Source organism: Odocoileus virginianus, unplaced genomic scaffold (genome assembly GCF_023699985.2).
Source record: "Odocoileus virginianus isolate 20LAN1187 ecotype Illinois unplaced genomic scaffold, Ovbor_1.2 Unplaced_Scaffold_11, whole genome shotgun sequence".
Lineage (NCBI taxonomy): Eukaryota > Metazoa > Chordata > Mammalia > Artiodactyla > Cervidae > Odocoileus > Odocoileus virginianus.
The window spans coordinates 197566-269654 of NW_027224273.1; positions in this window are offsets into that span (position 1 = coordinate 197566).

The window sequence follows — 72089 nt, forward strand, 5'->3', positions numbered from 1 at the left end:
AAATTACAAATAAATATAGTTTCCAGAGCTATAAGTTGTTGGGGGGACAAAGAGGGTGTTGCTGCCACAACTACTTTGGTATCAGTGCAACCTAGGCACAGAAGATCCACATCCAGGGAGGTTATCTGCACGCAGCAATAAAATCCATGTAGGTTGTTATAAAAATGCTTATCTAGACAAATTAGTCTCTAAAGGATAAGGCTTCTAATCATAAAGAGAAAGAATAGATAAAATGAAATACCCTAAAAAGAGAGAACAACTTTGTAGGCTAAACATTTAGAGAGGTTTCATTTTGAGGCATCAAGATAATATAAGCAATCAGACTTTATAGTGCTGCCTTTGAGCCTCTACAAGGAAGGGTATTGTTACACAGTATGTTAATGAGGAAAAACATACAGAACTGTGTGCCTAGCTTACAGTTTCTTTTCTACTAAATTTTTGTAATAAATGAAATTTAGAAAATATAAGATAATATTGCAAGATTTATATTATCATGTAGGCTCTCCCTTAAGTACATAAGTTAAGTGAAAGACTCTCAGTCATGCCCGACTCTTTGTCGCCCCATGAACTATACCGCCCATGGAATTCTCCAGGCCAGAATACTGAAGTGGATAACCATTCCCTCTTCCCAACCCAGGGATCAAACCCAGGTCTCCTGCATTGCTGGCAGATTCTTTACCACCTGAGCCACCAGGGAAGCCCTACTTACATTTTCAGTTTTTCCATTTTATGTACATCCCTGATTTCTCATGTAGAAAGCTCCATAAAATGTAAGCTTGTGCTTAGTCGCTGAGTCATGTCCGACCATTGTGACCCCATAGACTGTAGCCTGCCAAGCTCTTCCATCCATGGAATTCTCCAGGCAAGAATACTGAAGTGGGTTGCCATGCCTGCCTACAAGGGATCTTCCCAACTGAAGGAGTGAACCCAGGTCTCTGGCATTGCAGGCAGATTCTTTACACTATGAGCTACCAGGGAAGCCCATAAAATGTATACTTCCTTTAAAGGCTTTAAAATAATCATTATAGAAATGTGTGTACTAAATATATATAAATATATATTATGACAATACTTTTATACACATATATTTATATAATGTATGGGATTATATTCAATATATTGTTATAAACCATAATGGATATTGATATTAAAAGAATATATATATATATTATTTTTCATATATTCATATATTTCATACATCCAATATCTTGTTATAAACCATAACAAAAAATTTTTAAATATATATTCTTTTCCATTATGGTTTATAACAAGATATTTAATATAATCCCTTGTGCTATGCAGGAGGACCTTGTCGTTTATCTATCTTACATATAATAGTTTGTATCTGCTAATCCCCGATTCCCATTCCATCCCTACACCATCACCACATCCCTTTCTCCTGGCAACTAAAAGTCTGTTCTCTATGTCTGTGAATCTTCTTCTGTTCTATAGATAACTTCATTTGTGTCATATTTAAAATTCCACATTTAGGTTGCAACATATCAGATTTGTCTTTCTCTTTCTAGTTTGCTTCACTTAGTCTGATAATTTCTAGGTTCATTTCAAATTGCTGAAGTGACATTATTTCATTTTTTAGTATGGTTGAGTAATCTTCCATTGTATAGATGTACCATATTTCTTTATGCATTCCTCTGTTGATGGACATGCATGTTGCTACCATGTCTTGGCTATTGTAAATAATGTTGCAGTGAATATTGGGGTGTATGCATCTTTTCTAGTTACAGTTTTCTCACTCAGGAAAGGAACTGCAGGATCATATAGCAACTCTACTTTTAGTTTTTTGAGGAAGATGCATATTGTTTTCCTTAGTAGGTACACCAATTCACATTTCCATCAACAATGTAAAAGGGTTCCCTTTTCTGAACACCCATTCCATCATTTGTTACTTGTAGAGTTTGTAAATATAGCTATTCTGACTGGTTTGGGGTGGTGCCTACCTTGTATATTTTATTTAAATTATCTAATAATTAGCAATGTTGAATAACTTTTATGTGCCTGTTGGCCATCTGTATGTTTTGGAGAAGTGTCTATTTAGATCTTTTGCCCAATTTTTGATGAACTTTTTTTTTTTAATTATATGAGCTGTTTGTATATTTTGGAAGTTAAGCTCTCATTGGCCACCTGGTTTGCAAATTTTTTTTTTTTTTTCTCAGCCTGCAGGCTGTCTTTTTTATTTATTTATGGTTTCCTTTGCTGTACAAAAGCTTATAAGTTTGATTAGGTCCCATTTGTTTATTTTTGCTTTTATTTCTATTACTTTGGGAGACTGAAGAAGACATTGGCATGATTTACACGTTTTGCCTATGTTTTCTTTAAGAGTTTTGTGGTGTCATGTCTTACATTCATTCTTTAAGGCCTTGCATTCAATTTTAATTACAGATTTTGTGATCAAATATTTTTACTCAAATATTTTGTATAGAAACTTGAACCCAGACTGTTCCCTGATTTCATGGTTAACAATTCAGCCCTAAGTCAAAACAAAGCAAAATATAATTGAAAGGTTTTCTACATTCCACACTACAAGTCATTAAAATTTAATGATGCCATTTGTTTTAATGTTTCCTAGGCAATTCAAGGGGCTTCCTAGGTGGCACTAGTGGTAAAGAACCCACCTGCAATGCAGGAGACTTGAATTTGATTCCTAGGTTGAGAAGATCCCCTGGAAGAGGGCATGACAACACACTCCAGTATTCTTGCCTGGAGAATCTCATGGACAGAGGAGCCTGGTGGGCCACAGTCCACAGGGTCACAAAAAGTCAGACATGACTGAAGTGAATTACCATGTACACGCAATTTGTTAGTTGGAATTCATAGATTTTTAATTGTTCATCACTTAATATAGTCAGTTCAGTCAGTTCAGTTGCTCAGTCGTGTCTGACTCTTTGTGACCCCATGAATCACAGCACGCCAGGCCTCCCTGTCCATCACCAACTCCCGGAGTTTACTCAAACTCATGTCCATCGAGTCAGTGATGCCATCCAGCCATCTCATCCTCTGTCGTCCCCTTCTCCTCCTGCCCCCAATCCCTCCCAGCATCAGGGTCTTTTCCAATGAGTCAGCTCTTCCCATGAGGTGGCCAAAATACTGGAGTTTCAGCTTCAGCATCAGTCCTTCAATGAACACCCAGGATTGATCTCCTTTAGGATGGACTGGTTGGATCTCCTTTCAGTCCAAGGGACTCTCAAGAGTCTTCTCCAACACCATAATTCAAAAACATCAATTCTTTGGTGCTCAGCTTTCTTCACAGTCCAACTCTCACATCCATATATGACCACTGGAAAAACCATAGCCTTGACCAGACGGACCTTTGTTGGTAAAGTAATGTCTCTGCTTTTTAATATCTAGGTTGGTCATAACTTTCCTTCCAAGGAGTAAGCGTCTTTTAATTTCATGGCTGCAGTCACCATCTGCAGTGATTTTGGAGCCCAGAAAAATAAAGTCTGACACTGTTCCCACTGTCTCCCCATCTATTTCCCATGAGGTGATGGGACCAGATGCCATGATCTTAGTTTTCTGAATGTTAAGCTTTAAGCCAACTTTTTCACTCTCCTCTTTCACTCTCACTTAATGCAAAACCTCCCATATTTCATCATAACATGCAGTTTTGATATGTTTGACACAATCAGATGACTATTAGAAGAATATTACAACTTCAAGATACTTTTTTCTTATGAAAAGATTAGTTTGAGCTACAGAATAAGTAATTGATTATGTAGATAGTGAAGCAACTATATAAAGATAAAAACAGCATGCAATTGATATTTCCCCTTGGCAAACTCACTAGAGATTGACAAGGGCTCAAACTTGTCTTCTGAATGTCACTTGTAATTTTTTTCATAATATGATAGTCTTTTGCAAAGAAAATGCTAAAGAATATTTTTATTGTTAATGCTTATAGATTTTAAAGTCTTTTTTAAAATATTGTGATTAATCCAATTTGTCTACATGAATAGACTAAATGGTGCAGCTTATTCAAAACATTTTTCTTAGCTCTAGGGCCTAGATCTGAAACATTATTTAGATTGGAACTAATGAAATTATCCTTATCTGAAAGCTTGAAGAGAGATAAGGAGGGAAATGTCAATTCTGTTATTACTATGGGGCAACAAGTCACAGTACTCAACACATAATCAAAGGAAACATTTCAAATGATTTTCGTAGACTAATTAAAAGTTCAATTAAGAAGACTAGAATGGTCTTCACTAATGAACTTCTTTTATAAAAGACACATTTTAACAGATTAAGTTTTGCTCTGAAAAAAAAAAATATATATATAATTAAGCATTGAAATTCCAGTAGAAGTCCATTTGCCATTGAAGTGCTCTTGACAGCATTTTTTTTTACTTCAATACTACATCCAAAAATCATGTGGATAATGATCTAGAGCCTAGAGCAGGCTATGAGCTTCCTTTGGAGGGAAACTCTGTGATGATTTATACTGTAGAACCATAATCCACCTTATGTTCAGTGTCTGTGCTTTGCTCTGGGAGGGGTTGTCTGGTTTGGGGACATAATGGTTACCTGTGGAGCCTCTGATATAACCAAAAAGTATTTTTTCAAAACAATTCCCTCCTGTAGAGGTCTTTTCAAACAGGCAGCATACTTTGTTATCCACCATCTGATCTGATTTTCATATTATTTCTAGGAGTTAAAGAGGGCAGCTGTTGCTGTTCTTTATATGCAAATACAACCACCACCATGTGTGTAAAACAAGTGCTACAGCCCAGGTGATGCCGAAAACTTGGCCTTTGTGCACCTGTGCTGAATTGATTCATAGAGTTCTGGATGTTGTAAAGAAGAATACATAAAAATAAATAAGAAAATAAAATAAGAATACATTTTATTGCCTTGCCAGGTGAAGGGAGACACAGTGGGCTCATGCCATGGAAAACTCTCTGTCCCAGTCCAGGGTGGGGGCAATTTGGTGAGGAGTTTTATAGCAGTGGTTCAAGAGTACGGTTGTTGATAATGGTCAGAGTGTGTGCAGGGCTTACACTCCTTTAATCTGGCCTCAGATGACCTCCCCTGAGTTCCTGTGCTTTTATATATATATATATTTAATTGAAGGATAATTGCTTTACAGAATTATGCTGGTTTCTGATGAACATCAACATGAATCAGCCATAGTATACATGTATCCACTCCCTCTTGAAACTCCCTCCCGTATCCCTCCCCATCTCACCCTTCTACATTGTTACAGAGCCCTGAGTTTGAGTTCTCTGAGTCATGCAGCAAATTCCCTTTGGTTACCTATTTTACATATAGTAATGTGTTTCCATATTGCTCGCTCCATACACCCCATCCTCTCCTTCCTGTCCCCTTGACCTGTATCCATAAGTATGTTCTCTATTGTATATGTCTCCATGGCTGCCCTGCAAATAAATTCATCAGTACCATCTTTCTAGATTCCATATATAGGTGTTGGCCTATGATATTCACTCTGTATAGTAGATTCTAGGTTCATCCACCTCATTAGAAATTGACTCAAATGCATTCCTTTTTATGGCTGAGAAATATTCCACTGTATATATGTGTCATGGCTTCTTTATCAATTCATCTGTCAATGGACATCTAGGTTGCTTCATATTCTAGATATTGTAAATAATGCTGCAATGAACATTGGGGTACATGTTTTTTTTGTTTTTTTTTTTTTTTTTTTCAATTTTGGTTTCCTCAGGGTATATGTCTCATAGTGGGTTTGCCAGGTCATATGATGGATTTATTCCTAGTTTTTGAAGGGATCTCCATATTGACTTCTACAATGGCTGTGTCAATTTACATTCCCACCAACAGTGCAAGAGGGTTCTGTTTTCTCCACACTCTCTCCAGCATTGTTTATATATTTTGTGATGATGGCCATTCTGAATGATGTGATACCTTACTGTAGTTTTGATTTGGATTTCTCTAATAATGAACATTGTTGAGCATCTTTTTCTTGTGCTTGTTAGCCATCTGCATGTCTTCTTTGGAGAAATCTCTGTTTAAGTAGTTTCCCATTTTTAAAATTTATTTATTTATTTAATTTTTTTTTTTTAGGCATTGGCTTTCTTGAGCTGTTTATATATTTTGGAAATTAATCCTTTATCAGTTCTTTCATTTTCTATTGTTTTCTTCCATTCTGAAGGTTGTATTTTCAGTCTGTTTATAGCTGCCTTTGCTGAATGAAAGCTTTTAAGTTTAATTCGGTCCCATTTGTTTATTTTTGCTTTTATTTCTATTACTCTAGCAGGTGGATCATAGAGTACCTTGCTGTAATTTATGTCATTGAGTTTTTTGCCTATGTTTTCCTCTAAGAGTTTTTATAGTTTCTGATCTTACATTTAGGTCTTTAATTCGTTTTGAGTTTATCTTTGTGTCTGGTGTTAAGAAGGGCTCTAATTTCATTGTTTTACATATCGCTGTCCAATTTTCCAGCAGCACTTGTTGAAGAAGCCCTCTTTGCCCCATTGCACATCCGTGACCGCTTCGTCGTGTTTGTCTCTGAGCTTCCTGTCTTGCTCCATTGGTCAGTATCCCTGCTTTTGTATCAGTGTCGTGCTGCCTTGATGGCTGTAGCTTTGTAGTATTGGCTGAAGGCAGGAAGGCTGACTCCTCTAGATTCATTCTTCTTTCTCAAGACTGCTTTGGCCATTCAGAATCTCTCATGTTTCCATATGGATTGTGAAGTGTTTTGGTCTAGTTCTGTGAGAAATGTGTTTGGTAATCTGATAAGGATCACATTAAATCTGTAGATTGCATATGTTGTAGAGTCATTTTCATGATATTGATTCTTCCAATCCAGGAACATGGAATATCTCTCCATCTGTTTATGTCATCTTTGATTTATTTCATCAGTGTCTTATAGTTTTCTGTGTACAGTCTTTTGTCTCCTTAGGTAGGTTTATTCCTAGATATTTTATTAATTTTTGTTGCTATGGTGAATGGGAGTTTCTGTGCTTCTTAATTGGCCTCAGGTTGTCTCCTGTTGAGCTTCTTGTGATCATCAAACTGTGACCTTCTGTCTGGAACATTTTTCATTTGGCGGAGGTTTTAGTTCTGTGGACTAGCTAGAAGATATTCTTATGTGTATCCCTTGATGTGGAACCAGAATCTGCCCCAAGGCTACACTGTTTCTTGGCTGCTTCTCCCTTGTCTCTGCATCCTCTCCCTTCCTTGATGAGTGACTGTTTGAAAGGTTTCCATGTCCAGGAACCCCGTGGGGTCCTGCTTGTCTTCACAGGGAGGTTTAATGACTTCAACTAAATCACAAAGTCAATCATGTTCACAAAGGATGAGGACCTAGGATCCCCCAGTGGCTTACACATGCAATGCTCTTTCCACTGCAGCCTCAGTGAGTACAGCCAAAAGTCTAAGTGGCTCTTAAAACCTTGAGGGCTGTTTAGGAAGTACTATTAACTGGTGACTAAAATAACAGCTAAATCCACAAAGGGTGTAACATCCCCAATGTATCCCTTGCCTTTGAAGAACTTGAAATTATGCATCTGTACTGAAGGAGTGTGTGGATTTTCATGGAATCAAACTTCCTGGTGAAAGAGATGAGAAATCTGTGGGAAGTTTGGGGGTCCTGAGGTGCACCTTTGTCCCAAGTGTTTGTAAACTCACCAAAAAAACCCAAAAAATAAAAAGAGCAACTACGTAGAAGGAGGGAATTATAGCTATATTAAAAAGATTATAGAGGCACTTACCATTTACAAAGCCAGATTGCTATCATCATATTTAACTGTCAAAACAGACTAGAAACTATTGTCCTTGGTTTACAGATGAGAATGCTAAGGCTCAGATGAACATGATTAATTTCTCCAAGGTCACAGAGCTAAAGTGGGGGGTGACTAGGCTTCAAACCCACATCCACAGACCTACATGTAGAGTTGTTGCATGTGTTTAAGCTGTTCCCAGAGTGTAAATGTGGGCAATATGCATGTCCACTCAATCCCACGTTTGAAAATTCCTAATCACCACTTAACTTTCACCACTTTGCAAGAAAGGTGTGTTTTACCCTATTTAAAATTTATTAGACAGATTTGTTTTATTTTCTTTTTCCTCTGTCCTATGTTCCCTGCTTCATTCACATTTTCTTTCGTAGATTAATGAGGCCTTACCCCTGAGATCAACTGGGGAAAAATAAAAGAAACTTGCTGCTGCTGTTGCTGCTAAGTTGCTTTGGTCGTGCCCGATTCTGTACGACCCCATAGACGGCAACCCACCAGGCTCCCCTGTCCCTGGGATTGAATTGAAGTCTCCTTTCACCAAAATCTCATATATTGAACTTCCCCCACTGTCTCTTTGGAGCAGTGTCTCAGTGCTATCTGACATTCTGTCTCCCAGCCTGCAGTCCTAACTGATCCCCAAATAAAACTCGACTTGCAACTCTCAAGTTGTCCATCTTTTTAGTTGACAATATCATAAAAATCATTTCCCATTTCCTTTTACCTATTAAAACATTCTTATAAGAAAATTTAAAATTTCATATGTGACACATTTTGTTTTCATTGGTCAGTATTGGATTAATAAGAAAAGAAATACACATATTTAATTAAAAAATCCTCATAGATATTAATATTATTGAACATTAGTAGACAACGTATTATATGTAGACTATCTTATATAGAGGTATTTTATTTTTCAATCCATATTATCACCTTTACTTTAAATCTTCAGTTCTATTTTTATTTTTAAAGGTTTTTAAATAGAAACAAGCAGACAAAAAAGCTATCTATCATGTGGAATGCAAGATTTAGCATTCTACCTAATCTGAGCCTATGTTAATTTTTATTGTCATATTGATTAAATACATGTAAGAGTACTTTTTTCTACAATAGTCATAATTCAAATGTCATAAGCATAAGTCAATTGTTTCCATGTCTTCTGGTAATTAATATCTTAATGATCTTCTACTCATATTCCAAAATAATATTATTAATAACAATAATAACTTTCTGGATTTCTTTTTTAAAGTTAGCTTTGGGATTTCCCTGAGGGCATCTAAAAGTAACAATGATTCATTATTTCACCTCATCAAAATATATGCTATAAAGTACTAGGCTTTATTTTTTCATTTTACATGCTAGTACCATAAGAGAGAGCTTCCCACATGGCACAGCGGTAGAGAATCCACCTGCCAATGCAGGAGACTCAAGTTCGATTCCTGGTCAGGGAGATCCTCTGGAGTAGGAAATGACAACCCATTCCAGTATTCTTGCATGGAAAATTCCATGGTCAAAGGAGACTGGTGAGCTTTAGTCCGTGGAGTCTCAAGGAGTCAGACACAACTGGGTGACTGAGCACACAGCACAGTGCAAGAAATGCATAGGAAACTTTAAAACTGAAGAAATATTCAGCCCTCCCTAATTTTCTACAGGCTAAATTTGCTAACATGAGTATTTCAGAAATTATCTGCTTTATGGGAAGTCCATAGAGATTTCTCAATACCATCATCTGTAGCATGTTTATGCCTGTATGAATAGTTACACTGTGATTCCTGGAAGGATATCATACTCTCCTTTGTTTTACTATTAGAAGTATGGTAATAAACTGATAACTCCATTAATCAGCTAACAGAATAGGACTTTTTTTTTTTTAATTTTCTCTGAGGCTTCCTGAACACCCTGCTATAAAGTATAGACTAGATTTTGTGTCTGCAATGAAGAAACACACTGGCCCTTCACAAAGTAATTAGATACATGTACTATATCTTCTTTATTATTTACCCATTCTTATATTTATGGACACTTAAGTTGCTTTGATGTCCTAGCTCTTGTAAATAATGCTGCACAAAGAAAGACAAATACTATATGATACCATTTATACATGGAAACTAAAAAAAAAAAAAAGTACAAATGAACTTATCTACAAGACAAAAATACAGTTACAGATGTAGAAAATAAATAAATAAATTTGCTGTACACCTAAAGTAACACAACATTGCAAATCAATTATACTCCAATAAGTTTTGCTTCATTTTTAGGTAGATTGGACTCATCATGCTTACACAGCCTTCACATATTAAACGTGGACTGAAGTCAGATTTCCCAGGGCATTTTTTTTTTTTTTTAGTAAACTATTGATCAAAGATCCAATGGAAAAAGAATTAATTATATAAGTCTGAACAAACCAATGAGGAAAATAAATTTAAGTGTGTTTGTTTGCAATATTGTTGATGCTGTTTTAAGTTTCTATTTTCTGGGTATACAAGAAAGATCCTTCTGTCTTATTAAGCAAGTGATAACCTACAATAATTTAGTAGAGTCTGCTTTTGTAAATTAAAACAACATATTTTTAAATGAGGTCTGATTCTCACTTCTGTCACAGAATTAAAACACTTTTTTTTACTAAATCTCCTTACTCATGACAATGGAGATATTTTCAAGGGTCCAGTAAGAGTATGCCCTCCTTTTTACAGACTAGATGGATAAATCAATTAAGCAAGTCATACCCTTGTATCCTCCCATGGCAGAAAGTGGACAAGAGAGCTCTCTGGAGTCTCTTTTAAAGGGCACTAATCCCCTTCATGATGGCTCCATCATCTAAACCTAAACATCTTCCAAAGTTCCCAGCTTCTAATACTATTATCCTGGGATTTATTAATTCAGGGGAGTGAGCATAGTCTATATCATTTCACCCCAGCCCCATAAATTCATGTTCTTTTCACATGAAAAATGCATTTATTATATCCCAATAATCCCCAAGTTGTTAGCTTTTAAAGTCTCTGCATCACCTCTAAAGTCTCAAATAAATATCTAAGTCATGTATGGTTGAAGCTGAAGGTGTGTTTTTTGTTGAGGGGAATTCCTCCCCAGCTATGAACCGGTGGAATCGAATAGGATATGTGCTTCCAAAATACAGTGATGCAATGGGTATAGGATAGACCTATATATTCCAAAAGTGAGAAATAAGAAGGCGGTAACAGGTCCCATGTAAGTTCAAAAACTAGCAGGGAAAACAATATCTGGGACATTCTCATCCTTAATGCCTAAGAATATTTCTCTTTGCCTTGATGTTTCCCTTACTGGGTCTGCTAAGGTGGTAACTCACCCTCATGTCTCAGTGGAAAGACTCTATGCCTGGGCCTTGCTCCCTCCTCAAGATTCACTACTGGGACATCATGGTTGTCCTGCATTGTCCCATCCCCTAAAACCTAAGTGGAGTCCAGCCAAGGCCTCTGAAACCCATGCATTCTGGGCTTGTGATGGGCATACCCATGTGTGCTAAGTAGTTTCAGTCATGACTCACTCTTTGTCACCTTATGAACTGTAGCCTGCCAAGCTTCTCTGGCCATGGGATTCTCCAGGCAAGAATACTGGAGTGGGTTGCCATTTCCATTTCCTTCTCCAGGGGATCTTCCCAACCTACGGATGGTATCTGTGTCTCTTATGTTTCCTGCATTGGCAGACGGGTTCTTTAGCACTAGCACCACCTGAGAAGCCTATCCATGGCTGAGAAGAAGTGATCAGAAGTCTCCAGAGGAGGAACACTGAGCTTGAAATGGGGAAAGGATGAATTTCTTTTCATCAGACATACCTATGGCCATTCCAGTGGGCATGAGGCCCCTTCTTGGGAATCTTTTTGTTTTCTTTCTTTTTTTCTTTTGGCAGCACTGTGCAGCATGCAGAACTTCCCTGACTAGAGATCCAGTATGCACCTTCTGCAGTGGAAGTGCTGAGTCTTAACCACTGGATTGCCAGGGAAGTGCCTCAAGGGAATCTTGAAAGTTAATTTGTATTTTATTGATTTTTTTTGGGGGGGGGGCTGTGGACCATTTTTTAAAAGTCTTTATTGAACATTACAATATTGCTTATGTTTTTAGTTTTTATTTTATTATTATTATTTGGCCAGGAGGCATGTAGGGTCTTAGCTACTGGACCGGGGATCAAACCTACAGTTCCTGCACTGGAAGACATAGTCTTAATGACCGGACCATCACAGAAGTCCCCTATATTATTGCTTATTGGAATGCATTGTAGAATAACATAGTGAACCAATCTTTACCTGAGCAAACTCATTACCACCAGGTGCACCTTGACCTAGAAGTGAAGGAGGGAACAGACAGAACAGACTCCATCTTAGGCTGAACTGTGAATGTTGGGCTACATGTATGATCACCCTCCCAACGGACTCTGAACTCTGTGCCTGGTGTCTACGGAAATAGTATCCCAATGGAAAACCACACCCCCCAGACAGAAGATCCTCAGAACTCTTACCTAGATCCTCTGTCACTTAAAAGAATACTCTAATTATCTCTGTAACAGAGTGGAGTCATAAATTCTATTATGCTTATTGGGATATGAGAACAGGCCTATCGACAACAGTCTGCTGCTAAGTACCTAGGATTGAGTCACATGAATCATGGGTTAAATTTGATTGTATGTCTCTTTTCCTTTGTACTGACTAGTTTTAGGGAATTTGTGGAGGTGGGTTTGAGCACATACACTTAAGGTATATAAGTTTTTTTCAAAAACTGGTCAGGGTCAGATTGGCTAAGAGGAGACTCTGCCTTGGGCCGGCCGGTGTAATAAACTGCACTCCACTATCTGCATTGTCTTTCTGAGTGAGTTTGTTTCCCAGAACATGTAGCTAGAATAGACATATGTCTGATAATGTGTCGGGATAGTGTGGAGTTGGCATCTGAAATTATCTGCAGGAATGGCATTAGAAGATGAAGTTTGTAGATCCTAAAATATCTGTACTTTAGCTAGCTGTCTTTGATGTGAAGCAGTTGTTTAGAAATAGCTTTTTGTTTCTTTGTTTGCTTGTTTTAATCACAACAACTATATCAGCTTTGTGAAGCACAGTTAGATTAAAAAAAAAAAAAGATGATTAAAAAGGAAAGCAAAAATATTCCATAAAGGTAATTTTGTATAAAGAAGCTTCATCTGTGAGGCAGCAAAACATAATTTTCCCTTATTCCTGCCAATTCAAAGCTAAATAAAATAGATTGATATAAGAACATTTTTTAAAAAATAATTTCTGGGAAAACAACTTCTTTATCATGAAATTTTGATTCTTTCTTTTGTGTTGTGTTAATTAGTCTTGACTAAAATAAGTCACAGTTGTATTCAGTATATATGTGGTGTACACATTCAGATAGGCATATAAATATATTATATCCAAATGAAACTTGTATAGACTATCAAACAAAATAATGAAGACTCAGTACTATAATATTTAAAGAACAGAAATAGACCAATGTTTTATTTCTGTGTTCTATATTTTAAGTTATCTCACCATATAATAAATGTTAATATAATTTGTGTATGAAAAACTTTGGGGCAGGGGGTGGTCCTAAGATGGTGAAGGAATAGGACAGAGAAACCACTCTCTCCCCCACAAGCTCATCAAAATATCATTTGAACCCTGAACAAATTCCACAAAACAACTTTTTTTTTTCCATTTATTTTTATTGGTTGGAGGCTAATTACTATACAATATTGTAGTGGTTTTTTGCCATATATTGACATGAATCAGCCATGCATTTACATGTGTTCCCCATCCTGAATCCCCCTCCCACCTCCCTCTCCATCCCATCCCTCTGGGTCTTCGCAGTGCACCAGACCTGAGCACTTGTCTCATGCATCCAACCTGGGCTGGTAATCTGTTTCACCCTTGATAGTATACTTGTTTCAATGCTATTCTCTCAGAACATCCCACCCTCGCCTTCTCCCACAGTCTCAAAGTCTGTTCTGTACATCTGTGTCTCTTTTTCTGTTTTGCATATAGGGTTATCATTACCATCTTTTAAAATTCCATATATATGCATTAGTATGCTATATTGGTCTTTATCTTTCTGGCTTACTTCACTCTGTATAATGGGCTCCAGATTCATCCGTCTCATTAGAACTGATTCAAATGAATTATTTTCTCCAAAGAAGACATACAGATGGCTAACAAATACATGAAAAGATGCCCAACATCACTCATTATCAGAGAAATGAAAATCAAAACCTCAATGAGGTACCATTACATGCCAGTCAGAATGGATGCTACCCAAAAATCTACAAGCAATAAATGCTGAAGAGGGTGTGGAGAAAAGGGAACCCTCTTATATTGTTGGTGGGAATGAAAACTAGTACAACCACTATGGAGAAGAGTGTGGAGATTCCTTAAAAAACTGAAAATAGAACTGCCATATGACCCAGCAATCCCACTGCTGGGCATACACACCGAGGAAACCAGATCTGAAAGAGACACTTGCACCCCAGTGTTCATCACAGCACTGTTTATAATAGCCAGGACATGAAAGCAACCTAGATGCTCATCAGCAGACGAATGGATAAGGAAGCTATGGCACATATACACAATGGAATATTACTCAGCCACAAAACAACTTCTGAATGCTGGCAGAGGACACCAGGCATCCAGAAAGGCAGCCTATTCTCTTAAAAAGGAGGTAGGGCAAAATATAAAAGATAAAAAGACAGACAAGAGTTAGGGATGGAGTCCTGTCCCAGGGAGGGACTTGTGAAGAAGAAGTTTCCAAATACCAGGAAACCCTCTCATCAGCGGGCCTGTGGGGAGTTTTGGAATCTCAGAGGGCAACATAACCAGGAGGAAAAAATAGAAACTGTCTCACTCACAGAACAAAGGACTGAGCAAATACCAGAGGAGACCTAGCCTCCTGCGGACTGGCCCCCTCCCTGCACAGGAGGCAGAGAGGCAGGCAGGTGACAGCCAGAGCTAGAAGGAGAGGGGCAATCTCAGCCCAGAGACGGCATCCTCCACCAAACTGTGAGCAGGCTCCCAGTTGCTAACCAGCTCTTCCTGGGATCCTGAAAGGTTGGCATTCACCAGGAGGATGGCAGAGATCAGCTTCCTAGAAGAAATACATGGCATGTCTGAGACTGCAACATGCAGCACACCCAGCAAACGGAGTGGCTGGGACCTGGGAGGTGATAAGATGCACCGCCCACTTGGGGAGAGTGCATTCGCCAAGCACCTGGTTGCTTGAGTGCTCGTACCAGGGAAGGGCACAAAATGCAGGCCCAACCGAGTCTGTGCCTTTGTGGAGTACCCAAGAACTTGAACCTGAGCGACTTAGACCTGGGACGTGCACACAACCGAGGGCCTGCTTTAGAAAGTACCCCTGCAGAGCAACCTGGAGCCTGAGCAGTGTAGATGAGGAAGGCACCCACTCTGTGAGCGGGTTTCAGTGAGGCCCAGACACTGCGAGCACTCCCCACACAGGCTAGTGATGTTTGTTTGCCGTGTTCCTCCCTGCCCAGAGCACAAGAGAATAAGTGAGCCTAAATAAGTGACAACCTTTGCCCCCTTGTACCAGGGAAGAAGTTAGACCCTGAAGAGACTCTCAAATAGAAGAAGCCAAAATAAGCAAAGAAAGAACCACTTTGAAAGTGACAGGCGCAACAGATTAAAACCCTGGGGCCTATAAACATTGAGAAGAAGTATAAGCTGAAACAAGGAACTATCTGAAACTGAACTGACCCCACACTGCCCTCAACAGCTCCAGAGAAATTCCTAGATATATTTTAATATTATCATTTTAAAAATTTTTTTTTAATTTCTTTATTACTCCTTTAATTTTCATTTTTACAGCCTACTATTACCTTGCAAAAAAAAAAAAGTTCTTATATTTAAAACAAATTTCATATGTATGTGTATATATATATATATATAATAGTTTTTGTGATTTTGCTTTGCTTTTTAATATTATATTTTTGGCAGTCTAACCTCTACTCTAGATTTTTAATCTTTGCTTTTTGGTATTTGTTATCAATTTTGAACCTTTAAGAATCCAATTTTCAGTACTCAATTTTACATACAAGTGAGGTTACTGGCTTGATTGCTCTCTCCCCTTTTGACTGTCCTTTATCTCCCACATATCACCTCTATCTCCTCCCTCCGCTATCTCTTCTCCACTTGACTCTGTGAATCTTTTTGGGTGTTTGGAGCTGTGGAGGACACCTAGGGAACTGATTATTGGCTAGATTGGTCTCTCCAATTTTCTATCCCCCTCCTCTCCTCCTGGTCCCCTCTATCTCCCTCCTCCCTCCTCTCTTCACTATGTGACTCCTGTGAAGCTCTCTGAATGTTCCAGACTGTGGACAGCACATAGGGAATTGATTACTGGCTACATTGCTCTCTCCCCTTTTGATTCCCCTTATTCTCCACCTAGTTACCTCTATCTCCCTCCTCCCTCTTCTCTTCTCCATGTAACTTGGTGAAACTCTCTGGAAGTCCCTCACTGTAGAGAATCTTTTCACCATTAACCTAGATGTTTTATCATCTGTGCTGTATGGATGGAGAAATCTTGATGTTACTGTTAGAATAAAACTGAAAATCAGAGGCTGGAGGCTTAAATCCAAAACTCAGGAACACCAGAAAACTCCTGACTGCAGGGAATATTAACGACAAGAGCTTATCCAAAAGCCTCCGTACCAACACTGAAACCAAGCTCTAGCCAAGAGACAACAAGTTTCAGAGCAAGACATACTAACCTAATTCTTCACAAACTCAGGAACATAACCCTGAGCATTAAAATACAGGCAACAAAAATCACACCATACCCATAGACACCTCAGAATTCACTACTGGACACTTATCCAGAGAGAAGAGATTCAGCTCCACCCACCAGAACACTGATACTAGCTTTCCAAACCAGGGAACCTTTACAAGTCACTCGTCCAACTCCATCCATAGGGAGCAACTCCACAATAAAGAGGAACCACAAACTTCCAGCATATAGAAAGGCCACCCCAAGCACAAAAATCTAAACAAAATGAAAAGGCAGAGAAGTACTCAACAGGTAAAGGAACATGATAAATGCCCACCAATCTAAACAAAAGAGAAGGAGATAGGGAGTCTACCAGAAGGATTCAAAATAATGATAGTAAGAATGATCCAAAATCTTGAAAACAAAATGGAGTTATATATAAATAGTCTGGAGACAAGGATTGAGAAGAGGCAATAAAAGTTTAACAAGGACCTAGAAGAAAAGAAAAAAAAAGAGTCAATCAATAATTAATAATGCAATAACTGAGATCAAAAGCACTCTGGATGGTACCAACAGTAGAATAACTGAGGCAGAAGATAGGATAATTGAAGTGGAAGATAGAATGGTGGGAATAAATGAAGCAGAGAGGAAAAAATAAAAAAAGAATAAAAAGAAATGAGGACAAACTCAGAGATCTCTGGGACAATGTTAAATGCCCCAAGATTCAAATAATAGGAGTCCCAGAAGAAAAAGATAAAAAGAAACATCATGACAAAATACATGAGGAGATAATAGTTGAAAGCTTCCCTAAAATGGGGAAGGAAAGAGGCACTCACGTCCAAGAAACCTAGAGGGTCCCAAACAGGATAAAACCAAGGTGAAACACCCCAACACACATATTAATCACATTAATGAAAATCAAACACAAAGAGCACATATTAAAAGCAGCAAGAGAAAAACAACAAATAACACACAAGAGGATTCCCATAAGGATAATAGCTGATCTTTTGATAGAAACTCTTCAGGCCAGAAGGTATTGGCATGACATATTTAAAGTGATGAAAGAAAAACCTACAATCCTGATTATTATACTCAGCAAGGATCTCATTCAAATTGAAGGAGAATTCAAAAGCTTTACCCACAAGCAAAAGCTGATGGAATTCAGCAGCATCAAACCAGTTCTCTAACAAATGCTAAAGGAACTTCTCTAGACAGGAAACACAAAAAAAGGTATGCAAACTCAAACCCAAAACAACAAAGTAAATGGCAATGGGATCATAGCTGTCAATAATTATCTTAAATGTAAATGGGTTGAATGCCCCAACCAAAAGACAAAGACTGGCTAAATGAATACAAAAACAAGACCCTTATATATGCTGTCTACAAGAGACCCACCTCAAAACAAGGGACACATACAGACTGAAAGTGAAGGTATGGAAAAGATATTTCATACAAATGGAGACCAAAAGAAAGCAGGAGTAGCAATACTCATATCAGATAAAATAGACTTTGAAATAAAGGCAGTGAAAAGAGACAAAGAAGGACACTACATAATGGTCAAAGTACCAATCCAAGGAGAAGCTATAACAATTATAAATATATATGTCCCCAACATAGGAGAACCACAATATGTAAGGCAAATGCTAACAAGGATGAAAGGGGAAATTAACAGTAACACAATAATAGGGGAAGACTTTAATACCTCACTCACAACTGTGGATAGATCAACTAAACAGAAAATTAGCAAGAAAACACAAACTTTAAATGATACAAGAGACCAGTTAGACCAAATTGATATCTATAGGAGAGTACACTGCAAAACAATGAATTTCACCTTTTTCTCAAGCTCACACAGAACATTTTCTAGGATAGATCACATCCTGGGCCATAAATCTAGCCTTGGTAAATTCAAAAAAATTGAAATTATCTCAAGCCTATTTTCTTGATCACAATGTGGTAAGATTAGATGTCAACTACAGGGGAAAAATATATATATATATATATACACAAAAATATGGGTGCTAAACAACACGTTTTGAATAACAAACAAATCACAGAAGAAATAAAAATATGCATAGAAACGAATGAAAATGAAAACACAACAACTCTACACCTAAGACAACTAGAAAAAGAAGACATGAAGAACCCCACGGTTAGTAGAAGGAAAGAAATCATAAAAAAGTTAGGGCATAAATAAGTGAAAAGGAAAAAAGGGGACCACAGCAAAAATCAGCAAAGCCAAAAGCTGGTTCTTTTGGAAGATAAATAAAATAGACAAACAATTAGCCAGACTCATCAAGAAAAAAAGGGAGAAGAATCAAATCCAGAAAATTAGAAATAAAATGGAGAAATCACTACAGACAACACAGAAATACAAAGGATCATAAGAGACTACTATCAGCAACTATATGCCAATAAAATGGACAACTTGGAAGAAATGGACAAATTCTTAGAAAAATATAACTTTCCAAAACTGAACCAGGAAGAAATAGAAAATCTTAACAGACCCATCACAAACATGGAAATCAAAACTGTAATCAGAAATCTTCCAACAAACAAAAGCCCAAGATCAGATAGCTTCACAGCTGAATTCTACCAAAAATGTAGAGAAGAGCTAACACCTATCCTACTCAAACTCTTCCAGAAAATTGCAGAGGAAGGTAAACTGCCAAACTCATTCTATGAGGCCACCATCACCCTAATTCCAAAACCAGGCAAAGATGCCACAAAAAAGGAAAACTATAGGCCAAAATCACTGATGAACATATATGCAAAAATCCTTAACAAAATTCTAGCAAACAAAATCCAACAGCATATTAAAAAGATCATACATCATGAGCAAGTGGGCTTTATTCCAGGGATGCAAAGATTCTTCAATATTCACAAATCAATCAATGTGATACACCACATTAACAAATTGAAAGATAAAAACCATATGATTATCTTCAATAGATGCAGAGAAAGCCTTTGACAAAATTCAACATTCATTTATGATAGAAAAAAAAAAAAGAAAACTCCCAGAAAGGAGGCATAAAAGGAATATACGTCAACATAATAAAAGCCATATTTGATAACCCACAGCAAACATTATCCTCCACAGTGAAAAATTTAAAGCATTTCCCCTAACTTCAGGAAAAAAAAGAAGAGCGCCCACTCTCACCACTACTATTCAACATAGTTTTGGAAGTTTTGGCCACAGCAATCAGAGAAGAGAAAGGAATAAAAGGAATCCAGATTGCAAAAGAAGAAGTAAAACTCTCTCTGTTTGCAGATGACATGATCCTCTATATAGAAAACCCTGAAGACACCACCAGAAAATTACTGGAGCTAATCAATGAATATAGTAAAGTTGCAGGATATAAAATTAACACACAGAAATCCCTTGCATTCCTATACACTAACAATGAGAAAACAGAAAGAGAAATTAAGGATACAATTCCATTCACCATTTCAATGAAAATAATACAATACTTAGGAATAAATCTACATAAGGAAATAAAAGACCTATATATATATAAAACTATAAAACACTGATGAAAGAAATCAAAGAAGACACAAATAGATGGAGAAATGTACCATGTTAATGGATCAGAAGAATCAATATAGTGAAAATGAGTATACTATCCAAAGCTATCTATAGATTCAATGCAATCCCTATCAAGCTACCAATAGCATTTTTCAGAGAACTAGAACAAATAATTTCACAATTTGTAAGGAAATACAAAACAACAACAACAACAAACAACCTTGAATAGCCAAAGCAATCCTGAGAAAGAAGAATGGAACTGGAGGAATCAACCTGCCTGACTTCAAACTATACTACAAAGCTACAGTCATCAAGACAGTATGGTACTGGCACAAAAACAGAAATATAGATCAATGGAACAAAATAGAAAACCCAGAGATAAATCCACACATCTATGGACACCTTATCTTTGACAAAGGAGGCAAGAATATACAATGGAGAAAAGACAATCTCTTTAACAAGTGGTGCTGGGGAAAACTGGTCAACCACTTGTAAAAGAATGAAACTAGAACACTTTCTAACACCATACACAAAAATAAACTCAAAATGGATTAAAGATCTAAATGTAAGACCAGAAACTATAAAACTCCTAGAGGAAAACATAGGCAAAACACTCTCTGACATAAATCACAACAGGATCCTCTATGACCCACCTCCCAGAGTAATGGAAATAAAAGCAAAAATAAACAAATGGGACCTAATTAAACTTAAAAGCTTTTGCACAGTGAAGGAAACCATAAACAAGGTGAAAAGACAGCATTTGGAATGGGAGGAAATAATGGCAAACAAAGCAAGTGACAAAGAATTAATCTCAAAAATATGCAAGCAGCTCATGCAGCTCAATTTCAGAAAAATAAATGACTTATTCAAAAAATGGGCCAAAGAACTAAACAGACATTTCTCCAAACAAGACATATAGATGGCTAACAAACACATGAAAAATGCTCAACATCACTCATTATCAGAGAAATGCAAATCAAAACCACAGTGAGGTACCATCTCACACGGGTCTGAATGGTTGCTATCAAAAAGTATACAAACAGTAAGTGCTGGAGAGGGTGTAGAGACAAAGGGCACACTCTTACACTGTTTGTGGGAATGCAAACTAGTACAGCCACTATGGAGAACAGTGTGGAGATTCCTGAAAAACCTGGAAATAGAATTCCCATATGACCCAGAAATCCCACTGCTGGGCATACACACCGAGGAAACCAGAATTGAAAGAGACATGTGTAACCCAATGTTCATTGCAGCACTGTTTACAACAGCCAGAACATGGAAGCAACCTAGATGTCCATCAGCAGACAAATGGATAAGAAAGCCGTGGTACATATGCACAATGGAATATCATTCAGCTATTAAAAAGAATGCAATTGAATCAGCACAAGTCTATTATACAGAGTGAAGTAAATCAGAAAGAAAAACACTAAGACAGTATATTAGCACATATATATGGAATTTAGAAAGATGGCAATAATGACCCTACATGTGAGACAGCAAAAGAGACACAAATGTAGAGAACAGACTTTTGGAAACATGCACATTATCATATGTGAAATTGATCGCCAGTCCAGGTTCAATGCATGAGACAGGGTGCTCAGGACTGGTGCACTAGAATGACCCAGAGGGATGGGATGGGGAAGGAGGAGGGAGGGTGGGTCAGGATGGCTAACACATGTACACCCATGACTGATTCATGTGAATGTATGGCAAAAACCACTACAATATTTTAAAGTAATTAGCCTCCAATTAAAATAAATTAACTAATTAAAAAAAAAACTTTGGGGCAATATGAATATAATAATATGAGCCATGACTTCAGTTTTGTAGAAATTAAATATATATTTAGAAAGACAAGTTATAGCCAAGTAGAAATCAATTAAATTATTTGTTTAGCATTAGAGGCAACACATCTGATTTAAAAGATAAGAGTAAGACTTTAGACAATCTATAGGCCAATCAGACTTAACATTCATAAATTATTTCCCAATGATATGTCAACTAAAATATCACTTATGAAAATTTAATAATCTTACAGGATAATGGCATGACTATTTGTATGTATCACATTTTGTAGAAAACAACAGTATTTATGCTAATCATTGATGTAAAACTAAAGTTTGCATATGGAACTGAGATCAGAAGTGAAATGAGGAAAGAGTATAAAAATATTCTATGTATCTGTAATTTTTTATTTCTTTAAAGTCAATTTATCTGAATTAAAAAATGACACAAATTTAACATTTGGTAAAGCTGCTTATTGGCTACTTGGATATGTATTGAATAATTTTGTATATTTATAATATTACACATACACATAATAGAACTGTATGCTCACATACATACATAGACATAGTCCTATATGTGTATATATACACACACACACACACATATGCTTCCCAGGTGGCATAGTGGTAAAGAACTCACCTGTCAATGCAGGAGATGGTTAAGAGACTCAGATTCGATCCCTGGGTTGGAAAGAATCCCTGTAGGAAGGCATAGCAACTCACTTCAGTATTCTTACCTGGAGAATCCCATGGACAGAAGAGACTGGCAGGCTCTAGTCCATAGGGTCAAAAAGAGTTGGACACGACTGAAGCAAGTTAGCATGCACACACACATGCATGCATACATGCGCGTACACACACACACACACACACACACACACACAGGGCTTGGGGCTTACCTGGTGGCTCAGTGATAAAGAATCCGCCTTCCAATGCAGGTGAAGCGTGTTCAACCCCTGGTCTCAGAAGACCCTCTGTAGAAGGAAATGGCAACCCACTCCAGTATTCTTTCCTGGGAAATTCCATGGACAGAGGAGCCTGGCAGGCTACAGTTTGTGGGGTTGCAGAGTCAGACATGACAGTAACAAGACAACAATAACACACACACACACACTCACACACACATGAGACATTTTAATTAAATTAGATTAATGTAAACTCTCTGAGGCTAGATAATCCAATGTAGACTCAAAAATTCATGGTTTTGTGAGCAAGTTGATTGAAATAATCTTTAAAAGTAGTAAAGGTATGCATGAAAAGGAAAGAGACCACTTGAGACAAAAACATTAACAAAGAAACAAAAAGTCCATTTGTTGTGCTCAGGGAACAACTGGGAGTTTGACAGATTGGAATTTGCATATTATGGTTGATACAATTTCACAAATCAATAAATAAAACCTAAAATGCATGTGCTCTTTGAAAGGTTTCTGAAAACAGTAGCTCTGTTTTCAGCTCAGAGGAAGACAGCATGTTGTATGTACATAAATTACTTTTCCTGGTGTTATAATATTTTTTAGATTTATTTTTCTTCTGAACTGTGTGCACTGTGCCTGTACCAACACAAACCTTAAAGATATTGTGAATTCATTTCCAGACCACAACAATAAGGTGTATATTGTAATAAAGGGAGTCACACAAATTTTTTGGCTTCCCAGTACATATGAAATTCATGGTTACACTATACTATAGTCTATTGAGCGTGTAATAAGGTTAAATCTGAAATTTAACATACTTGCCTTAATTAAAAGCTAGTGATCATTTCTAAATATTGTTAACTCTCATCTGAGCTTTAGTGATTGGCAATCTTTTTGTTCATGGAAGACTTTGCTTGTTTTTCATAGCTAACAACTGATTAGGACAGCGGTTGCTGAAGGTTGGGGAAGCTATGGCCAATTCTTAAAATAAGAGAAACTGAAGTTTGCCATATTGATTGACTCTTCCTTTCATGAGGAATTTCTCTGTAGAATGGAATGCTGTTTGATAGCACTTTATTCACAAAGCACAGCCAATCACTCTTCATGCAAATGAATAAACGAATAGTAAATGATTAGATGGATCAATAAGTAAATAAATAATAAAATAACATAGAACTCACAGGCAGCACCATTACTCAGGATCTCATGCTCACTGCTAGCTCAGTAAAAAAAAATACCATTAAGTTTCTTGGCACTTGTCTGTCCACATTTTGTGCCCTATGTCCCCGAAAGAAAAAAGAATGCCATGAAAGTTTTGTTAGGGAAATTTAAAAAAGAAAAAAAAAAAAAAAAGTCTTGTTTAGGCTTCAGAGACAAAGCAGAGCAGGCCTCTGATCTTGTTTCTAACCTGCCTGGACACTGCCCTGACTGGGAATAGATTGGGAGTGACTGCCTGCTGTGAGTGCAAGACTTGCAGCACCTTAGATAAGACGGGGGAGGAATCTTGAGATTCTTGAGACCCTGGAGGTTGCATGCATTTGATCCCTGTTTGGGGAACTAAGATCCCACGTATGCAATGAGGCGAGTAAGTCTACACACTGCAACTAGAGAGGCCCACACTGCAAGCAAAGAAAGCTCACACATCCAAAGGAAGACCCAGTACAGCCAAAAAAAAAAAAAAAGAAAAAGAAAACAGCAGTAATGACTTAGGTAGAAAGCCTAGGGTCATGAAAACTGGTTGGAGGGCAAGGGAAGAATTTGGAGGTAAAATAAAAGAAATTAAAAATTGATTATTTGAGGGAATAAGGGAAAGGCAGGACTTTAATCACATGGGTGACACTGAAGCAATTTTATCACATGTAGAATATATCATGTCAATTTTGAACATCTTAAGTTGCACTGTCCTAGAATGGCTTATGAATTTGATTTTCACTCCCTGGAAGCTAGTATAATATTTTGAAACATTAAAGACACAGATTTTCAACATGAATCAAGTTATAAAATAATCTCTTTGGTGTTGATTTTAGGAAGAGGTTCATACGTTTTCTATGAGTAATATTATATGTCAGGAGTCAACAGCCTTGATATTTGTGAGAGGGCAGTGAGGAATCTCTGGTTATGAAGGAAGATACTGGTGAAGATATTTTTTAATGAACAAATCAGTGACTGAAAAAAATGAGCATTTAACTTTCTTAATTCTAATTAATTTGAACTTAAATAACCATATTTGGCCAGGATCTACCATATTGAATAATATGAGTTTTGAGAACAAAATTAATAACATTACCAATAACTGCATGCCATATGACAGGAACCTTGTTAATTTGTTCACAAAATTTTTGTGATACATCCATAGTTATTTTTTTTGTGTGTGGTATTTGTTTCTGTTTCTAACTATAACTGGGAAACAATGTTTGTACTTATCTTGGTAAGATTTCCTATTTCAAGCTGACCCTGTAATCAGCCTATTTTGAATACGCACTTGCATATGTTGCTGTATGGTGTGTGTGCAAGCTAACTCACTTCAGATGTGTTTTCGTTTGACTTTTTCAATTCTATGGACTGTAGCCTGCCAGGCTCCTCTGTCCGTGGGATTTTCCAGGCAAGAATACTAGAGTGGATTGTCATGCCCTCCTCCAGGGGATCTTCCTGACCCAAGGATGAAACCCCATCTCTTAAGTCTCCTGCACTGGCAGGTAGGTTCTTTACCACTAGTGCCACCTGGGAAATCCATGTTGTCCAGCACTCCATAGGAATTTGGGAGCTACCTAAGGGTAGAAGAGATAATATATGTATCTTTGCAAAGTAGACATATAGTTTTAAAACAAAACACTAGCTTTTTCTAAAATGGCTGCTTCTGCACACAAGCAACTCACTGGTACTTAGGGACTAAGGTATTTAAAGAGTCCTCTCAAATATTTCTGTTTCATAATTTTAGAGTATCATTCATTTCTAAACAAAGACCCAATTTTTGACTCAGAGACATGGCAAGTTTGGGAATTACTGTTATGATTTACTGGTCATTAAGTTTATATTCTCTGCTACATAGCTTAATTTGCCCAGTTGTTAAGATAGTACTCGTGCCTTAAGAATGGAAGAGAAAGGCTTCGCTGGTGGTCCAGTGGTTAGAATCCACCTGCCAATGCAGGGGACATAGGTTCCATTCCTGGTCTGCTGCCAATGCAGGGGACATGGGTTCCATTCCTGGTCCAGGGAGATCCCTCATGATGTGGGACAACTAAACCTCTGTGCTGCAACTACTGAAGCCTGTGCACCTAGAGTCATTGCAATGATTTCTCTCCAGCCCACACACCTCAAGGAAGAGCAGTCCCCACTAGTTTCAACTAAGGAAAGCCCATGCAGCAAAGAGGACCCAGGGCAGTCAAAACTAAAAAAAAACAAAAAGAGAGAGAGAGATAAAAAAAGGATGGGAGAGAAAACTAGAGTTCAGAGAATATAAACACCTGAGATGGCTATTTATTTATTTTTTTTAGTTTGTTTTCTTCATCATCTTCACTGCAGCTTGAAGCAATCAGAGTCCCACAGTCCTGCATTCAAGCCAAATGTGTAGTTCAGTTCAGTTCAGTCACTCAGTCATGTCCAACTCTTTGCAACCCCATGGACTGCAGCACGCCAGGCCTCCCTGTCCATCACCAACTCCTGGAGTTTACCCAAACTCATGTCCATTGAGTCGGTGATGCCATCTAACCATCTCATCCTCTGTCATCCCCTTCTCCTCCTGCCTTCAATCTTTCCCAACATCAGGGTCTTTTCAAATGAGTCAGCTCTTCGCATCAGGGAGCGTTTCACGTTGGAGTTTCAGGTTCAACATCACTCCTCCCAATGAACAGGCAGGACTGATTTCCTTTAGGATGGACTGGTTGGATCTCCTTGCAGTCCAAAGGACTTCAAGAGTCTTCTCCAACACCACAGTTCAAAAGCATCAATTCTCCTGTGCTCAACTTTCTTTATAATCCAGCTCTCAAATCCATACATGACTACTGGAAAAACCATAGTCTTGACTAGACAAAACTTTGTTGACAAAGTAATGTCTTTGCTTTTTAATATGCTGTCTAGGCTGGTCATATAGAAAACTGGGCTGGTCAAATTTGAGCTTTCTATAAACACTTCTTTCCAGGTGTCTTATTTCTTATTAAGTTGTACCCAGGTCCTCTGTCTTCAAAACTTAATTAATCATAATATTCTACATTTTCATTCTTCATGATCTGTTAGCTGCAATCAGTTTTGGAATAATTATTGCAAATAAAATACACAGTTGCTGATAGAGAAAATGCTTTGACTAGTTAAATGTAGAAGTATTTAACAGGAGAAATTAGAAGCATATAAAATTGTCGGAAATGAGGATGGAGTCTTTTGGCTTCATTCAATGACTGTTTTTTGTTCCATTCCACAAAAGCGATTCCCCACCTATCACATTTGTCAGTTCTCTTCTGCAAAGAAGTTATCCTAAACTTCAATCTGTATCTTGAATTTACTCAATTGTATTCACCACATCGTTCTTGAGAATGCCTTTAGATTTGAAGTTCTAAATCCTTCTCAAAATAGAGAAAGTTATTTTAAGAAGAGATTGGAAGCTATCTTTTTATAACTTGATTCTTCATCCAGAAAAATTCTTTGAGCCAGGGTTCTAAAATTGAGGGCAAGGACAATGGTAAGCTTTTCTCTGATTAACAACCACATTCTTGGATTTTAGCACTTTGTGGGATTTTGGCAGGCTGGGATCCTTTCTAATTTTCTCTTGTAATGTGGACCCATGGGCTCAAGAGCTATAGAAAAGTAATTACCACCCAGTAGTCCAGTGCATGATGTCTAAGGTAGGGTCATTTCCCCACTGGACCACAATAGGTGGGAAGAAGGGAGCACTTGACTCTGACAGAAATTGAGGAACATGTCGCTGGGGGCAGAATGAGAAACAATGATGTCCCTTCCTCCTGGGAAAGAAGTGTTCTACTCAGCTACTGAGAAGAGAGAACCTCTGTTCCTGGACACAGCTGCCTGGAGTAAGTTTCCTACTCACTGAGCTAAAAAAAAAGGTGAAGTTCACATACCGCAGATTTTCGCCTTTTTAATGCATTTTCATAGATATTCTTGAGTAGATGTTTCTCAGTTTGCTGTTTGCCCTTAAGGCCATTTGCAGAGGCTTTAATTTTTTCTTTTTTTTTTTTTTACTATATATATATGTGTATATATATATATATACATATATGTATAATTTCTTATCAAATTATCTGGAGAGTGGATCAGCAAAACTCTTCATTGTGTCCTGTTGGAAATAAATCTCTCTCAATGGCTTCTTAAATATGACAACAGCATCACAAGCAACTATGTATATTAATTTAAAAATCTACCACCAAGTTTTAACAGATACTACCAAGAAATTGAGGAAAAAAAACATAGATGTGTGAAAATATTTGCAAATCATATACTGATAAATGTCTACTTCCCATAATTTACAATGAGCTCTTACATCTCAAGAGTCTTTATACAACCCAAGTAAGAAGTAGACAAAGGACTTCAAGAAAATCATTTTTCAAAGAATGTATACAAGTGTCCATACATGAAAGATACTCAAGATCATCATTTATTAGGAAAATGTAAATCAAAATTATCAAGAGTTACCACTTCATGTATACTAGGTAATTTCTAAAAACAAACAGAAAATAAACAAATGTTGACAGTATGGAGAAATTGGAATCTTACCCACTGCTACTGGAAATATAAAATCAGAACAGCAGCTGTGAAACCGGTTTGTGTTTCCTCAAAAAGTTAAACAATGAATATCATGTGACCTAGCCCTTCTGGAACTTGATATGAAGCCCTCCCCCCAAATTAGGTACAGGTATTAAAACAAAAATTTGCACCTGAATATTTTCAGTAACATTATAAATGAATTATTCATTTAGGCACAGAGTGAAAGCAAACCAAATGTCCATCCACTCATGAATGGATCAACAACGTGGATAATAATCATAGAAGAATATTGATCAGCCATAAAAGTAAATGATGTATTCATGATATGACATGGGTGAATCTTAAGCTAAGTGAAAAATTTCAGATACAGAAAAGAACTTTTTTAAAATTATATTTACATGAAATGCCAAGAGCAGGCAATTAATAGAAACAGAAAGCAGATTAGTGTTTGTCAGGGAAAGGGGATGGAGATTGACTACTTAATGGATATGAATTTCTTTTAAGAGTGATGAAGTTGCATTGAAATTAGATGGTGATGATGGTTGAAAACATTGTGACTATACTAAGCAAATAATACACTTTAAAATAGTTAAGACTGTGTATTTTATGTTTGTGAATTTTACCTTAAGAAAAAAGAAATGAACAGAACCATGACCCAAAGCTTATTAGGTGAATTCAAGGTGTGTTACAGATCTGTATGTGAAAAACAATATGATTAATATCTAAAATATAATTAGAAGAATACCATTAATACTTTAGGATAATGAAATATTTATTACATAGGAGAAAATAATCTGTAATTAAAAAGGATAACATAGAAAAGCTCATTTCCTCTCCATTAAGCCCATTAAGTTCAAAAGCAAATCACAATATAAAAAGTATAATTTACAAAGCTCAAAAGAAAATATGGCATAAACAGCAACTTGGAAAATAAGAATTTAAAATGTCCAATCAAATCATGAAGATAAATCAATATTACTAGTCATTATGAAAATTATAAATTATAATTGAAAGAAAATAGCACTACAGTTCAAGTAGAAGTATGAAATTAAAAAAAAAATCCTCTATGATCTACCTCCTAGAGTAATGGAAAAAAAAAACAAAAGTAAACAAGTGGGACCTGATTAATCTTAAAAGGAAGTTATAAGTAAAGTTAAAAGACAATGCAAAGAATGGGAGAAAACAATAGCAAATGAAACAATTGACAAAGGATTAATTTCCAAAATATACCATCAACTCATACAACTCAATACCAGAGAAAACCAACAACCCAATCAAAAAGTGGGAAAAAGACCGAAACAGACATTTCTCCAAAGAAGGCATACAGATGGCTAACAAACACATGAAGAGATGCTCAACATCACTCATTATTAGAGAAATGCAAATCAATAAGATATCACCTCACACCAGGTCAGAATGGTCATCATCAAAAAGTCTACAAACAATGAATGCTGGGGAGAGTGTGGAGAAAACAACGTTCTTGAACTGTTGGTGGAAATATAAATTGATACAGCCACTATGGAAGACAGTATGGAGATTCCTTAAAAAACTAGGAATAAAGCCACCATATGATCCAGCAATCCCACTCCTAGGCATATACCCTGAGGAAACCAAAATTGAAAAAGACACATGTATCCCATTGTTCATTTCAGCACTATTTACAATAGCTAAAACCTAGATGTCCATCGACAGATGAGTGGATAAAGAAATTGTGGTACATATACACAATGCAATATTACTCTGCCATTAAAAAAGAACACATTTGCATCAGTTCTAATGAGTTGGATGAACTTAAAGCCTATTATACAGAGTGAAGTAAGTCAGAGAGAGAAGGATAAATATCATATACTAATGCGTCTATATGGAATCTAGAAAAATGTTACTGAAAAATTTATTTGCAGGGCAACAGTGGAGAAATAGAGATAAAAACTAGATTTGTGGACATGGGGAGAGGGGAGGAGCGGGTGAGATGTATGGAAAGAGTAACGGAAACTTACATTACCATATGTAAAATAGACAGCCAACGGGAATTTGCTGTATGGCTCAGGAAACTCAAACAGGAGATCTGTATCAACCAAGAAGGGTGAGGTGAGGAAGAAGATGAAAGGGAGTTGCAAAAGGGAGGAGATATATGTATACCTATGGCATGATTCATGTTGAGGTTTGACAGAAAACAACAAAATTCTGTAAAGCAATTATACTTCAATTAAAAAACAAACAAACAAATAAACAAAAAAACCCTGAAACCTCTTTTTCCTGGGTTGTGGAGAATGGAGAAGATGTTTCATCCCTAATCTTGCAGCTTGCAGACTAATTTCAAATTTATGACTTTATTTCATACCTTCCAGTGAGCTGAGAACTGGGTCAAATTATGAAAAGAATCAAGTGTATGCAAAGAGAAATAAGAAGTTTGTACTTATAGAGGGTAGATGCAAATGGGCATTTATTTGAAGAATTCAGCCTGAATAATTGATAACTTGCCTGTGGAATATGAAACCACTGAAAGCTGCAGAAATTGGGAAATATCTAAGAAATTGAAATGTTTTTTCCCACAGACCCCACAGGGTGGTCAGAAGCAACTGGTAAGAATTGCAAGACTATGTGCACTGTAATAGGAAAGTGGAACAGGAAACAGGTTAGAAGTACACGAGCCTCCTCTATATCCATGCTTTCAATATACACCATAGAGCAGGAAGCCTTAATCTGGGAGGAAGGCAGAAAACATCCCCATCCTTACGGAACTCCTGAAAACTCCTGAAGCTAAGAGGGATGGAAACAGGGATAAACAACCCTTGATGGTGAAACAGCAGTACCACTGAGCCCAATAATACAGCCAGGGGTGGGACAGTAGAACAGATGTCCACAGCCTGAGGATGAGGAATAAGATGTTTGCCCAAAAATGAACTGAAACATCTCATCGGAATGTATGATCACTCTACTATGCTTAAACTAGTACTCAGTTACTCCATCATGTTCTACTCTTTGTGACCACATGGACTGTAGCCTGCAAGCCCCCTCTGTTCATGGGATTTTTCAGACAAGAATACCGGAGTGCATTGCCATTTCCTCCTCCAGAAGATCTTTCCAACCCAGGGATCATACGAACATTTCCTGCATCTCTTGCGTTGGCTGGCAGATTTTTTACCATTGAGCCAACTGGGAAGTCCCCACTATGACAACAGGCTTGAAAAACAAGTGACAGTAGAATACTTTTGGGAAAAAGGCAGTAGAAAGACAGTAACAAGCAAAGAGATCTTCCTTTGGGTACACTGTAAAAAGAAAGACCTATGGACAGGATTTATGTAACACTTTGGGAAACCAATCCTCACTCTAAATAAAAAGTAGTATTCATGGAACTTTCAAATTTTGATATACCAGGGATAATCATAGCAACACAAACGTCAAAGTCAGCCTAAGTCCTAACTAGATTAATTCAAACACTCAGATCTACCAGAAGGAAGTATGTGCATATTCTGAGGTACAAAAGTGGTTTATTTCTATTTATATTGCCCTACACAAAATGCCCAAGCTTTAACAACTATAACAACAACCAAAATGAGGCATATAGGTAAGTTAGAAAACACACACACATTGTGGTGGTTAATTTATGTGTCAATTTAGCCCAATCACTACGCTGAGATATTAGTTACATATCATTGTGCTTATATTTAGGAGGGTGTATTGTTGAGATTAACATTTAAATTGAAGGACTATAAGTAGGGAATATTTCCCTCCATTTATTGCGGCTGGCCCTCAGCAAATCAGCTGAAGCACTAATTTGAAGAAAATGACTGGTTTCCCCTTATCTATAGGGAATTCTGCCTGAACCTGCCTCAGACTTGAACTTCAGCTCTTTGACTCTTTGGCTCTTCAGAACTTTGACTCTTCTGTTCTCCAGTCCAGCAGCCTTTAAAGTGTGAGTTTTATACCTGGTAGCCTCCATAAGCAAGTGAGTCAATTTCTTAAACTAAATCTTTCTCCTTATATAAAGACATATTATCAGCTCTATATCCATGGGGAACTCTAATATATCCATAAAACAAACAAACCAAAACTCAGAAGTAGATTCAAATATGACACTAATATTGAAACAATCTGCAAGGAATTGATCATGTTGTTCTATCTACAAGTCCTGTCCAACTCTTTGAGACCCCATGGACTGCAGAAGGCCCAACTTCCCTGTCCCTCACCATCTCCTGGAGTTTGTCCAAGTTCATGTCCATTGCATTGGTGATGCCATCCAACCATCTCATCCTCTGTCACCCTCTTCTCCTTCTGCCTTCAATCTTTCCCAGCATCAGGGTCTTTTCCATGAGTCAGCTGTTTGCATCAGGTGGCCAAAATGCTAGAGTTAAAGCAACAGTCCTTCCAATGAATTTTCAAGGTTGAATTTCTTTAAGATTGACTGGCTTGATCTCCTTGCTGTCCAAGAAACTCTCAAAAGTCTTCTCCAGCACCACGGTTCAAAAGCATCAATTCTTCAACATTTTGCCTTCTTTATGGTGCAACTCTCACATCCGTACATGACTAATGGAAAGACTATATGAACCTTTGTTGGAAAGTGCTATCACTGCTAGACACCTAACACTGTCTAGGTTTGCCATGGCTTTTCTGCCAAAAAGCAATCGTCTTCTAATTTCATTCCTGCAGTCACCATCGAGAGTGATTTTAGAGCCCAAGAAGAGGACATCTGTCACTGCTTCCATGTTTTCCCCTTCTATTTGCCTGGGAGTGATGGGACCGGATGTCGTAATCTCAGTTCTTTTTTTCTTTTTAATATTGAGTTTTAAGCTGACTTTTTCACTCTCTTCTTTTACATTCATCAAGAGGCTCTTTAGTTTCTCTTCACTTTCTGCCATTAAAATGGTATCATCTGCATATCTGAGGTTGTTGATATTTCTCCTGCCTATCTTGATTCCAGCTTGTAGCTCATCCAGCTCTGCATTCACATGATGTGTGCTTTGTATAAGTTAAATAAACAGGGTGACAATAAACAGCCTTGTCATACTCCTTTCTCAATTTTGAACCAGTCAGTTGTTCCATACAAGGTTCTAACTGTTGCTTCTTGACCCACATACAGGTTTCTCAGGAGACAGGTAAGATGGTCTGGTATCCCCATCTCTTTAAGAGCTTTCCACAGTTTGTTATGATCCACATAGTCAAAGGCTTTAGCATAGTTGACAGAACAGAAGATTTTGTCAACAAAACCTTCCAACCTTGCAACAGTCTTTCAAATGAATTTTCAAGGTTCATTTTCTTTAAGATTGACTGGCTTGATTTCCTTATGCAAGCAACTCTCAAGAGTCTAGTATTTTTCTGGAATGTTGTTGTTTTTCTGGAATTCCCTTGCTTTGATCTAGTGAATGTTGGCAACTTGATCTCTGGTTCATCTTCCTTTTCTAAACCAACTTGAACATCTGGAAGTTCTCAGTTCATGTGATGCTGAAGCTTAGCTTGGAGGATTTTGAGCATAACCTTACTGGCATGGGAGATAAGTGCAATTGTCCAGTAGCTTGGACATTCTTTACTACACCTTTCTTGGATATTGGGATGAAGATTGATATTGTCTAGTCCTATGGCCACTGGTGAGTTTTCCAAATTTGCTGATATAGTGAGTCCAGCAGTTTAATAGTATGATCTTCTAGGATTTTAAATAGCTCTGCTGGAATTCCAATACCTCCACTAGTTTTATTGGCAACAGTATTTCCTAAGACCCACTTAACTTCATACTTTATTTTTTTTTTCCATTTATTTTTATTAGTTGGAGGCTAATTACTTTACATCATTGCAGTAGTTTTTGTCATACACTGAAATGAATTAGCCATGGATTTACATGTATTCCCCATCCCAGTCCCCCCTCCCACCTCCCTCTCCACCCAATCCCTCTGGGTCTTCCCAGTGCACCAGGCCCAAGCACTTTAGAAAGTCTGGCTTGGAAGTGGTGACCACACTATCATGATTATCCAGGTCATTAAGATCTTTTTTGGACAATTCTCTATACAAAATTTATCAGAACCTTGACCAGAATGTTAACAGCTCCAAAGAAAAAGGTGAACAACATACAAAGTCAGGGAGTAATTTCAGCAGAGAAGTGGGAACTGCAACCAGTATAAAATAAAATCAAAGTACAAAAACTAGGACTAGTTTTTATGAGTTTTTCATTGGTATACAGGGCAGAGGTAAGGAAAGGACCAGCAATCTGAATATAGGTTAGGAGAAATAGGTTAGGAGAAATTACCCAAACTAAAAGATAAAAAATTATCATCATCATCATTCTCATCATTGTCAATGCCATCATTATCAGAATCAAATATTCTAGAGCTATGTGACAATATAAAGCATTCTAAAAAAAGTTATAATTGAAATATGAGAAAAAAGAAGAAAAAAGAAAGAATGGGAGAGAATGAATATTAAAAAAAAAAAAATTAACAATAGTCTTGGAATTCCCCTGGTGGGTCAGTGGTTAAGACTCTGTACTCCTAATGCAGAGACCCTGGGTTCAATTCCTGATCTAGAAACTAGATCCCACATGCTGCAACTAACAGTCCATATGCCATAAAGAAAAATCCCTCATTCCATAACTAAGACCTCATACAGGCAAATAAATAAATAAATATTAAAAAAAATAATGCCTTAGAATTTTCTATATGTTAAGACAAACATCAAACTCCAGATATAAAAGAAACACATAGACTATCAAACAGGACAAATATGAAGAATTTCATCTTAAATTCTTTAAAAATTAGTAACCTAGTATTTTATATCCATGTAAACACCTTAATGCCAGCATTGTTGTGTTGTTGTTTAGTCTCTAAGTTGTGTCCAACTCTTTTGAAACCCATGGACTGTAGCCTTCCAGACTCCTCTGTCCATGGAAATTTCCAGGCAAGGATACTGGAGTGGGTTGATATCTCCTTTACCAGGATGTTCCTGACCCAGGGATTCTATCTGGGTCTTCTGCATTGGTAGGTGTATGTGTTACTAGTGAGCCACCTGTGAAGCCCTAATGCCCATTATGTAAAGATATAAAGATAATGAAATCAAGAAATGAAGAAAGAGATATTATACAAACACTAACAAGAAGAAATATGAACATTTCTCTATTAATATTAAGTAGAGTAGAATTTGGAACAAGCAATACTATCAGGGATAAAGAGAAATATTGCAAATGATAAAAAGGTCAATTCTCAAGAACACATAATAATCCTAATTGTGCCTGCAGCTAAGAAAAGAGCTTCAAAATGCATGAAGCAAAACATCACAGAAACGAAAACTGAAATAGAAAATCCCACACTATTTGTAGACTTCAATGTTTTTCTCTTGGTAATTGGCAGAAGTAGATACAAATTCAGTAAGAAACATAAGGCATAAGCAATAGTATCTACCAACAAGACATTCAAATTAATAGCAAATACAATTTATTTAAAGTGCAAATGGAACATTCACTAAGATCATATTCTGGGCTAGAAACACATCTTAACAAACTTAAAAGAATAGTCATCATACAAAGTATGCTCTCAGACCATAACAAAATCAAAGATCAATAACAGAAAGATATTTAAAAAATCCAAAATATTTGGAAATCACATACAACCCTACTAAGTCACACATAAGTTAAAGATATAGCCTTATGGGAAATTTAAAAGTATATATTTTGCAGTCAATGAAAATTAAAAACAAAGCACGTCCAAATTTAGGACACAGCTAAGGCTATGTTTTAAAGAATAGTTAACAGCAAAAGTGCTATAGCAAATACTATTTTTCAGCAATACAAGAGACAAATTTACACATGGACATCATGAAATGACCAATACCAAAATAAAATTGATTACATTCTTTGTAGCTGAGGATGGAGCAGCTGTATACAGTCAGCAAAAAAAAAAAACAAGATCTGGAGCTGACTGAGGCTCAGATCATCAGCTTCTCATAGAAAAATTCAGGCTTAACTAAAGAAAGTGGGGAAAACCACTAGGCCAAGACATTTATGACATAAATCAAATTCCCTGTGGATATGCAGTGTAGTTAATGAATCGAGGGATTAGATCTGGTAGACAGAATGCCTGAAGAACTATGGTGGAGATCTATAATATTGTACAGAAGGCAGCAAATAAAACCATCCCAAAGAAAAAGAAAAGCAAGAAGGCAAAGTGGTTATCTGAGGAGGCCTTACAAATAGCTAAAGAAAGAAGAGAAGTGAAAAGCAAGAGAGAAAGGGAAAGATATATCCAACTAAATGCAGATTTTCAAAGTACAGCTCAGAGAGACAAGAAGGCCTTCTTACATGAACAGTGTATACAACTAGAATAAAACAACAGAAGGTGAAGGACTAAAGATATCTTCAGGAAAACTGAAATATCAATGGAACATTTATCCCAAAGATGGGCACAATAAAGGGCAGAAACTGTGGACATCTGATAGACACTGAAGAGATCAAGAAGAGATGGAAATAATACATGGAAGAACTATACAAAAAAATATCTCAATGAACCAGATAACTACAATGGTGTGGTCATGCACCCAGAGCTAGACATTCTGGAGAGTGAAGTCAAGTGGGCTTCGGGAAGCACTTGTTAGTAAAGCCAATGGATACAAAGGGATTCCAGTAGAACTATTCAAAACCCCAAAGGATGATGCCATCAAAGTTTGCATTCAATATGTCAGCAAATCTGGAAGACCCAGCAGTGGCCACATGACTGGAAAATCCTCATCCTAATTCCCAAGAAATGTAGTACTAAAAAATGTGTTAACCACTGGACAGTTGCACTCATCTCCCACGCTCGTAAGGTCATGCTTCAATTCTTGCATGCTAGGCTTCTGAATGATGCAAGCCAAGAACTTCCAGATGTTTATGCTGGGATTAGAAAAGGCAGAGGAACCAGAGATCAAATTGCCAACATCTGCTGGGTCATAGTGAAAGCAAGGGAATTTCAGAAAAGCTGCTACCTGTTTCATGGATTATGCCAAAGCCATTGAATGTGAGGATTGTAACAAACCATGGAAACTTAAAGAGATGGGAATACCAGAACATCTTACCTGTCTCCTATGAAACCTATATATGGGTCAAAAAGCAGCAGTTAGAACCCTGTATGGAAAAACTGATAGACTCAAGATTGAGAAAGGAATACTACAGGGCTGGCTTCTGTCACGCTGCTTGTTTAATCTATATGCTGAATACATCATGAGAAATGTGGAGCTGGAAGAGTTACAAGTTGGAGTCAAGATAGGCGGGGAAAACATCAACAACCTCAATTATCCGGGGATGATACCACAGGAGGAGAGTGAAAGAACCGGCTTAAAATTAAATATATATAAAAATAAAAAAAACTAACATCATGGCATCCAGCCCCATCACTTCATGGGAAATACAGGGGCAAAGCTGGAAATAATGACAGATTTTCTCTTCTTGGGCATGAAAATCAATGTGGTTGGTGACTCAGCCATGAAATCAGAGGAGGTTTGTTTCTTGGTCAGGAAAGCTGTGACAAACCTAGATAGTGTGGTAAAAAGCAGAGACATTACCCTGCCGACAAAAGTCCACATGGTCAAGTCTATGGTCTTCCTAGTGGTCACCTATGGTTGTGAGAGCCGGACGGTAAAGAAGGGAGACTGTGGAAGAATTGATGCCTTCAAACTGTGGTGCTGGAGAATACTCCTGAGACTACCTTGGGCAACAAGGAGATCAAGCCAATCTTAAGGGAAATCAACCCTCAATACATGTTGGGAGGACTGATACTGAAGCTGAAACTCTGGTATATTTGTCATCTAATGTGAAAAGCTGACTCATTGGAAAAGTCCCTGATGTTGGGAAAATTTGAGTGTAGAAGGAGAAGAGGGCATCAAAGGATAGGATGGCTGGATGGCATCACTGATACTATGGACATGAACCTGGCAAACTTTGGGGGATGAGGGACACAGAGGCCTAGCATGCTGCAGTCCATAGGGTCACAAAGAGTCAGACAAGACTGGGTGACTGAACAACAACAATGAGGTGTTTTATTAGCAAAGCAGTTTCTCAGATCAATAACTTAAACATCTTTACTAAGAAACTAGAAAAAATAAGAACAAAATAAATTCAAATAAGCAACAAAAAGCAAATTACAAAACTGAAATAAATTTTTACATACTGAAAAAAAGAGTAATAAACACTTTTCACAAATAAACCTGGCTAGCAACAAAAAAATTCTAGTTGTGCTTGGATTTTATATAGTGATTAGTGAAGAATTGATTCTAAAGACATGAGAGAAGTGTAGAGAAGATCTGAGAAAACTTAGGATTTTCTTTTACCTATGTAACCATGTGTGTAACTATGTATATTTTTGTGTGTGTGGATAAGTTGAATTATCTTTGCACATTTTGTTTACTATTGCATGCAAGAAATCAACAAACCATAGGAAGTATTCCTAATAACTAGTTATGGAGTTTCTAATATTTGCCTTCTTCACATCTAACTTCTTTATTAGTATTTTTTTTAATCACTATCTGTGTTATTTTTGAAGATTCTTTAGGGAATGGTGGAAGACAGAATAAAAAGGATCATTTTGTACTTTTGATAAATAAATTTGCATCTAATTCTTGTAGATTAAATAGCATAACAAAATAATTGCCCATGAATTTAAAACTGATAATCAGCTGGCTTTGAGTTGCACATGAGTAGGCCCCGTATAATCACAAAGTTTCCTATCAGTGGAAGAGGGAGGTGGGAGAGGAATACTTGGCCCAACTTTGATGACTTTTTCAAGAAAGGATGAGCCTTGAGCCAAGGCTCTCATGCTGGAAAAATTAAGGAAATACATTCTTCCATAAAACATTATGAAGAGTCTGCATTCCCATAAAGGAGGATTGCAGTCCTGCTAATCTTGGTTTTACCCCTATATCAGACTCCAACCTCCATAAGGTAAGACAATAAAACTGCTTTGTTTTAAATCATTGTTTTCTGTAACTCATTACAGCTGCAACAGTAAGTTAATATCCTAATCTTATCACAAGATAGGTGGCTAATTTATCACTGGTCCAAAAACTTCAACTCTCTTGTCTCTTTGGTTGGATATTTGACATTGTAGGCATGTATATGGTTTCAAGAGTTTCACATATTCATGTGTATATGGAGGAGTGTAACCAATTTACACAAAAATAGTGTAGATGAAAGGCACACATTCATTTATACTGAGGTTTAATTTAATCTTTTAAAAGCAAATACAATTAAAAGATTACTTACTTTGGAGATATTATGAAATGAACAATAATTTTTTATTTAACAAACATTTTTTATTTATGTTATAGGCTCAATAAGGATGTGATCATGAAAAAGACAAGAATAAATGAAGGTGAAAATTTAGGGAGTGGGAAGGCAACTTAAGCTATAAAACTGTGCATAACTTGTGAGCATTTAGGACATTGATTGATGAACTAACTGTAGAGCTTCTGGCTTAGCAGGAGCATAAAATGAGAGCAGCTGAGCTTTGCAAATTTGTAATCTCCTTGTAGAAAAACAGGGGAAAAGACATCTCAGCATAATAAGAAGATGGATCATTTAAAGACTTGAGACTTGATCCATTTGTCCTTGTAATTTGAAAGCTAATTCAAATACTGATCTGATATATTGTGTTAACAATCATTGCTAATTATTATAGCATACCTAGCATTCTTTTATCTGACACTAAAATATTCAGTAATTTTTGGACTTTCTCCTTACAAACCAGATAAGGTTTAATTTCAACCTTAGAATACTTTCCTCTAAGAAAATTTCCCCTCTTACACTTCTGTAACAGGATTTTGTTGAAACCTATATACTAGAAAGATGGTAACGATAACCCTATATGCAAGACAGAAAAAGAGACACAGATGTATAGAACAGACTTTTGGACTCTATGAGAGAAGGCAAGGGTGGGATGATCTGAAAGAACAGCATCGAAACATGTATATTATCAAGTATGAAACAGATCTCCAGTCCAGGTTGGATGCATGAGACAAGTGCTCGGGGCTGGTGCACTGTGATGACCCAGACGGATTGGATGGGGAAGAAGGTGGGAGGGGGATTCTGGATGGGGAACACACGTAAATTCATGGCTGATTCATGTCACTGTATGGCAAAAACCACTACAATATTGTAAAGTAATTAGCCTCAACTAACAAAAATAAGTGGAAAAAAAAAAAACCTATATAATGTCATCTCAGAGAATATGTTAAATGCAGTTTGCATTGGAATATCAGTGAACAGCTTTAGCTCATCAATTTTGCTAAATTTCCTCCCTCTCCAATTATGTCTTCTCATACATTTCCCATGAAGGTTATTTTTACCATGAAGGTTAATGCCTTCTGATACTTCTGTACCGTCATCTATAAAATTCGATATTTGAAAAAAAAAAAATCAATTCCCATTGACTCCATCATAGATTTTCATAGTTGAGGTTCATAAATGATCATTTTTATGACAATGGGTCCATGTTGTTTTAAAAATATGCAGTGATTATCTGTGTAGTTGATTGATTGATTTTATTACTGAATTTCATTATAATTTTTTGTTCCATATCAAGATATATACACTGGTTTTTCATTTTGTTTACTTGTTTATAGATATCAACAGGAAAATACAGGATACATAATTTGGAAATATTTATGGAACAGTTACAGAATTATGTGCAGAACTAGAAATGAAATGAAAATTTTGGTATTTCAATACTCTATGAACATGGTATATTTCTCTATCTATTTGTGTCATATTTGATTTGCATCATCAGTGTTTTATATCTTTATATATCTATAGGTATTTTGTTCTCTTAGGTAGATTTATTCCTAAGCATATTATTCTTTTGGTTGCAATGGTGAATGGAATTGTATCCTTAATTTCTCTTTCTGTTTTCTCATTGTTAGCATACAGGAATGCAAGGGATTTCTGTGTGTTAATTTTATATCCTGCAACTTTACTGTATTCATTGATTAGCTCTAGTAATTTTCTGGTGGTGTCTTTACAGTTCTCTACTTAGAGGATCATGTCATCTACAAGCAGTGAGTTTTACTTCTTTTCCAATCTGGATTCCTTTTATTCCTTTTTCTTCTCTGATTGCTGTGGCTAAAACTTCCAAAAATGTGTTAAATAGTAGTGGTGAGAGTGGACACCCTTTTCTTTCTCCTGACTTTAGGGGAAATGATTTAAAATTTTCACCATTGAGGATAATATTTGCTGAGGGTTTATCAAATGTGGCTTTTATTATGTTGAGGTATGTTCCTTCTATGCCTGCTTTCTGGAGGGTTTTTATCATAAATGGGTGTTGAATTTTGTCAAAGGCTTTCTCTGCGTCTATTGAGATAATCATATGGTTTTTATCTTCAATTTGTTAATGTTGTGTATCACATTGATTGATTTGCAAATATTGAAGAATCCTTGCATCCCCGAGATAAAGCCCACCTGGTCATGTTGTATGACCTCTTTAATATGTTGTTGGATTCTGTTTGATAGAATTTTGTTAAGGATTTTTGCATCTATGTTAATCAGTGATATTGACCTGTAGTTTTGTTTGTTTGCTTTTGACATCTTTTTCTGGTTTTGGTATTAGGGTGATGGTGGCCTCAAGGAATGAGTTTGGCAGTTTACCTTCCTCTGCAATTTTCTGGGAGAGTTTGAGTAGGATAGGTGTTAGCTATTCTCTAAATTTTTGGTAGAATTCAGCTGTGAAGCTGTCTGGTCCTGGGCTTTTGTTTGTTGGAAGATTTCTGATTACAGTTTCAATTTCCATGCTTGTGATGGGTCTGTTAAGATTTTCTATTTCTTCCTGGTTCAGTTTTGGAAAGTTATACTTTTCTAAGTATTTGTCCATTTCATCCAAGTTGTCCGTTTTATTGGCATATAGTTGGTGATAGAAGTCTCTTATGATCCTTTGTATTTCTCTGTTGTCTGTAGTGATTTCTCCATTTTATTTCTAATTTTCTGGATTTGATTATTCTCCCTTTTTTTCTTGATGAATCTGGCTAATGGTTTTTTAATGTCTATTTTATTTATCTTCAAAAAGAACCAGCTTTCAGCTTTGTTGGTTTTTGCTATGGTCTCCTTTGTTTCTTTTTCACTTCTTTGTGCCCTAATTTTTATGACTTCTTTCCTTCTACTAACCCTAGGGTTCTTCATGTCTTCTTTTTCTAGTTGCTTTAGGTGTAGAGTTAGGTTATTTATTTGATTTTTCTCCTGTTTCTTGAAGTAAGCTTGTATTGCTATGAACCTTCCCCTTAGCACTACTTTTACTGAATCCCATAGGTTTTGGGTTGTTGTGTTTTCATTTTCATTCATGTCTAAACAAAGTTTAATTTCTTTTTTGATTTCTTCTGTGATTTGTTGGTTATTCAGAAGCATGTTGTTTAGCCTCCATATGTTTGTATATTTAATAGTTTTTCTTTTCTTTTCTTTTCTTTTTTTTTTCCTGTAGTTGACATCTAATCTTACTGCATTGTGATCAGAAAATATGCTTGAGATGATTTCAATTTTTTTGAATTTACCAAGGCTAGATTTATGGCCCAGGATGTGATCTATCCTGGAAAATGTTCTGTGTGAGCTTGAGAAAAAGGTGAAATTCATTGTTTCGTGGTGTAGTGTTCTACAGATATCAGTTAGATATAACTGGTTCATTGTATCATTTAAAGTTTGTGTTTCCTTGCTAAGTTTCTGTTTAGCTGATCTATCCACAGGTGTGAGTGGGGTACTGAAGTCTCCCACTATTATTGTGTTACTGTTAATTTCCCCTTTCATACTTGTTAGCATTTGCCTTACATATTGCGGTGCTCCTATGTTGGGTGCATATATATTTGTAATTGTTATATCTTCTTCTTGGATTGATCCTTTGATCATTATGTAGTGTCCTTCTTTGTCTCTTTTCATGGCCTTTATTTCAAAGTCTGTTTTATCTGATATGAGTATTGCTACTCCTGCTTTCTTTTGGTCTCCATTTGCATGAAATATCTTTTTCCAGCCCTTCACTTTCAGTCTGTATGTGTCCCTTGTTTTGAAGTGGGTCTCTTGTAGGCAACATATATAGTGGTCTTGTTTTTACATCCATTCAGCCTGTCTTTGTCTTTTGGTTGGGGCATTCAACCTATTTACATTTAGGGTAATTATTGATAGCTATGATCCCGTTGCCATCTACTTTGTTGTTTTGGGTTCAAGTTTGTACACCTTTTCTGTGTTTCCTGTGTAGAGAATATCCTTTAGTGTTTGTTGAAGAGCTGGTTTAGTGGTGCTGTATTCTTTCAGCTTTTGCTTGTCTGTAAAGTTTTTTATTTCTTTTTCATATTTGAATGAGATTCTGGCTGAGTATAGTAATCTGGATTGCACATTTTTCTCTTTCAACACTTTAAGAATGTCCTGCCATTCCCTTCTGGCCTGAGGAGTTTCTATTGAAAGATCAGCTGTTATCCTTATGGGAATCCCCTTGTGTGTTATTTATTGTTTTTCCCTTGCTGCTTTTAATATTTGCTCTTTGTGTTTGATCTTCATTAGTTTAATATGTGTCTTGGGGTGTTTTACCTTGGGTTTATCCTGTTTGGGACCCTCTGGGTTTGTTTCTTGGATGTGGGTGGCTATTTCCTTCTCCATTTTAGGGAAGTTTTCAACTATTATCTCCTCAAATATTTTCTTACGGCCTTTCTTTTTATCTTCTTCTTCTGGGATTCCTATGATTTGAATGTTTGGGTGTTTAACATTGTCCCAGAAATCTCTGAGGTTGTCTTCATTTCTTTTAATGCTTTTTTTTTTTTTTTTTCTTTTTCCCATCTGCTTCATTTATTCCCATGATTCTATCTGCCACCTCATTTATCCTATCTTCTGTCTCAGTTATTCTACTGTTGGTTCCCTCCAGGGTGCTTTTGGTCTCAGTTATTGCATTATTCATTATTGATTAACTCTTTTTATTTTTTCTAGGTCCTTGTTAAAAATTTCTTGCATCTTCTGAATCCTTGTTTCCAGTCTGTTTATCTGTAACTCAATTTTGTTTTCAATATTTTGGATCATTTTTATTATCATTATTCTGAATTCTTTTCAGGTAGACTCCCAACTCCTCCTCTTTTGTTTGGTTTGGTGGGCATTTATCATGTTCGTTTACCTGTTGAATATTTATCTGCCTTTTCTTTTTGTTGAGATTGCTGTGTTAGGGGTGGTCTTTCTGTATTCTTGAAGCTTTTGGTTCCTCTTTATTGTGGAGTTTCCTCCCTGTAGGTGGGGTTGCACAAGTGGTTTGTCATGCTTTCCTGGTTAGGGGAGCTTTCCTCAGCATTCTGGTGGGTGGAGCTGCATCTCTTCTCTCTGGAGTGCAATGAAGTGTCCAGAAGTGAGTTTTGAAGTGTCTGTGGGTTTGGTGTGGTCTTTGGTTGCCTGTATTTTAATGCTCAGGGTTATGTCCCTGTGTTGGTGGAGAATTAGCTTGGTATGTCTTGCTCTGAAACTTGTTGGCTCTTTGGTGGAGCTTGGTTTCAGAGTAGGTGTGGAGGCTTTTGGATGAGCTCTTGTTGATTAATGTTCCCTGAATTAAGGAGTTTTCTGGTGTTCCCAAGTTTTGTATTTAGGCCTCCTGTCTCTGGCTTGCAGTCTTATTCTTACAGTAGACTCATGATGTCTCTATCCACACAGCACAGATGATAAAACATCTAGGTTAATGGTGAAAAAGATTCTCCACAGTGAGGGACACCCAGAGAGGTTCACAGTTACATGGAGGAGAGAGGAGGGAGGACGGAGATAGAGGTGACCAGGAAGGGGGGAATCAAAAGGGGAGAGAGCAATCTAGCCAGTAGTCAGTTCCCTAAGTATTCTCCACAGCCTGGAACCCCCAAAGCGATTCACAGAGTTAGGCAGAGAAGAGAAGGATGAGGGAGGAGATAGAGGTGATACTGGGGAGAAAAAGGAGAGTCAAAGGGGAGAGAGCAATCAAGCCAGTAACCACACTCCTAAGTAAAAATGGGTACTGAAGATAAGATTCTTAAAGGTACAAAATTGATACCAAATACCAAAAAGCAAAGATTAAAAATCTAGAGTAGAGGTTAGACTCTCAAAAATACAATATTAAAGAAAAATCACAAAAATTTTAAATATATATATATATATATATATGAAATTTGCTTTTAAAATAGGGTCTTTTTTGCAAGGTAATAATAGGTTATAAAAATGAAAATTAAAGGAGTAATAAAGAACTTAAACATTTTTAAAAATTAAAAAATGATAATAGTAAAATACATCTAGGAATTGCTCTAGAGCTGTTTAGGGTAGTGTGGGGTCAATTCAGTTTCACATAGTTCTTGGTCCAGCTTATACTTCTTCTAAAGGTCTATAGGCCTCTTCCAATATACTCAATGCTAACTATAGGTTTTTTAACCTGTTGCACCTGTCACTTTCAAAGCAGTTCCTTCTCTTTTGTTTATTTTCCTTCCTCTGTTTGCAAGTCTCTTCAGTGTCTAATTTTTGCCCTGGTTCAACGAGGCAAAGGTGATTGCTTATTTCGACTCACTTATTCGGTTGTTCTGTGGGAAGGGAGGAACGCTGCAAACGAATATCCCCGGCATGCATGGGGAGCGCTCACAGTGTCTGGGTCACACTGGGTTTGCCCCCCACTTATGGCACATGCTTTCCCAGTGTGCACTGCTGAGGCTCCAGGGTGCTCTGCAGGGGAGCTGTCCAAAGCAGGCCCTGCATTTGAGTGCACTTCCCAGGTCTAAGCTGCTCAGGTTTAGGTTCTCGGGTCTCCACAAAGGCACAGACTTGGTTGGGCCTGCGTTCTGTGCCCTTCCCAGGTCTGCAGCTCAGGTGACCAGGCGCTTGGCGAGCGCACTGTCCTCGGTGGACTACGCATCTCAATCACCTCCCTGGTCCCAGCCACTCAGTTTCCTGGGTGTGCAGCAAGAGCGCCATCTCAGGTGTGTTGCGTGTCTCCTCTGGGGAGCTGATCTCAGGCTGCGACCCTCCTGGTGGATGTCAACCATCCAGGATCCCAGGAAGACTTGGTTAGCAACTGGGAGCCTGCTCACAATTTGGTGGAGGATGCATCTTTTGGGCGGAGATGGCCACTTCCCTTCCGTTTCTGGCTGTTGCCCGCCTGCCTCTCTGCCTCCAGCAAAGGAGGGGCCGGTTTACAGCCGGCTAGCTCTCTCCTAGTATTCACTCCGTCCCTCGTCCTGTGAGCGGGCCAGGCTGCGCCTTCAGTTTAGTCAGTGCAGTCGCTCAGTCGTGTTGGACTCGTTGCGACCCCATGGACTTCAGCACGCCTGGCTTCCCTGTCTATCACCAAACCCCGGAGTTTATTCAAACTCACATCCACTGAGTCGGTCATGCCATCCAACCTTTGTCATCCCCTTCCTTTCTCGCCTTCAATCTTTCCCAGCATCAAACTGAAAGTGAAAGTTGTTCAGTCTTGTCCGACTATTTGCGACCCCATGGACTGTATCCATGGAATTCTCCAGGCCAGAATACTGGAGTAGGTAGCCTTTCCCTTCTCCAGGAGATCTTCCCAACCCAGGGATCAAACCCAGGTCTCCTGCATTGCAGGTGGATTCTTTACCAACTGAGCTATGAGGGAACCCCAGCATCAGGGTCTTTTCAAATGAGTCAGCTCTTCGCACCAGGTGACCAAATTATTGGAGTTTCAGCTTCAACATTAGTCCTTCCAAGGTACATTCAGGACTGATTTCCTTTAAGATGGACTGTTTGAATCTCCTTGCAGTCCAAGGAACTCTCAGGAGTCTTCTCCAACACCATAGTTTAAAAGCATCAATTCTTTGGCACTCAACTTTCTTTGTAGTCCAACTCTCACATCTATACATGACTACTGGAAAAAAAATAGCCTTGACTAGACAGACCTTTGTTTGCAAAATAATATGCTTTTAATATGCTGTCTAGGTTGGTCATAACTTTTCTTCCAAGGAGTAAGCGTCTTTTTATTTCATGGCTGCAGTCACCATCAGCAGTGATTTTGGAACCCTCCAAAATAAAGTCTGCCACTGTTTCCACTATTTCTCCATCTACTTACCATGAAGTCATGGGATCAGATGCCATGATCTTAGTTTTCTGAATGTTGAGCTTTAAACCAACTTTTTCACTCTCCTCTTTCATTTTCATCAAGAGGCTCTTTAGTTCTTCTTCACTTTCTGCATTAAGGGTGGCTTCATCTGCATATCTGAGGTATTGAGATATATATATACACACACACGCTTTTTCTTCTACAGAAAGTTGTTTTGTACAGAATTCTACAGAAGTTGTTTTGTAGAATTTGCTCAGCATTCAAATGATCCTTTGAAGAATTTGTATGGGAGAAAGTGGTCTCCTCATCCTGTTTCTCTCCACCTTAGGACTGCCCTCCCATACATTTGCTTTTAAACAACTTCCTAAAATTATTTCCCTTGTCTTCCATAAATTTTTAGGTTGAGCTTGAAGTTTCATTTTATATAAATATGACAATAGAAATTCCCATACTTATGCCAACTTTAATACTAATACATATACTTTTAGTTTACCATTGAATATTTTAGTTGATATTAATTTCTGTCAACATGATAATATATTTATTTTATGGGTTCCTTCTGTAAAGTAATGTCATATGTACTTGTCTGTCTCTAGCTAGATGTTTCTTTCTCTCATATGTACACACTTGTATATAAAATATCATGTGCATTATACTTTTTAGATTCTTAAAACACATGAATACATTTTTAAAGTGTATTTTTCATCAGATGGATGATAATTATTTACAAGGTTGTGCTGATTCTGCCTAACTTTTGAATATGTATATTTTTGTGTATTGTGAGATCCATATTTATTTTTAATTTGAACTAATAATATGATTATTTATATAATTTTATTACCTGATTTGTAATCACACTTTTATTCCTAAGGTAGAAATTTGGTTAATTATGCTATTCTTTTCCATTCATGTTTCAAATATTGTTGGAGGTTTCTTTTATTTTATTTGGCATTTGTATCAATGTTTATAAGTTTTTTGTACTCTACATATTTATTTTTTCATCAGTATGTATTGCATTTCATAATTACTGCCATGTTATATTGGTAGAAGAATTAGTAAAACTTTCATTATTTCTCCATTTTCTGTCACATTGCAAGAACTAAAAATTTTACTTGATTCTTGAAAGTTTCAAATAAATTTTTCATAAAATCATTTGAATCTATATTTTTCAAGTGTATATTTTTATGACATACTTTGTTGCTTCTATGAATTTCATTCAACTTGGGTATTTTTTTAACTCCATTTACATAATCTAAGATAATATATACTTTATGTTATTCTGTCTCATATAGTGACATGAATTTGTATAACTTTACTTTAAAATTATAATACTTACAATTTTTTTCTCCACTGGGCATTGACGTTTTCTACCTATTTCAAATAACTAAAACTAGCCCCCCGCCTCGAGCTACAAATTTTCAATCTTAGCAATATTGACATTTAGGAACAAAACATTCTTTGCTGGGACTGAGGGCTGCTGCTGATATTTAGCCTGACCACCACCACCTTCTGAATTTCAGACCCTCTACCCCAGTCTGGACAATTCCAAATATCTCTAGATGTTGCCTAATGTCCCTGGGATAAAATGTCCACCAGAGGACATTCCACCAGAGGAAAACCACAGTTCTCAATATTTGGCAACTGTAGATTTTATGTTACATAAAATTTTTATTTTTATTTCTTAAATATCTAAGCTTTTATTTTGTATTTCCATTCCTAATTTAATGCATCAAAGACAGAGTTTATTTTCTGCCTCATTAGATTTTTTCAAGAATCAATTAATATTTTCTGATGACCTAATGCATGGATAATTCTGTAGATTTTACTTGTGTTTAAAGCTGTGCATTTTCAAATTTCAGGAGATTTAAATATGCATTTATCTAATTAGACAACATTTATCTAATTAGACAAATTCTGATACTGTTTTATTCTGACATGTATTGCCTTTGAGAATTCTCTCATTCATTTCTTAAAAAAAATTCTTGACACATAACCATCTTCCATTATTGATAATTATACTTCGGTTGCTTTATGAATTTTATTTGGAAATCAAAATATTAGTCTAGTAAAGTGACTGCTTATTATTTCACTTATAATTTTTTTTTAAATTTTACCTATTAACTTTTATGATATTTATATGCAGTACTTTGGTCACTTGATGTGAAGAAATGACTCATTGGAAAAAAACCCTGATGCTGGGAAAGATTGAAGGAAGGAGGAGAAGGGGATGACATAAGATGAGGTGGTTGGATGACATCACTGACTTGATGGACATGAGTTTGAGCAAGCTCCAGGATTGGTGATGGACAGGGAAGCCTGGCATGCTGCAGTCTGTGGGGTCGCAAAGAGTCGGACATGACTGAGCAGCTGAACTGAACTGATATTATCCCTATGTACTGAATATTTTATTTTTCTTACTATAAAGATTTTTCAACCCACAGATTTTTTAAATTTCTAGATTAAGTAGTTTATTAAATGTTATGATTAAATATTTATTTCTACTCTTTTCATATTAATAAATTAATCAATCCTAAGTTCTTATAATGCATATCATATGAAAAGCAATATATGGTGGTGGGATAATATAACTTATAAGAGAACAAAAATGTAGACCCTTAATTCAGATAATAATGCAAACCCGAATTAAAACTTGGTTTCATAACAATTAAAATCAGTTCAGAAAACTACCTTTAAATAAAAGCACAAGGGTTTATATAATTTTTTGCAGCTATAGAGCTCTATCAGCATGAGTTCAAATGCAGACACCAAAATAGATTGACAAATATAAATAAATTTAAAAATACATACATTATAGTGGCATAATTAATTAGCAAGCATATAATGAACATGGATGAGCATAGCAAAATCTTTATTTGTATATTATTTGTAATAGCATTAGTTAATATTCTTATTTTAGTAATTGATAAGTGTGAAGATCTGGTCTTAAGTACAGAACATCTACAGCCAGTTTACACACAGAGAGACACAAAGAGTTCAACATGGTCCTATAATCATGGGAAGATGCTCAGCTACACTTGAAATGATACAAATAAAAATTGAACCTATGTCTCATCTATAAAAATGAAAATTAAAGGTCATGACAGCAGATATTCAGATGTTGCAGGTATGATACAAAGAAGGAGATATAGATGACTAGTACTAGTTTAGGATGCAAATCATTGAAACCTTTTAAAAAAAGCTATATTTGCAAAAGTTTTGAAAAAAAGTATTGATTACTTTACAAAATTTATCTTCAGGTTATTTATGCTATGTGTGGTTAGTTTAACAACATTTATATGCAGCACCTTACTATGCATTAATGTAATTAATGGATAATTAACTGAAGTAGTACCTACTCTTTCAATATCTCATCATTTTTTTACAAATCTATTAAATAAGGCAAATAACATTTTAACTTTATTTTTAATTTTGCAAAATAGTATTTTTCAGCAGATGGTTTATTCTAGCAAATTTCATGTTCACACTGTGCTATGCTTTTATGAGTTCCAGCTGCTAACTGATAATATTTCACTGCTGAATCTATCATGTGCCGTATAATTGCTCATTATGTGCCTTCAAACACCAGCGATATAGTTATTTTCTACTTGAAGCAGATTAAAATCTTATCACCATTTAAAAAATCTACAGTTCTCTTCTGTTTAATTATTTTAAGCTTGTATTTTTCTTTGTATATTTTTTAGAGTTACTCTATCAAGAGCAAGAACTCAAGCTTATTTTATTTCTATTTTTCCTCTTTGAACTTTGAAGGTGGGTTAATAGTTTCATTTCTGAGGAAATACTCTTTCATAGCAATCTTACCAGATTGAGAAAACTATATGTTTAGATATGAGAGCAGGAGGGACAAGGTCCACCAACTTCGTGTGTGTTGTGAAATAAATGAATATCTGTCTAGCTCCTGTTAGTGGCAACTGTTTGACACTCAGTGGATCAGTTGGTTGATTGGTCTTTTTCTTTTTTTTCCTGGAATTCCAAATGAGATAGTTAAGTGTTGGACTATTTTATGTACCTCATGTGACTGAATGTGTAGAAAAGTGTTTCTTTGGGAAACAAAAGAAACAGTACAGAGACTAACTTGAGAGCTTCACTACTTTCTGCCCATAGAGTGCTATGTTTCAGAGTCTGTCTTTGCAGATCCTAGATAATCTGGATCATTTTTATGCTTTAAGAAAAGAAGAAAAATTCAGCCAGACAGAAATGTGGTAGTTGTAGCAGTTCATAATTCTCCTACAAAGTTTAGATGAAAAACTCTGGTGTGTTGGTGTTTCTGCTGCCCTCCTCTTCTGTTATTCCTGTTTGTTTTGACTGTTATTAAGTACCCCCAAGCAAATGTGCATCCCAGAGGCAAGGTTTTTGTTTTAACTATGAGTATACTTATTAAAAATCAGTTGTAGTATTTGATTTTATTATGGGAAAGATGATTCTTTCAGTTTTTTTTTTTTAATTACTATCCTTGAAGCTATCAGAGATATGCATTTCGTTAGGGAGCCATATAGTTCTTCAGAATAAGGATTAGTTCTCTAGGATTAAGAACACTGACTTTTGAAAAAATATATTAAGTTTTTATAGATGTCATTGTATTTTTATGCTCACACTTTGTCTCCTTACTCAAATATCAGTCACTTGAGAGCAGAGACTCTGTGCCTTCCCTACCTCTGTATTTCTAGCTCCTTAGAACAGAAATGATACATAATATAGACACAACAAATAGTTGCTGACTAAAAATTTTAAATGCCCAAAATAAAAATAATGCAATATTCATCTTCAATAAGCCCTAGCAAGGGTTCATGTGTGTGTGAGTGCTCAGTCACTTTAGTCATGTCCAACAGTTTGCAACCCTATGGACTGCAGTCTGCCAGGCTTCTCTGACTATGGGATTCTCCAGGCAACAATACTGGACTCAGTTTCCATGCTCTCCTCCAGGAGATCTTCCTGACCCAGGGATCTACCTGCCTCTCTTATATCTTCTGCATTGGCAGGCAGGTACTTTACTACTAGGGACACTTGGGAAGCCCCATGACAAAACTAGACAACGTGTTAAAAAGCAGATGCATCACTTTGCTGACAAAAGTCCAGATAGTCAAAACTATGGTTTTTCCAGTAGTCATGTATGGATGTGAGAGTCGGATCATAATGAAGGATGAGTGACACTCATCACTCTGAAACACTGGGGAAGCTCCCACAACTTCACGTTAGCAGATAGTCCTCCGTCCACTGTTTAAATTGATCACCTCATATTATTCTCTGTTTTAATTCCCTTTTACTTCTTTCATTGCATTTTAGGTGTTTCTTTAAATATGTGTGATTTTCAAGCACATGCATTTCTTTTTTTTTTTTTTTTTAATTTTTTTTATTAGTTGGAGGCTAATTACTTTACATCATTACAGTAGTTTTTGTTATACATTGAAATGAATTAGCCATGGATTTACATGTATTCCCCATCCCAGTCCCCCCTCCCACCTCCCTCTCCACCCGATCCCTCTGGGTCTTCCCAGAAGCACATGCATTTCTTACTAACTTATTTTTCTTTCCCACAACATTCTAAACTCTAAGAGAGTGAGGCATTCATCACATTATATCTGTAATTAATATATGGAAAACAAAGACCCATCTAGTCAGAGCTATGATTTTTCCAGTAGTCATGTATGGATGTGAGAGTTGGACTATAAAGAAAGTTGAGGGCAAAAAAACTGATACTTTTGAAATGCAGTGTTGGAAAAGACGCTTGTGAGTCCCTTGGATGGCAAGGAGATCCAATCAGTCCATCCTAAAGGAAATCAATCCTGAATACTCATCGGAAGGACTGATGTTGAAGCTGAAGCTCAAATACTTTGGCCATCTGAAGTGAAGAACTGACTCATTGGAAGAGACACTGATGCTGGGAAAGATTAAAGACCAGAGGGGAAGGGTTGACAGAAGATGAGATGGTTGGATTGCATCACTGACTCTATGGGCATGGGTTTGAGCAGGCTCCTGGAGTTGGTGATGATCAGGAAAGCCTGGCATGCCACAGTCCATGGGGTCACAAAGAGTCAGATATGGCTGAGTGATTGGACTGAACTGAATATACAGAAACTCATCATTTTAGGTCTCTACATTAGTTAGTATGCAAACAAATCCTATTTCCTCTGTAACCAGTTGCCATGACTCACTATATATTTAGAAATATGATTTCCCAGAAAGGAATAGGCAGGGGTGAGACAGGAGGCTGGGGCCATTCACTGAACTGCTTACACTAGACAAATGCATGCTTGAGGGGGGGGGGCGGGGGTGGAAACTATAAGGGACTAAAAATAGCACACTTGCAATTGGGGCAAATAATGAACAACAAGACACACAAAGAACAAAACCTAGCAAAAACAGGGTCTCAGAAGTAGAGTACTGTGCATTCACCCTGCAAACAGCACCAGCAAGGGGTGGGCAAAACACCTAAGCCTCTCCTCTGGCCAAACCCCTGGACATACTGCTCCCTCCACCCTTATAAGGCCTTGGTTGGTGGCTCAGATGGTAAAGAATCTGCCTGGAGGGAGACCCGGGTTCGAGCCCTGGGTTGGGAAGATCCCCTGGAGAAGAGAATGGAAACTCACTTCAGCATCCTTGCCTGGAGAATTCCATGGACAATGGAGCCTGGCAAGCTGCAGTCCAAGCAGAGTTGGACACGACTGAGTAACTAGCACACACCACTCTTACAAGGAACCAGCTTGCCCTCCTCAGGCCCTGAGCAAGCAGGGAACTCACTTTATGCTGTTTTCAACGATAATTGCTAATGAGAAAATATTTGACAAAAATCTAACCAGGACTCAAAAATCAAAGCTAGACAAATTACACAATTTTTTCTGTGCCCTGTATCCTGTCTAGAGGTTCTACTCTTTCATGATGAATTAGGAGCTTCAGTGAGTATCGCTAAGATAACCCTAAGAGGGAGGCAATACACGTCTTACAATACTTACCACACTGAATGACGAATTTTGGAATGCTGAATTTCTAAGAATTGATTTGAAATCTTTAAACCATGTAAAAATTCTATTAAACCTAAATACCTGGCATACCAGTAAGCATGCACCTGTCTAACAGATAAAATAGTACGTATACAATGCTATATATTATAGGTGTATGTATATTTATACATTGTTATTACATTTAGTTCTGTGTATTCTTGCCACCTCTTCTTAATCTCTTCTGCTTCTGTTAGGTCCTTACCATTTCTGTCCTTTATCATGCCCATCCTTGCATGAAATGTTCCCTTGATATCTCCAATTTTCTTGAAGAGATCTCTAGTCTTTCCCATTCTATTGTTTTCCTCTATTTCTTTGCATTGTTCATTTAAGAAGGCCTTCTTATCTCTCCTTGCTATTCTCTGGAACTCTGCATTCAGTTGGGTATATTTTTCCCTTTCACTTCTCTTCTTTTCTTAGCTATTTGTAAATCCTCCTCAGACAAACACTTTGCCTAATTGCATTTCTTTTCCTTTGGGACAATTTTGGTTACTGTCTCCTGTACAGTGCTATGAACCTCTGTTCATAGTTCTCCAGATGTCAATAAGACAGAATGATCCAATGATCGTTAATTTTAGAATATGTCTAATAATTTAAACATAAAATATTTCTATTTCCCCATAAGTTTTGCTCTAGGTACATCCTACTAATATTGACCTGTTGTGTTTTTATTTTTATCTAATTCAAAATATTTTCTAATTTTCCTTGTGATAGCTTTTTAAACTCAGGTGATGTCTGTTTTTTAATTCTAATATGTGTTTCCTAACTGCCTTTTTGGCATCATATTTATATTTAACTAATTCTTGTTAATTCTTTTAATTTTGTTGATATCTGTCTTCAGTTCAATTCAGTTCACTCACTCAGTCACCTCCAACTCTTTGCAAACCCATGGACTGCAGCAAGCCAGGCTTCCCTGTCCATCACCAACTCCTGGAGTCCACCCAAACTCATGTCCATTGAAGTCAGTGATGCCATCCAACCATCTCATCCTCTGTTGTCTCCTTCTCCTCCTGCCCTCAATCTTTCCCAACATCAGGGTATTTTCAAATGAGTCAGTTGTTTGCATCAGGTGCACAAAGTACTGGAGTTCCAGCTTCAGCGTCAGTTTTTCCAATGAACACCCAGGACTGATCTCCTTTAGGATGGACTGGTTGAATCTCCTTGCAGTCCAAGGGACTCTCAAGAGTCTTCTCCAACACCACAGTTCAAAAGCATCAATTTTTCAGCGCTCAGCTTTCTTCACAGTCCAACTCTCACATCCATACCACAGCACAACAGGCCACCCTGTCCATCACCAACTCCCGGAGTTTACTCAAACTCATGTCCATCGAGTCGGTGATGCCATCCAGCCATCTAACCCTCTGTCATCCCCTTCTCCTGCACCCAATCCCTCCCAGCATCAGGGTCTTTTCAAATGAGTCAGTTCCTCACATCAGGAGGCCAAAGTATGGAGTTTCAACTTCAGCATCAGTCCTTCCAATGAACACCCAGGACTGATCTTCTTTAGGATGGACTGGTTGGATCTCCTTGCTGTCCAAGGGACTCTCAAGATTTTTCTCCAACACCACAGTTCAAAAGCATCAAATCTTCAGTGCTCAGCCTTCTTTATAATCCAACTCTCACATCCATACATGACTACTGGATAAACCATAGCCTTGACTAGATGGACCATTTTTGGCAAAGTAATGTCTCTGCTTTTTAATATGCTGTCTAGGTTGGCCATAACTTCTTCTTAGCTTCAAGTAATGGTCTATCTCAGTAGGAATTCCAAGAGTTATTTTAAATTATTTGTATTTTTCAGAGATGTGTTCAGTAAATGCCAGGTTGGTTGATAGTGCTCAAATTGTCCATACCCTTACTAGTTGTATATCTAATATTCTACTGGTAGTGGGGAGAAGACTGGTGATATATCCAAACATAATTGTTAATTTTTCTGCTTTTCTTAAAGTTTATTTATTATTATTATTTTTCCACTTGGAAATTCAGAATGGCCAGTTCTACTTGAAATCATATCTTTTACCATTAATATATCTCCCTCTTCATCCTTAGTATGATTGGTATTTTTATTTTATTTTATTTGTATTTTATCCTTGGTATTATTCCTTGCTATGAAATCTACTTTTCAAATATTAATGTCACAAAAAATTGTGTGTATATGTGTGATAAGAGAATCCATCAATTTCTATCCTATTATTTAGCCTATTTATTTCTATGTTTATGTGGGTTTTTATAGACAGCCTATAGCTTTTTCTGCCCTATCCCTAGTGATAATCTCTGGCTTTTGCCACAGTCATCAAGACAGTATGGTACTGGCACAAAAACAGAGATATAGATCAATGGAACAGAATAGAAAGCCCAGAGATAAATTCACGAACCTATGGTCACCTTATCTTTGACAAAGGAGGCAAGGATATACAATGGAAAAAAGACAACCACTTTAACAAGTGGTGCTGGGAAAACTGGTCAACCACTTGTAAAAGAATGAAACTAGAACACTTTCTAACACCATACACAAAAATAAACTCAAAATGGATTAAAGATCTAAATGTAAGACCAGAAACTATCAAACTCCTAGAGGAGAACATAGGCAAAACACTCTCCGACATAAATCACAGCAGGATCCTCTATGACCCACATCCCAGAATTTTAGAAACAAAAGCAAAAATAAACAAATGGGCCCTAATGAAACTTAAAAGCTTTTGCACAACAAAGGAAACTATAAGCAAGGTGAAAAGACAGCCCTCAGATTGGGAGAAAATAATAGCAAATGAAGCAACAGACAAAGGATTAATCTCAAAAATATACAAGCAACTCCTACAGCTCAATTCCAGAAAAATAAATGACCCAATCAAAAAATGGGCCAAAGAACTAAACAGACATTTCTCCAAGGAACACATACAGATGACAAAAAAACACATGAAAAGATGCTCAACATCACTCATTATCAGAGAAAGGCAAATCAAAACCACAATGAGGTACCATTACACACCAGTCAGGATGGCTGCTATCCAAAAGTCTACAAGCAATAAATGCTGGAGAGGGTGGGGAGAAAAGGGAACCCTCCTACACTCTGCTTGGGATGATACACATTAGTACACCTCTTGGGAAAGCATGTTGGGAATTCCTTGCAAAAGGGAAAGTAGTCTACTCCATAGACCCAGCAATAGCACATTCTTCAGGCATCACATCTGAGGATACCAGATCCGAATAAAGCACACAGTGCCACCCCATTCATCCACCAACTAGTTTACTCAATAGCCATGACTGGTGATGCATCCAGCATCAATTCAGCATCACCATTCTCGATGCACCGCAACCCCTGTTCAGGGTCACTATCACCATGATATTCTTCACTCATTAAAAAGATGAGTTTCATATTGAATCAGTTCTTAATGAACACGGGTGATTTTAGGTGGACTGGTTGATCTCCTTGCTGGCGAAGGAACTCAAGATTCTCCAACACCTACAGTTCAAAACACAAATTTATGATCGCCTTCTTGAAATGAACGTTACATCATACAAAAAAAAAACAAGCTGACTAAGGATTTTAGAACAGAACTTGTTTGCTCTAGTTGGCATAAGGTCTCTTAGCTTGTATGGTTTTCAGAGAACCAAAGAGTTTTTAAATTATTTGTATTTTAGGATGTGAACAGAAAGCCAGGTTGGTTGATAGTAGCAAAAATGCTACGCCTAGTTGTATATGCTAATTATCATGTAGGAGTGCTTGGACAACTTACTTTTATTGTAATTATTGGTAAGATCAGAATTACAACTGTCATTTTGTTATTTTTCCTGTATTTTTCTGCCATTTATTTCTCCAGACTCTTTTTGAATTAGTTGAATTCATATTTAGTATGCTCCTTAATTTTGCATTTTGGCTTGGTTTTTCATCTTTGCTTTATTTTTAGTGGCTGTTTCAAAGTTCCCAATAATAATGTTACATTTCTCAGTCTGCCTTCAAATATTATACGCCTTTCACTAAATCTAAAACTCTATCATAAGGAAATTTCAATTCCTCTTCCTTTTTGTGCTATTGTTATCACACATTTTTCTTCTAAATAATATTATTTTTCCTTAAGTTATCAATTTTCTTAATTGAAAAGAAAAGAAATAAAAATATTTTCCTGATACCTTCATACTTATCATTTCTTCACTCTTCACTCTATATGGTACCATTCCCCTTCTCACTGAAGAACTTGCTTTAACATTTTCTCTTATACACTTTGGGAGAAGCTCTAAGCTTTCAGTTCCTGTTGATTGGTTAAACAACTCTTTATTTTGCTCTAATCATTAAATTAATATTCTTTTAGAGTAGTTTTAGGCTTATACAAAATTGTTGAAAAAGACAGTTCCCCACATGCTCCTTCTGTCTCCATCCTCCCTATTATTAACATCTTGGATCAGTGTGGTGCATTTGTTATAGATGATGAGCTACTGATACATCTTTATTAACTAAAGCCCACACTTTACATTAGAGATCATTCTCTGGGTTGTATATTTCCATGGGCTTTGAGAAACACAAGCCCTGGATCCATCATTGCAGAGTCATACAAAACAGCTTCACTGTCCTAAAAATCCCCTCTGTCTGTCCACCTCAACTTGGTGGAAACCAGTGATCCTTTCACTGTTTGCCAAGTTTTGCCTTTTCAGAACATCATGTTGTTGTTTAGTTGCTAAGTCATGTATGAAAACATGCAATATCTGAGAATTGTTCAGGTTATAGCCTTCTGGTGTCTGTTCTATACTGAGCCTCATGGAATCTCATCCTATGAATGTTTGGGCTTAGGATTTAGCAAGTATCTTCCATGATTTCTTATGATAATCTCTGGTTCCTTTTATCTGTATGAAATTTCCTACAAATTCCAGTTGATTAATCTTTGAACTTTGATTTGTTTTTCAGGTAATGACCCTGCCCTGCCTTATCTGGGATTCCTGTCCATAAGTATTGGTTCTGATATTGTTCTCATACAGAAACCTAGGGGGAAACTAGGCCTCATCTTTCCTTCTCTCAAGGATGATAGTCCTATGCTGCTTAATGTTTAATATCTCAAATTAATTGTTTCATGTATTTTGTCTAGTTTTCTTTTCTTTTTACCATGAAAGAGTAAATCCACTCCCTATTGCTTCATCTCATCTTTTAACAGTTTAATTCCTGGTTTCTTTATCCTGCCAATATGCCATGTGATCTTCCTTTTCCATTAGATTATCAGATAAAGAATGTTGTATAATGCTGCTTATACTAATTGCCTCCATTTAATGTGAATTGATGAGACTTAATGTGACTACTTTTCTGATGTTTCTAAAGCTACAAGAAGAGTTATATTTTAGCTAATGTTTGCCTTGCATGTTTTTTCATGATTTAGTATACATACAGATATATGTGTATATACATGTAACATTTAAATTATAGACTGTTTAATGTGTCCCTTCTAAGACATGGTCTCAGAACGCTTTAATTGGTTACTAGTTATTCTGTGCATTGTTGACACTTCAGGGTATAATACAACTTGATTATTTAGCCTACTTGCTAAAAAACTCAAAAGCTTCACAATATTTTAATTATTAATTTTATTTATAATTTCTAAGTTTTAAATATTTTTAAATCAATTTATCCAGTTCTTATACTCTATGTGTTATTTTTGCATATTAGATCTACTTTAAACTTCTTGAAGTGATATTTTGTTATAGCATCATTATTCAATTAAATTTCCCCCATAAAATTGTTCCTGCAACTTTTCATTAGTAATCATTGTTCTTCTTCCTGGAGAATAATCTTTAGTATTTTCTTTGCTATGCAACTATTGGAGATTTTTTTTTTTTTCTTTTGTCTTTTCTTTTGATGGATATTTTCACCTAGTGTAGAAATCTAGATTAGCATCCATTTCATTTCAGAACTTTAAAGATATCAATATATCAAATGCTGGCTTTCACTTTTTCATTTGAGAAACATTTAGTGCTCAGTCTTTTTCTCCTTTATTGTTGATCCAAGGTTTTTTCCCACCTATTCTTTACATATATTTTTTATATTTTTTGGAAATTTTACTCTGATGTTTCTAAATGTTTTGTTCTTCACGCTCTGGGTTTATTTTTCTTTGATTTACAGAACTTCCTAATTTTGTGGCTTTATTTTGTTGGTCAATTTTGATAAAATCTCTGCAACTCCCACTTAGTATTTACTCTGCTCAGTGCTATTTCCTTTCATGGGGTTCTAACATGATTAACTGTTAACTGAGCTTCCCTGATGGTTCAGATGGTAAGAATCTGCATACGATGTTACATTTTTCATGCTCTTTCCTCTATATTTATTTTTTTCTATCGTGTTATTTTCTTAATTTTCCTTTCTTTCATTGCTCTCTGCACTAATCTAGATGATTTATTCTGGCTGTTATTTACAGTTGACTTTCTAATATGCTGTCAAATGCACCTATTGTCATGTAATAGCTGATCAGTCATTGTATTTTTTAATTTCAGAAATTTGTTTTTTCATAAGCAATATTCAAACATTAGCTAAAATTCTCAATCTGGCCATTTATTTATTATCGGTCCGATTCAGTTCGATTGTGTCTGAATCTTTGTGAACCAATGGACTGCAGCACATCAGGCCTCCCTGTCCATCACCAACTCCCAGAGTTTACTCAAACTCATGTCCATCGAGTCAGTGATGCCATCCAACCATCTCATCCTCTGTCATCCCCTTCTCCTCCCACCTTCAATCCTTCCCAGCATCAGGGTCTTTTCAAATCAGTCAGCCCTTTGCATCAGGTGGCCAATCTATTGGAGTTTCAGCTTCACCATGAGTCCTTTCTATGAATATTCAGGATTGATTTCCTTTAGAATGGACTGGTTGGATCTCCTTGCTGTCCAAGGGACTCTCAAGAGTCTTCTCCAACACCACAGTTCAAAAGCGTCAGTTCTTTGGTGCTCAGCTTTCTTTATGGTCCAACTCTCACATCCATACATGACTACTGGAAAAACCATAGCTTTGACTAGACGGACCTTTGTTGGCAAAGTAATGTCTCTGCTTTTTAATATGCTGTCTAGGTTAGTCATAACTTTTCTTCCAAGGAGCAAGCATCTTTTAATTTCATGGCTTACCTTCAGTAATTTTGGAGCTCAAAAAAAATAAAGTCTGTCACTGTTTCCCCATCTATTTGCCATGAAGTGATGGCACCAGATGCCAAGATCTTAGTTTCCTTGAATGTCGAGTTTGAAGCCAACTTTTTCACTCTCCTCTTTCACTTTCATCAAGAGGCTCTTTAGTTCTTCTTTGCTTTCTGCAATAAGGGTGGTGTCATCTGCATAACTGAGGTTATTGCTATTTCTCCTGGCAATCTTGATTCCAGCTTGTACTTCATCCAGTCCAGAATTTCTCATGATGTGTATAACTTCTGCATATAAGTTAAATAAGCAGGATGAGAATATACAGCCTTGATGTACTCCTTTCCCTATTTGGAACCAGTCTGTTGTACCATGTCCAATTAAAACTGTTACTTCTTGACCTGGATACTGATTTCCCAGGAGGCAGGTCAGGTGGTTTGGTATTCCCATCTGTTTCAGAATTTTCCAGTTTGTTGTGATCCATACAGCCAACGGTTTTAGCATAGTCAATAAAGCAGAAGTAGATGTTTTTCTTGAAGTCTCTTGCTTTTTTGATGATCCAACAGATGTTGACAATTTGATCTCTGGTTCTTCTGCCTTTTCTAAATCCAGATTTATTATACTTAACTATAATAAAATTTATTATTTAAAAGTCAGTTTTACTCAATTTGGTGTCTTAATCCTACTTGTGCTTGTTTCTGGGTGATTTTCCTTATTTTAAGTTTTTTGGTTTCTAATCATATTATCTTTTCTTCTCCTTTGCCTGTATATTTTTGCACGGTGTGTCATATATTTATTGTGAATAATTTTAAGTATAATCTGAGGCCAATGATGCTATCTTATTCCAAATCAAATTTATATTTGCTCTGTCAGGAGGCTAACACTGACCATCATTGTTCCTTTCACATTAATCAAGGACTGAGATATTTTGAGCCAAAAGCTAATTTTTATGCTCCTGCAAAAATTGGCCTATTTACTGATTACTGTTATTTATAGACTAGCTAATTTGGTACAGGGTAAAGCTTGAAGCAGTTGCTGGTGCCACCTCCTCCACTGCAGGCCTTTTAATCCAGCCCTCCCTTGTCCACCCTCTTCATTATTTATGGTTATGTTTAAAACTATGCTCAGGTTGCCTGCCATATCAGACCAAGTTTGTCCAGTAATTCAGGAAAGAATTTTGAAGCATCTGTATTTTTGTTTTTGTTTTTAAGCAAGATGACTATTCCAAATTATCTAACATGTCATTTCAGATGAAACACTTCAGCAATACTTTTTTAAATGAAAAGTGCTCACAAGTACTTCACAAAATCATGTATCCAAAAGTCCAGTGAAAAAATACTCAACCTAATCAGGCATAAGGGAAAATGAAATTAACATTAACATCACCATGAGATATTTTTAAAGTCTGATATTAAAACTAAGTGTTGGCAAAGTTATAGATTGACTGTATTTTGCAGAAGAAAATGGTTAACACCACTTTCTACAAATATTTCAGAGTAAGTACCTGAGTAGAGCAACAGTATGGGATAAAATCACACCCTCAATCACCATAAATATAAGTTCCTTCTCTTTGGAAATGACCCAGATAGCAATTGTTTTTATTGCAGTCTTAAAAAAAAAAGCAAAATTGAGCTGCTTAAACAATTACTTTATTTTAATCTCAAAGTTGTGTGGATGGGGAGTTAATATAGGAACAAATGGTCAATTTTTCCGCTCTATGTGCTGTCAGCTGTGCTGTGAAATGGTCAGTTTTTCTGCTCTATGTGCTGTCAACTGTGCTGTGAAACATTCAGGCGGAGGAGGGGCCATTCTGCAGTTTGAGGTGACTTCATCCACATGGTAGTTAGTGGGCATGTCTGAAAGACTTGAGTCAGCTGGGGCTATTGACCTCTGTGTCTGCCTTGACCTCTACTCAGTGGTCACATCACAACGTGGTCAGATATCTTCAATTGTAACTCAGGGCACTCATAGAGAGTGTCTTGGGGGGCAGAAAGTGAAGGTCTGTTAACATCTGAGACTAAAAATTGGCCCAGGTTTACACTGTCATATTCTATTAGTCAAAAAGTTAGAGTCCACAAGATTCAAAGAGAAGAAAAACTGACCCCAAGTTTCCATATTTGTAGTGTAAAAATTATACATACTTCTTCTGTTCTACAAAAGACACTATAAAGAGAATGAAAGGACAGATTGGGAGGAACTATTTGCAAAGCACATATATCTGATAGAGAACTGGTATCCTGAATACACTCAGAACTCTTAAAACTCAACAGAAGAGAACAAACAACTCAGCTAAAGAATTGGTAAAATCTTATTCAGCTCACCAGAGAAGATATACTAATGGAAAATATGCATCTGAAAAGATGCTTAGCATCTTATGTCAGAAGGATATTTCAATCAAGGATAGGATACCATTGTGTGTCTTTGAAAATGGTAGGTAAAGATGTGGAGCACAAGACCATATACTCATTGCTTGTACAATGTAAAACAGTACAGTCACTTTTGAAAACAGTTTGCCAATTTTTTACAAAGATAGACATAGACTTACCAGATCATTAGCGTGAGTTAAAAACTTACATCCATAAAAAACTTGGAAATGTTCACTCAAAATGGACAAAACTGATAAAAATGGAAAAAACCAAGATATCCTTCAATTGATGATTGAATAAACAAACTAATACACAGGAAAAATGGAATACAGTTCAATAATAAAATGAACTATGGTATCAAACAGCCAGAAGACACAGAGAAATTTAAATGTATGTCATTAAGTATAAGAACTCAATTTAAAAGAAAATGCATACTTTATCCACCAACCATTTGACATTATCTAGAAGCAAAGCTATATAAACAGGATAATGATTAGAATTTGGGAAGAGGGAGGGAGGGTTGTATATGGGGAATGCTGGTCTATTTTAGGGCAGTGCATCTGTTCAACATGACTCTGAAAAAGTGGATATATGACACAGTATGCTTTTTTCAAGACTATAGTCTGTCCAACACAAAGAGTGAATTTAATGGAAACCATGCAATTTAATAATTATAATTAACATTAATTTATTAGTTGTAATAAACATTCATACAACAGTCATATAGCTTGCTAATAATAAAAGAAACTGAGAAAAAATTAACAGGTATATGGGAATTCTCTGTGCTTTCTGCTCTAATTTTTCTTAAATATAGAACTTTCCAATAAGTCTATCAATTATAAACATTATATATGAAGTTATCTTTATTGTGACCATTATCAGTAGAACAGAAAAATAATACATGTAAAAATAATAGCAATGAAAATAAATGACCAGGAGACAGCCTGAAAGAGAATATACATTTAATAACAATTTGAAGACAAAATATGCACTTTATGATAACAGAGGTAAGTTACTATTGGGAAAGAAGATTAGTGACTGGGAAGGTCTAGAGAAGTAATATTATTCTTTTAGTCCACTTTCCATTTCCATCTGTGATTTGTGAGCAAATTGATGGGCTCAATAATCAAGTTGTGCATATTTGATCAGTTTACTTTTCTGTATGTTTGATATTTGTAAATAAAATATCTTAAATAATACAAAGCAACAATAGATAAAGCTATAAGGAGGAATAAATAATAATCCTACAGGGAAATCTGAATATAACTTTATGAGTGACTAATTGAACAAACAGAAATAAAATCAATAGGAATGTGGAATATTAACATGATTGAATAGCATAACAGAATAACTAGATTAACTAAGTTGGCAAATCTATTAATGTGGATATAGATAAATAGGTATTTACATGGTTACATGGTTCAGAATACGGTATATGCACACAATGGGATCAAACTTGAAACAATCCAATATAAATAAACAATTCAAAATTCCCTTTCTGTTAGTTAATTAAGAAATATTCTTGATGTTATAAATTTGATTTGCCTGAGTGGATGTATAGTTGTAAGAAAAGCAACCTTAAATTTGATAGTTCAAATACACACATATATCCCTATTAAATGATTGAAAATATTTCCATTAGTTTTATAAACTTTTGTTTGAGCTATTTAATCCATGAATAACCATATTACAAGAGATTACAGCACTTCTCCTATTAACTTTGAATTGCTAATTTTGAAGATTAATACAATTCATGAAAAATCTAGAATAACAATAGTTCTTTGAATTTTTTTCCACACAATAGGCTATAGAAAACATTGTTCTAAATGTGCCTCAAGGGACTTACCTGGTAGTCCAGTGTTTAAGAATCTGCCTTCCAATGCAGGGAGTATGGGTCAGATCCTTGATCAAGGAATTAAGATCCAAAATGCCAAGGGTGAACTAAGCCTGACTCTTAATTGAGCCTCCCCATTCTATAACCCACATACCACAACAGGAGAGAATTTCTGTTAGGGAAATTTAAATGGAAGAAGTCTTCAGGCTTCAGAAGGAGGAGAGCATGCCTCTGACTTATCTTCTGACCTGCCTGGACGCGGTCCGAATTCTGTGCCTGCATGCAACAACAGCAAGTCAGGCACCATTTTAGATAAGAAACGGAGTGGATTTTGGAATTCTTGAGACCCTGGAGGTTTGGCCCACCAACCAGCTAATGAAATCCTTTGACTCACGAGATAAACAGCATTGTAAAAAGATTAAGGTAAAACCAGAGCTGCATTTTTGCATGCAAACTGATGATGATATCAGGCCTGGGATTATAAGTAGGAGTCCCTGACTTCAGTTTGAAGTCTCACCCAAGGAGTGGACACACTGCCTGGAACCCTTTCCCAACTGGGACTCCAGATTGCTGTTGATGAGTGGCTTCTCAGCCATGCTCAAGCCAGGATATAGGTAGCCCAAATTTCATAAGGTCTGTGCTGTTACTCTTTTTTACTGTTTCTTTTAACTTTCTTTTGAAGACTGTATATTGAAATTAAGTCAAGTAATCTTCCATTAAAAAAATTGAAATTGTTACTTTGTATGTAGCAAGTGGTTTCCTTTGTTAGCGAATCTTAACTTTCAGTAAAACAAGCTCATGAGCTGCAACAAAGATCTCGCATCTCACAACTAAAACCCAACACAGTCATAAATAAATAAATATGAATGTGTTCGTCACTCAGTTGTGTCTGACTCTGCAGCCCCATGGATGGCAGCCCACCAGGCTCCTCTATCCATGGAATTCTCCAGGCAAGAATGCTGCAGTGGGTAGCCATTTACTTCTCCAGGGGATCTTCCCCACTCAGGGACTTAACAAAGTCTCCTGCATTACAGGCAGATTGTTCATCATCTGAGCCTCCAGAGAAGCTAAATTTAAACAAAAATGAATACATAAATAAATAAGCCCCAAAACACATATTTATGAATATTAAATCAGTCCTTTTTAATGGATAGGTCATGTATGATAGTTTGTGATTTCATGACTGCAGCAAGCCAGGCTTTCCTGTCCTTCATCATCTCCTAGAGCTTGCTCAGACTCTTATCCAATGAGACAGTGATGCCATTCAACCATCTCATCTTCTGCCATCCTTTTTTCCTCCCACCCTCAATCTTTCCCAATATCAGGGTCTTTTCCAATGAGTCAGCTCTTTGCATCAAGTAGCCAAAGTATTAGAGCTTCAGCTTCAATAGCAGTACTTTTGATGAACATTCAGGGTCGATTTCCATTAGAATTGACTCTTTGATCTCCTTGAAGTCCAAAGAACTCTCAAGAGTCTTCTCCAGTACCACAATTTGAAAGCATCAATCTTTGTCACTCAACCTTTTTTCTGGTCCAACTCTTACATCCATATATGACTACTGGAAAAACCATAGCTTTGACTATATGGAACTTTGTCAGCAAAATGATGTCTCTGTCTACTTTTGGCAAAGCTTTTCTTCCAAGTAGCAAGTGTCTTTTAATTTTGTCTGCAATGATTTTGCAGCCCAAGAAAATAAAATCGGTCACTGTTGCCACTTTTTCCCCATTTACTTGCCATAAACTGATGGAACCAGATGACATAATCTTTAGTTTTTGAATGTAGAGCTTTAAGTCAGCCTTTTCACTCTCCCCTATCTCCCTCCTCAAAAGGTTATTTAGTTCCTCTTCACTTTATGCCATTAGAATGGTATCATTTGCATATTTGAGGTTCCTGACATTTCTCCTGGCAATCTTGATTCCAGCTTGTGCTTCATCTAGACTGGAATTTTGCATGATGTATTCTGCATATAAGTTAAATAAGAAGGGTGACAATGTAAAGCCTTGACACCCTCCTTCCCTTGTTTTGAACCAGTCAGTTGTTCCATGTCTAACTAACAGTCACTTCTTGAACTGCATTCAGGCTTTTCATGAGGCAGGAAAGGTGATCTTGTATTCCCATCTTTTAAGAATTTTTGTTGTGATCCACACAGCAAAGGACTTTAGCATAGTCTATGAACATAAATATATATCTTTTTCTGGAATTCCTTTATTTTTTTATGATGTAACAGATGTTGGCAATTTGATCGCTGGTTCCTCTGGTTATTTTCTAAATCATTTTGTCCATCTGGAAGTTCTCAATTCATGTACTGTTGAAGCATAGCTTGAAAGATTTTGAGTGTTACCTTGCTAGCATGTGAAATGAGCTCAATTGTACAGTTATTGTTGTTTAGTTGCTCTGTCATGTGAAACTCTTTGCAACCCTATGGACTGCAGCATGTCAGGCTTCCCTGCACTTAACCATCTCCCAGAGCTTGCTCAAACTCATGTCCACTGAGTTGGTGATGCCATCCAACCATATCATTCTCTGTCTTCCCCTTCTACTCCTGCCTTCAGTTTTTCCCAGCATTGGGGCCTTTTCCAATGAGTCAGCTCTTCACATCAGGTGGCCAAAGTATTGGAGCTTCAGCCACAGCATAAATATTTGAAATGAATATTCAGGATTGGTTTCCTTTAGGATTGAGTAATTTGGTCTCTTTGCAGTCTAAGAGACTTCCAAGGATCTTCTCCAACACCACAGTTCAAAAGCATCAATTCTTCAGCACTCAGTTTTCTTTATGATCCAACTCTCACATCCATACATGACTACTGGAAAAACCACAGCTTTCACTATACAGACCTTTGTCAGCAGAGTAATGTCTCTGCTTTCTAGTATGCTGTTTAGGTTTGTCACTGCTTTTCTTCCAAGGAGCAAGTGTCTTTTAATTTCATGGCTACAGTCACTATCTACAATGATTTTGGAGCCCAAGAAAATAAAGTCTACCACTGTTTCCATTGTTTCCCCATCTATTTGCCATGAAGTGATAGGACTGGAAGACATCATCTTCATTTTTTGGATGTTGAGCCAGTTTTTTCACTCTTTTACCTTCATCAAGAGACTGTTTAGTTCCTCTTCACTTTCTGCCATAAGGGTGCTGTCATCTGAATATCTGAGGTTATTGATATTTCTCCTAGCAATCTTGATCCCAGCTTGGCACTTCACATGATGTACTCTGCACAAATTAAATAAGCAGGGTGACAATGTACAGCCTTGATGTTGTCCTTTCCGATTTTGAACCCATCCATTGTTATACGTCCAGCCCTAACTATTGCTTCTTGACCTGCATACAGATTTCTCAGGAGGAAGGTAAGGTGGTCTAGTATTCCCATCTCTTTAATAATTTTCCAGAGTTTGTTGTGATTGTACAGTAGTTTGACATTCTTTAGCATTGCCTTTCTTTGGCATTGAAATGAAAACTGATCTTTTCCAGTCCTATGGCCACTGTATTTTCCAAATTTGATGGCATACTGAGTGCAGCATTTTAACATCATCATCTTTTAGTATTTTAAATAGCTTAACTGGAATTCCATCACCTCCACTAGCTTTGTTCATAGTAATTCTTCCTAAGGCCTACTTTACTTAACATTCCAGGATTTCTGGCTGTAGGTGAGTGTTCACACCATCATGGTTATCTAAGTCATTAATACTTTTTATAGATTATTTCTTTGTATTTTTCTATCTCTTCTTAATCTCTTCTGCTTCTGTTAATTCCTTATCACTTCTGTCCTTTATTGTGCCCATCTTTGCATAAAATATTCCCTTGTATTTCCAATTTTCTCATAGAAATCTCTAGTCTTTCCCATCTTACTGTTTTTCGTCTATTCCTTTGCATTGTCCGTGTAAGAAGGCTTTCTTATCTCTCCTTGCTATTCTCTGAAACTCTTCATTCATTTGAGTATATCTCTCCTTTTCTCTTTTGCCTTTCACTTCTTTTCTCAGCTATTCATAAGGCTTCCTCAGACAACCACTTTCCCTTGTTGTGCTTCTTTTTCTTGGAGTTGGTTTTGAAAGAAAGAATTTAATTTTCAAGCATAAATATGTAAAGAAGGGTGTGTGTGGATGGTAGGGGATTGAAAGGGACTCTGAGCAAATGGCATTGGCGTTCTTTTCTTCAGACTAGAAACCCGGAACAGAAGGGAGCAGGTGAACTGCTACCCAGCTCTAGGCGTCCTGTGGAAAAATAAGTTTAATCCAATGTGGAGCTAAATATTCTTATTTCTGCATTCCTGTTTGACATGGTGAACAGAGAGTGACCTTGTTGCGACAGGGAGTGGGTTTCAAAACCATGTCTCAATTAGGGTATCATTATCTGGGACACCCCAGCATTTGGAAACCTCAGGGACAAGCCTGGCATGGAGACGCTGATGTGGAAAAAAGAGCCTTTGAGGTCCATAGCCTCTAATAACTGAGTGAAGACACTCTGAGTTCCAGCCAAGTTTTTGTCACGCACTCCTGGGTGAGTTTTTATGCTTATTTGCTGGGCAATTTGTACTGTTTTTCTTCATCTGGGCAAGGGAACATTTTTGGTGCTTTAGATATTTATTATCAAATTTCCTTCCTATTTAGAAAGAATATCTTCTACCTGAGTCTGTTGAGATGCTGGTACTCACTATCCATTCTATTTTTGCATCTATTTCATAAATATGGAACTAAATGTTGGAATTAAAGGCATTCACCTTGTCTTTGCAATAGTGTTGGGAGCAGAGAAGGAGAAGATCTCTTTCCTGCTGGTGGATGGAGGTGGTTGAGAGATCACTTATCCTGTGATTGTCATTAAAACAATGTTGGAGGCAGAATGGAGGGATCAGTACATTGTGAGAAGCTTTATCTGCTGAAAAATTTGGTTCCATTAATTGGGGCACATATTTCTAGCTGTTGCTTCTATGTTGCATTGACTAGTTTCCTTGTTATTTTGTCTTTCAATTATTATCTCTTTATCGCTTCTCGGCCTTTTGGCTAAGATCAAGTGCAATTATTATCTCTTTAAAAGATGCAAACACCATATGTATTGCTTACATCTGTGAGTGACAATGCTCTGCTAGGGATCATTCAAATTGTTTATTAAGCATTCTCAATTTTTTTTTTTAAATTCTGATCATTTTGCTAAAACAATGAACATTCTATATTTCTTATTCACTGCTTTGCATATTCCTTGAGCATTACTTTTATGCCCCTAATCTCTAATTAGATCTTCAAAGTTTTACAAATGACACATATATTATTGATTTATATGGAGCTCAAAATAATAATATAATTACTAGTACTTCAGTGGCATATAACAAACTTTTATTTGAAACATGCCAGAGCTGCATATAGAAAAAATAATATTTAAAATTACTTTCTGAGATCACAAAATACAATGTGATAGAACTAGAACTTTGGCTACAAATTCCAAGCTTCTAATTTTTATATATGCTGTCAGCATTCTATTTTGATTGCAATAACAATATTATGAGTAAAATCCTACTTATTTCCCAATGTTCAGTTAATTTCCAGAGCAATATAGATAGAGTTCCCAATGCACTCCAATCTTTTAGAAATAAAGTATCTATAATTATCCATGCAGAAAATTGGGGACTGAATATATATTGTGATCATTTTATTTTGTGCAAGACAAATAAAGTCAGACATTAAAATGAGCTTTGGATATTACAGGGTGTGTGTGTGTGTGTGTGTGTGTGTTCATAAAAGCATGTCAGCCTATTGAAAGTTGCATATTATTATTCCTTCTAAGAGAGAGAATGTCAGCTTTTGAACCTAATTAGAAAACAGCTATTGCTTTCTCACATCTTTATTAAAGACAATCTAATTAAAAATAACTTACTTACTGTAGAAATTCTATAAATTGCTGTAAAGTGAGTTGCCAGCCATAGCCTGTCAGAGAATATATGTTGTACAAATCTTTGATGAAAATCCATGTTACCATCTGATACCACACTGGAAAAAGACTTACATTTGTAAAAATATTTCAATGTCATGGAAAGAGAAAATATACTCAACAGAGAACTAAGTGACTTCCAACCATCTTTTTCCCCTTTACTTACTATGGCATCTGAATTAAACCCCATAATCTGTAAATCTCTCCATGGTGTGGGTGCTGTATTTTAAGAATCACATAGCACCACCCATTGCCAAACTCTTTTCACAGTCATTTTAAGGACACGAATTGCAGAAAATAACAAAACATAAACTAGGGGGATGTACTTCTTCACAGGATACATTTTGGCTGAGTGGGATACCCCAGGGACTACATTCACGGTCTGGTTGATGACCAGAGAGAATGTATCCTGACCTGGTGTGAGTTCAAGATTGTTTTTTCTCTGGCACTTCATTGGTTCAAACTGTCAAATAGAG